The sequence below is a fragment of the Mytilus californianus genome, unplaced genomic scaffold (genome assembly GCF_021869535.1).
Source record: "Mytilus californianus isolate M0D057914Y unplaced genomic scaffold, xbMytCali1.0.p SCAF_10, whole genome shotgun sequence".
Classification (NCBI taxonomy): Eukaryota; Metazoa; Mollusca; class Bivalvia; order Mytilida; family Mytilidae; genus Mytilus; species Mytilus californianus.
The window spans coordinates 73559387-73631475 of record NW_026262582.1 but is presented as its reverse complement, the minus strand read 5'-3'; the positions used below and the strand labels follow the sequence as shown (position 1 = coordinate 73631475).

Sequence of the window (72089 nt, the reverse complement as noted above, 5' to 3'; positions counted from 1 at the left end):
CAATAATATATTAAATCTAAAATGGGCCAACAAATTAAAGAATAGAAAAAGAATCCGGAAATCAAGACATCTCCTACACAGACCCTTTTATATGTCATACCAAATTTGCTCAAAAATGACAATGATTCAAGATTTTCTGATTCTTTCAATTGTATTGTGTGTTACTAATATCTATATTTCTAGCATTCTAAAGGCTGATATGGGTTTAGAAATATCGTCATCCATAGGCGGATCCAGAGGGGGGGGCCTGGGGGGCTCGCCCCCCCCCCCTTTCGTGGGAAAAATTTGGTTGATTATATAGGGAATCACTGAAGCATGACTGGAGCGGCCCCCCCCTTAGGTCAGTCAGCGGCCCCCCCTTATGAAAAGTTCTGGATCCGCCACTGTCATCCCTGGACTACCCCCACCCTACAGTAGAACCCATTCACAAACAGACGCATGCGTCTGACAGTGCGACATGTAAAATTCGCATATACGTACTCTCTGAACACGTAAAATTCGATGTGACGTGGAGTTAGAACATCAATCTCTCTACACGATTAAGAGCTCTTTAAAAAAACAACTCGGTTACTAGGGTTCCATAGATTACCGAAATTTCCGTTCTTCATCATCTTGGTAGACCCACATTGTAAAACCCATATGTATATATTGAACTTATTGGAAACCTTTCTTGTCCTGAATGTATATAAAACGTTATTTTAACAACAAAAATCAATTAATCAATCACCAATATTTATAAAAACCAAATTCTTATTTCGGTATACAGTATTTGGAAAAAAAATAACAGTTTCGTTTTTTATGTGACACCATGTTAAAAAATACCGTTGAAATCTATTTATCATCTGATCAAATATCAACACGTTAGGTATCCTTTCCATATACCTGTTTCCTCGTTAAAATATGATCTTTCATTGCAAATGATACAACAGAAACCAGTTTAATCGCACTGAGAGGTGCACTATTCTCATGCTGATATTAAGTCAAATAAATCATTGAACTTTCATGGTATTTCAAACGCTCTGATTTTATCAATAAAAATTTTCCTCACTTTAGATTCGTTTTATGTTTCTTTTTTTTGAAATCTTTTTTTTTTTCTTTTTTCAAATTCTTTTCATTTGTTTCATATTTATTTGTGTCTACATTCCTGTTTTCTCTCAACAACAGCTGCTTTGTTGTAGCTTTGATCTATCATCGATGCACACTTCATTGAAGGATCTAACTTGTGTCTTACTTTATACATGTATACATGAGGGTCCGGATGGGGGTTTTACAGAATAAAAAATATTGGGCCAAACTTTTTAATAGCGAAAATTATAGAAAAGGCAATAATGGGGTGCTAAGGGAGCTACCATTTCATTTTTAGGAAAGGGGGGGGGGGGGGCTAGGATGAAAAATTTGTTCCTGCATTTTTTTTTTGTTGTAATCTCTGTCCTGCCTTTATTATTTTTTACTCTGTTTATCCTGACTTTTTTTACATAAATTATCATCCTGTCTTTTTTTTTTTGGCCAAGTTGCTCATCCTGCCTTTTTTTTGACTAAAAACTCCTGTCCTGCCCTTTTTTCGAATTTAATCCTAGTACCCCCCCGTACCCCCACCCCCACCCCCCACCCCTACCCCTAAAATCAAATGGTAGCTCCCTAAAACATTAAAATAGAGAATAAAAGAAAATAATAGGAATATAGAAAAAATGGCCGAAAAATAAAGAAAAAGGAAATAAAGAACCATCATTAAGACCCTCATTTAGGTTTATGCACTTCTCCAAAAGTGCATGGTAAGTTTTTTTACTTTATGAATCAGCGTCACATTAGTGTTAAATAATATTCCCACAAGCAATATCGCTTTGATTTCGTCTTTTGACGCCTTCTGTTAAACACATCAAGGGCCTTTGCGTTGCATATATGTGACGTAATACCTGTCCTTCAATTTGTTTATAGCTGTTAATCCGTGGACGCGAATAGGATTTAAGTCTAAAAAATTTCTTCCATTTATATAAATATATAAAACATGCATTTATATACTCATACAGTAAATTTAAGTACTCAAGTTACATAATCTGAATTGTCTGATAGGGAATATTCTAATCCTATCGCTATAATCTTCTATATTTCGAACTTTTTGTGGAAATTGTGACCGGTTGAGAAATTGAGTTTCCCCTTTTCATATATTTTTATACCTTTGCGGTCAACTTGTGGTCAACCCTATTATTTACATAGAAATTAAGATATTCCTTATTATCAACAGGATCATTTCGACTGCCCCTTATAGCCATTACTTATTTTGACTGCCCCTTATAGCCATTACTTATTTTGACTGCCCCTTATAGCCATTACTTATTTTGACTGTCCCCCCTGATAGCTATTACTTATTTTGACTGCCCCTTATAGCCATTACTTATTTTGACTGCCCCTTATAGCCATTACTTATTTTGACTGTCCCCCCTGATAGCTATTACTTATTTTGACTGCCCCTTATAGCCATTACTTATTTTGACTGCCCCTTATAGCCATTACTTATTTTGACTACCCCATTTACAAAATAAAAGTGTATTTGTCCGAGCGACTACTCAACTTGACTAGGTTTTCCATGAATTGTTCTTTCATCGTTTTTCGTTTTTTTTTTACATGGTAGTGTCATGTTATATGACACGGTCTTGTCCTGTTTACTTCGACTTATAATTTATTTATTATCCCATTGGTACTTATCTGTATATATATTTCTTAGACGTGTGGATAAGTGGTAATACTGTGAAAATGTCTGGACTAAGTGTTGTTTGTTTCACATCCAGTGGCAAATATTTCACAAATATACAGTTTACTTTTTACACATTGTGACTTGGATGGAGAGTTGTCTCATTGGCACTCATACCACATCTTCTTATTTCTTGTTAACAAATTTCAAATGCATCTATCAGATATGCAATAAAAAGTCATTGGTTAGACAAAAATAAAGGGCAAGAAATTTTGACTGGCACTGGAAAATGTTGACATATTTTTCCTTGCAATGGGCCAAAGTCGTACAAAATTGTTTTTCAAACAAAAGAGGTCCACATTGGCGCTTAAAGTAAGACTGGATTAGCTATTCTCTCTGAAACGTCATTTTTTTCAATAACATTTTTATACTACCAGCAGAAAAAACAAGGCGTTTTTTTAAGTTTGAATTATTCAAATTTATAAAGAATACAGAATAATGGCATAAAGAAAACAGAAATACAAAATGAATATCACCATCCAGAACCTCTTATATTGACACGGAACGAGGAAAAGATATGCATCATCTTAAATAAAAAGTAGGAATGAAAGACAATCCACTGAATCCGCAGATAACGACTAACAATTACTCTTCGCATGAATCATACCCGAGTCCATATGAAGTTGGTGAAACAAATCATTTGATTGTTTCTATATATAGGATTTGACCATGCTTATTTCTTTACCATGAGTCATTCATTAGAATATACAGCATTTAGGTCCCCACCTTCTTGTGGGCTCAGTCAACACTGAGGTTGTGAGTTCGAATCCCGCACGTTGCAGGTGCACTCGACTCCAATCTTTATTGACTAGGACTTTCAGTTTTCCTACCGAAGGTCGGTGGTTCTCTCCGGGCACTCCGGCTTCCTCCACCAATTAAAAAATAACCGCCACGAAAGAGCACAATAATGTTGAAAGTGGCGTTAAACACCAATCAATCAACCAATCAATCTTATGGGCTCAACATACAGAAATCCCAATTTTTTTTATCTTTATTCCAGAAATCCCAAGGTACACAATAGACAATATGGGCTAAAAAAACTTTTAACGTTTATCTCTTTTGTACATTTTTTATGAGATACAGTGAAGGCTTTTACATTTGTCTAGGTTTTACAAAATTAATATCCAACATCGGGATGTTATGACGTACATGATCCAGTTAATAATTTTACTTCACGTCATAATCAAATAATCAAATTCATGTTAATTTATGCCAAAAACCATAGGCAAACTTCAGACAAGTTTAAAGTAATATATAATCTCAGGGACGTAACTCTTATAAGATAGTTTCTTTGGCAGTTTTAAGAAGCTTTTCAATTTATTAATCTTGTTATATTTTGCTTTTGTGCGTTTCAATTTGGTTTTGTGGCCACCAATGGTTAATATTTGGCATCTTGAACGTTTGGTCCCAATATACATGATCAAAGTTATTATTTTGTAATGATGGAGCTTGATTGTAGTTTTTGTTTTTGTCCGGATGGTCCCTGATTGCAGTTTTATGTTTTGGTCCCAATGATACCAGATTACATTTTTTTTTATTCCGATGATCCCCGATAAAAACATTTTTTGTCACAATAGTCCTTGGTTACATTGTGTTTGCCCAGATGGTTCCTGATTTCATTTGTTTGTTTTTGTCCCGATGGTCAGTGATTACAGTTGTATTTGTCCCGATGATCTCTGATTACAGTTGTTTTTCTCCAGATGGTCCGTGATTACATTTTTTTGTCACAATGGTCCCTGATTACATTTTATTTGCCCCGATGGTCTTTGATTTAAATAGTTGTTTTTTTTCCTAATGGTCCTTCATTACAGTTGTATTTTTCCAGATGGTCTTTGATTACAGTTATGTTTTTTTTGTCCCAATGGTCCGTGATTACAGTTGTATTTGGTCAGATGGTCCATGATAACAGTTGTTTTTGTCCAGATGGTCTCTGATTACAGTTGTTTTTGTCCGAATGGTCCGTGATTACAGTTGTATTTGGTCAGATGCTCCATGATAACAGTTGTTTTTGTCCAGATGGTCTCTGATTACAGTTGTTTTTGTCCGAATGGTCCGTGATTACAGTTGTATTTGGTCAGATGCTCCATGATAACAGTTGTTTTTGTCAATATGGTCTCTGATTACAGTTGTTTTCGTCCCAATGGTCCGTGATTACACTGGTATTTGGTCAGATGGTATATGATAACAGATGTTTTGTCCAGATGATCTCTGATTACAGTTGTTTGTGTCCCAATGGTCCGTGATTACAGTTGTATTTGTCCAGATGGTTTCTGATTACACTTGGTTATTTTTTGTCCCAATGGTTCGTGATTACAGTCGTATTTGTCCAGATGGTCTCTGATTACAGTTGTTTTTGTCCAGATATCCCTGATAGCATTTTTTGTCCCAATGGTCCATGATTACAGTTGTTTTTGTCCTAATGGTCCGTGATTACAGTTGTTTTTGTCCAGATAGTCCTTGATTTAATTTTTTGTCCCAATGGTCCGTGATTACAGTTGTTTTTGTCCAAATGGTCCGTGATTACAGTTGTATTTGTCCAGATGGTCTTTGATTACAGTTATGTTTTTTTTTTTGTCCCAATGGCCCGTGATTATAGTAGTATTTTGTCAGATGGTACATGATAACAGTTGTTTTGTCCAGATGATCTCTGATTACAGTTGTTTGTGTCCCAATGTTCCGTGATTACAGTTGTATTTGTCCAGATGGTTTCTGATTACACTTGGTTTTTTTTTTGTCCCAATGGTTCATGATTACAGTCGTATTTGTCCAGATGGTCTCTGATTACAGTTGTTTTTGTCCAGATATCCCTGATAGCTTTTTTTGTCCCAATGGTCCGTTTTTACAGTTGTTTTTGTCCTAATGGTCCGTGATTACAATTGTTTTTGTCCAGATAGTCCTTGATTATATTTTTTGTCCCAATGGTCCGTGATTACAGTTGTTTTGTCCAGATGAAATTGAGAATGGAAATGGGGAATACATCAAAGAGACAACAACCCGACCAAAGAGCAGACTACAGCCGAAGACCACCAATGGGTCTTCAATGCAGCGAGAAAATCCCGCACCCGGAGGTGGTCCTCAGATAGTCCTTGATTACATATTTTGTCCCAATGGTCCGTGATTACAGTTGTTTTTGTCCTAATGGTCCATGATAACAGTTGTTTTTGTCCAGATGGTCTCTGCTGACAGTTGTTTTTGTCCAGATAATCCCTGATAACATTTTTTGTCCCGGTGGTCCGTGATTATTACACTATTTATATTGTGTGTCATCTGCAGTAAGTACCTATATTCGATGCTTAAAGGGGAAATCCCTACGTTTTCTTATTTCAGATCAGTCAAAAACATAAAAGACAATTTCAACGGTAGCATATTATCAATAAAAACTACGGAATGTATTAAGATAACAAACCAGCAATGTTCACCACGTGATCCTTTATACGATAACAAACCAGCAATGTTAACCACGTGATCCTTTATACGAGGGTCTGGAAGAGGTTTACAAAATAGAAAATAATGGACAAAAATAGAATATAATGAACAAAACTAAAGAAAAGAGAAAAATGGGCAAAAAATAAAGAATAGAGAATAATGGAGTGCAAAAATATAAAGAATAGAGAAATATAGGTAAATTAATTAAATCATAGAGCAAAATTCCCTTAAAAATTAAAGAATAGAGAAATAAAGACTTCCTCCACCCCACAACAGGGCTCAGTAATAGATTTGCTTAAGAATGACAAAAATTAAAGATTTTTGATGTCATTCAATTGTATTGTGTGTTACCAGTATCTATATTTCTACCACTCCTACGGTTAATATGGGTATACTTTACTAGAACAATGAACATTTTTTCCCATCCGCCAGTAAATTCATGTCCTAAAGAGAGGCTTAATTCCGTCTATCTATGTGGAATGCAAAATTACGCAATCACGTCCTATCGGAATGTGGCCATTAAATCCAATACCTTGTACACTGTACACGTAGTGAATGCGGCACTCTCTTTGAACGTTAAAGGGATCTTAAAACCACTCTGTTTGGGTTTCATAGGTTTCCGAAATACCAGCTAATCATTTTGATAGGTCCACATTGTAGAACCTATATGAATCTAATGAATTTATTGTTAAAGTGTTCTCGGCCTGAATATGCATGAAATATTTGACAATGGACATTATTTTAACAAACACAATCAATAAATCGCCAATATTTTTTAAAATCAAATTCTTATTTCGGTATATAGTATTTGTATAAGAAAATAAAAAAAAACAGGTTCTTTTTTTAAATAACATCGCGTTAAAAAATACCGTTGAAATCCATAAACATCTTATCAAAGATCAACATGTTTGGTATCCTTTTCATATACCTGTCACATTGTGACTTGGATGGAGAGTTTCCTCGTAAAAATATCATCTTTCAGTGCAAATGATACAATAGAAACCAGTTTAATCGCACTGAGAGATGCAATCTTCTCATGCTGATATTTAGTCAAATAAATCATTGAACTTTAATGGTATTTCAAACGCGCTGTTTTTATCAATAAAAGTTTTCCCCACTTTAGATTCGTTTCATGTTTCTTTTTTTTTTAAATCTATTTCTTTTTTTTTTAAATTCTTTTGATTTGTTTAATATTTATTTGTGTCTATATTCCTCAGTTTTCTCTCAATAACAGCTGCTTTGTTGTAGCTTTGATCTAACATCGATGCACACTTCATTGAAGGATCTAACTTGTGTCTTACTTTATATACATGAGGGTCCGGATGGGGGTTTTACAGAACAGAAAATATTGGGCGACACATTTTAATAGCGAAAATTATAGAAAAAGGAGTAATGGGTGCTAAAATATTAAAATGGAGAAAAAAGGAAAAAAAATAGGAATATAGAAAAATGGCCGAAAAAAGAAAGAATACAGAAATAAAGAACTACCATCAAGACCCTCATTTTGGTTTATGCACTTCTTCAAAAGTGCATGGTAAGTTTTTTTTCTTTATGAATCAGCGTCACACTTATGTTAGATAATATTCCCACAAGCAAGATTGCTTTGATTAAGTTTTTTGACGCCTTCTATGAAACACATCAATGGCCTTTGTGCTGCATATATGTGACGTAATATCTGTCCTTTAATTTGGTTATAGCTGTTAATTCGTGGACGCGAATAGGATCTTAGTATATAATTTTCTTCCGTTTATATATATAATATATATAAAACATGCATTTATATACTCATACAGTAAATTTGAATATTCACATTACATAATCAGAATTGTCTGATAAGGAATTTATATTCTAATACTATGGCTATATTATCATCTATACTTCGAACTTTTTGTGGAAATTGTGACCGGCTGAGTGATTGAGTTCCCCTTTTTATGCCCCACATAGGGACATTATGTTTTTCGGTCTGTGCGTCCGTTCGTCCGTCTGTCCCGCTTCAGTTTTTGGTCAAGGTAGTTTTTGATGAAGTTGAAGTCCAATCAACTTGAAACTTAGTACACATGTTCCCTATGATATGATCTTTCTAATTTTAATGCCAAATTAGAGTTTTGACGCCAATTCCACAGTCCACTGAACATAGAAAATGATAGTGCGAGTGGGGCATCCGTGTACTATGGACACATTCTAGTTTCATATATTTTTATACCTTTGCGGTCAACTTGTGGTCAAACTTATTATAATAATCCTTATTATCAACAGGATCATTTCGACTACCCCTTATAGCCATTACTTATTTTGACTGTCCCCCCTTATAGCCATTACTTATTTTGACTGCCCCTTATAGTCATTATTTATTTCGACTCCCCTTTATAGCCATTACTTATTTTGACAACCCCATTACAAAATAAAAGTGTATTTGTCCGAGCGACTAGTCAACTTGACTAGGTTTTCCATAAATTGTCCTTTCATCGTTTTTTTTTACATGGTAGTGTCATTTTATATGACACGGTCTTGTCCTATTTTCTTCGACTTATAATTTATTTATTATCCCATTGGTACTTATCTGTATATATATTTCTTAGACGTTTGGATAAGTGGTAATACTGTGAAAATGTCTGGACTAAGTGTTGTTTGTTTCACATCTAGTGGCAAATATTTCACAAATATACAGTTTACTTTTTACACATTGTGACTTGGATGGAGAGTTGTCTCATTGGCACTCATACCACATCTTCTTATTTCTAGTTAACAAATTTCAAATACATCTATCAGATATGCAATAAAAAGTCATTGGTTAGACAAAAATGAAGGGCAAGAAATTTTGACTGGCACTGGAAATTGTTGACATATTTTTCCTTGCAATGGGCCAAAGTCGTTCAAAATTGTTTTTGAAACAAAAGAGGTCCACCTTGTCTCTTATCCAAAAAGAGCGCTAAAAGTAAGACTGGATTAGCTATTCTCTCTGAAACGGTTTTTTTTCAATAACACTTTTATACTACGAGCAGAAAAAAACAAGGTGTTTTTTTAAGTTTTGAATTATATCCTTTCTCATTACATAATAAGGAGTCAGATATTGTATGATTGCCAAAGAGACATTACATGTATCCACCCGAGTCCATATGAAGTTGGGGAAACAAATCATTTGATTGTTTCTATATATAGGATTTGACCATGCTGATTTCTCTACCATGAGTCATTTAAATGAATATACAGCATTTAGGTTCCCACCTCCTTGTGGGATCAGTCAACACTGAGGTTGTGAGTTCGAATCCCGCACGTTGCAGGTGCACTCGACTCCAATCTTATTTGACTAGGATTTTCAGTTTTCCTACCGAAGGTCAGTAGTTCTCTCCGGGCACTCCGGCTTCCTCCGCCTATAAAATCTAACCGCCACGAAAGAGCACAATAATGTTGAAAGTGGCGTTAAACACCAATCAATCTTATGGGCTCAACATACAGAAATCCCAATTTTTTTTATCTTTATTCCAGAAATCCCAAGGTACGCAATAGACAATATGGGCTGAAAAAACTTTTAATGTTTATCTCTTTTGTACAGTTTTTATGAGAAACAGTGAAGGCTATTACAATTGTCTAGGTTTTACAAATATCTAACATCGGGATGTTATGACGTACATGATCCAGTTAATAATTTTACTTCACGTCATAATCAAATAATCAAATTCATGTTAATATATGCCAAAAGCCATAGGCAAAACTTCAGACAAGTTTAAAGTAATATATAATCTCAGGGGACGTAACTCTTATTAAATAGTTTCTTTGGCAGTTTTAATAAGCTTTTCAATTGATTAATCTTGTTATATTTTGCTTTTGTGCGTTTCAATTTGGTTTTGTGATCATCAATGGTTAATATTTGGCATCTTGAACGTTTGGTCCCAATGTACATGATCAAAGTTATTATTTTGTAATGATGGAGCTTGATTGTAGATTTTGTTTTTGTCCCGATAGTCCCTGATTGCAGTTTTATGTTTTGGTCCCAATGATACCAGATTACATTTTTTTTTATTCCGATAGTCCCCGATAAATACATTTTTTTGTCACAATGGTCCTTGGTTACATTTTGTTTGCCCAGATGGTTCCTGATTTCAGTTGTTTGTTTTTGTCCCGATGGTCCGTGATTGCAGTTGTATTTGTCCGATGATCTCTGATTACAGTTGTTTTTCTCCAGATGGTCCGTGATTACATTTTTTTGTCACAATGGTCCCTGATTACATTTTATTTGCCCCGATTGTCTCTGATTTAAATAGTTGTTTTTGTCCCGATGGTCCGTGATTACAGTTGTTTTTGTCCCAATGGTCCGTGATTACAGTTGTATTTGTCCAGATGGTCTTTGATTACAGTTATGTTTTTTTTGTCCAAATGGTCCGTGATTACAGTCGTATTTGTCCAGATGGTCTCTGATTACAGTTGTTTTTGTCCAGATATCCCTGGTAGCATTTTTTGTCCCAGTGGTCCGTGATTACAGTTGTTTTTGTCCTAATGGTCCGTGATTATAGTTGTTTTTGTCCAGATAGTCCTTGATTACATTTTTTGTCCCAATGGTCCGTGATAACAGTTGTTTTTGTCCTAATGGTCCGTGATTACAATTGTTTTTGTCCAGATAGTCCTTGATTACATTTTTTGTCCTAATGGTCCGTGATTACAGTTGTTTTTCTCCAGATAGTCCTTGATTACATTTTTTGTCCCAATGGTCCGTGATTACAGTTGTTTTTGTCCTAATGGTCCATGATAACAGTTGTTTTTGTTCAGATGGTCTCTGCTGACAGTTGTTTTTGTCCAGATAGTCCCTGATAACATTTTTTGTCCCGATGGTCCGTGATTATTGCACTATTTATATTGTGTGTCATCTGCAGTAAGTACCTAGATTCGATGCTTAAAGGGGAAATCCCTACGTTTTCTTATTTCAGATCAGTCAAAAACATAAAAGACATTTTCAACGGTAGCATACTATCAATAAAAACTACGGAATGTATTATGATAACAAACCAGCAATGTTCACCAAGTGATCCTTTATATGAAAGTCTGGATGGGGTTTACAAAAAAGAGAACAATGGACAAAAATAGAATATGATGAACAAAACTAAAGAAAAGAGAAAAATGGGCAAAAAATAAAGAATAGAGAATAATGGAGTGCAAAAATATTAAGAATAGAGAAATATAGGTAAATGAATTAAATCATAGAGCAAAATTCCTTAAAAATTAAAGAATAGAGAAATAAAGACTCCCTCCATACCACAGCAGGGCTCAGTAATAGATTTGCTTAAGAATGACAAAAATTAAAGATTTTTGATGTCATTCAATTGCATTGTGTGTTACCAGTATCTATATTTCTACCACCCCTACAGTTAATATGGGTATACTTTACTAGAACCATGAACATTTTTCCCATCCGCCAGTAAAATTCATGTCCTAAAGAGAGGCGTCCGTCTATCTATGTGGAATGCAAAATTACGCAATCACGTCCTATCGGAATAGGGACGTTAAATCCAATACCTCGTACACGTAGTGAATGCGCGACTCTCTTTGCACGTTAAAGGGCCCCTAAAAAAAACTCTGTTAGGGTTCCATAGGTTTCCGAAATCCCAGCTAATCATCTTGATAGGTCCACATTGTAGAACCTATATGAATCTAATGTATTTATTGTAAACCTTTTCTCGGCCTGAGTATGCATGAAATATTTGCCAATGGACATTATTTTAACAAACACAATCAATAAATCGCCAAAATTTTTAAAAATCAAATTTTTATTTCGGTATATAGTATTTGTATAAGAAAAATAAAAAAAACCAGGTTCTTTTTTTAAATAACAATGCGTTTAAAAATACCGTTGAAATCCATAAACATCTTATCAAAGATCAACATGTTTGGTATCCTTTTCATATACCTGTCACATTGTGACTTGGATGGAGAGTTTCCTCGTAAAACTATCATCTTTCAGTGCAAATGATACAATAGAAACCAGTTTAATCGCACGGAGAGATGCAATCTTCTCATGCTGATATTTAGTCAAATAAATCATTGAACTTTCATGGTATTTCAAACGCGCTGTTTTTATCAATAAAAGTTTTCCCCACTTTAGATTCGTTTCATGTTTCTTTTTTCAAATCTATTTCTTTTTTTTTTAAATTCTTTTGATTTGTTTAATATTTATTTGTGTCTATATTCCTCAGTTTTCTCTCAATAACAGCTGCTTTGTTGTAGCTTTGATCTAACATCGATGCACACTTCATAGAAGGATCTAACTTGTGTCTTACTTTATATACATGAGGGTCCGGATGGGGGTTTTACAGAACAGAAAATATTGGGCAACACATTTTAATAGCGAAGATTATAGAAAAAGGAGTAATGGGTGCTAATATATTAAAATAGAGAAAAAAGGAAAAAAAAAAAGGAATATAGAAAAATGGCCGAAAAATGAAAGAATACAGAAATAAAGAACTACCATCAAGACACTCATTTTGGTTAATGCACTTCTTCAAAAGTGCATGGTAAGTTTTTTTTCTTTATGAATCAGCGTCACACTTATGTTAGATAATATTCCCACAAGCAAGATTGCTTTGATTAAGTCTTTTGACGCCTTCTATGAAACACATCAATGGCCTTTGTGCTGCATATATGTGACGTAATATCTGTCCTTTAATTTAGCTGTTAATTCGTGGACGCGAATAGGATCTAAGTATATAGTTTTCTTCCGTTGATATATATATATATATCAAACATGCATTTATATACTCATACAGTAAATTTAAATATTCTCATTACATAATCAGAATTGTCTGATAAGGAATTTATATTCTAATCCTATGGCTATATTATCATCTATACTTCGAACTTTTTGTGGAAATTGTGACCGACTGAGAGATTGAGTTCCCCTTTTTATGCCTAAAAAAAGGCAGGGGCACCTAGGGGCATTATGTTTTTCGGTCTGTGCGTCCGTTCGTCCGTCCGTCCGTCCGTCTGTCCCGATTCAGTTTTTGGTCAAGGTAGTTTTTGATGAAGTTGAAATCCAATCCACTTGAAACTTAGTACACATGTTCCCTTTGATATGATCTTTCTAATTTTAAGGCCAAATTAGAGTTTTGACGCCAATTTCACGGTCCAATGAACATAGAAAATGATAGTGCGAGTGGGTCATCCGTGTACTATGGACACATTCTTGTTTCATATATTTTTATACCTTTGTGGTCAACTTGTGGTCAAACTTATTATAATAATCCTTATTATCAACAGGATCATTTCGACTGCTCCTTATAGTCATTACTTATTTTGATTGCCCCTTATAGTCATTATTTATTTTGACTCCCCCTTATAGCCATTACTTATTTTGACAACCCCATTACAAAATAAAAGTGTATTTGTCCGAGCGACTAGTCAACTTGACTAGGTTTTCCATGAATTGTCCTTTCATCGTTTTTCGTTTTTTTTACATGGTAGTGTCATGTTATATGACACGGTCTTGTCCTGTTTTCTTCGACTTTATTTATTATCCCATTGGTACTTATCTGTAAATATATTTCTTAGACGTGTGGATAAGTGGTAATACTGTGAAAATGTCTGGACTAAGTGTTCTTTATTTCACATCCAGTGGCAAATATTTCACAAATATACAGTTTACTTTTTACACATTGTGACTTTGATGGAGAGTTGTCTCATTAGCACTCATACCACATCTTCTTATTTCTTGTTAACAAATTTCAAATGCATCTATCAGATATGCAATAAAAAGTCATTGGTTAGACAAGAATAAAGGGCAAGAAATTTTGACTGGCACTGGAAAATGTTGACATATTTTTCCTTGCAATGGGCCAAAGTCGTACAAAATTGTTTTTCAAACAAAAGAGGTCCACATTGGCGCTAAAAGTAAGACTGGATTAGCTATTCTCTCTGAAACGTCATTTTTTTCAATAACATTTTTATACTACGAGCAGAAAAAACAAGGCGTTTTTTTAAGTTTGAATTATTCAAATTTATAAAGAATACAGAATAATGGCTTAAAGAAAACAGAAATACAAAATGAATATCACCATCCAGAACCTCTTATACTGACACGGAACGAGGAAAAGATATGCATCATCTTAAATAAAAAGTAGGAATGAAAGACAATCCACTGAATCCGCAGATAAAGACTAACAATTACTCTTCGCATGAATCATACGTTAGATTCGATGGATATAATTATATCCTTTCTCATTACAAAATAAGGAGTCAGATATTGTATGATTGCCAAAGAGACAATTACATGTATTCACCCGAGTCCATATGAAGTTGGTGAAACAAATCATTTGATTGTTTCTATATATAGGATTTGACCATGCTTATTTCTTTACCATGAGTCATTCAGTAGAATATACAGCATTTAGGTCCCCACCCTCTTGTGGGCTCAGTCAACACTGAGGTTTTGAGTTCGAATCCCGCACGTTGCAGGTGCACTCGACTCCAATCTTTATTGACTAGGACTTTCAGTTTTCCTACCGAAGGTCGGTGGTTCTCTCCGGGCACTCCGGCTTCCTCCGCCAATAAAAACTAACCGCCACGAAAGAGCACAATAATGTTGAAAGTGGCGTTAAACACCAATCAATCAACCAATCAATCTTATGGGCTCAACATACAGAAATCCCAATTTTTTTTATCTTTATTCCAGAAATCCCAAGGTACACAATAGACAATATGGGCTTAAAAAACTTTTAATGTTTATCTCTTTTGTACATTTTTTATGAGAAACAGTGAAGGCTTTTACAATTGTCTAGGTTTTACAAATATCTAACATCGGGATGTTATGACGTACATGATCCAGTTAATAATTTTACTTCACGTCATAATCAAATAATCAAATTCATGTTAATTTATGCCAAAAGCCATAGGCAAACTTCAGACAAGTTTAAAGTAATATATAATCTCAGGGGACGTAACTCTTATTAGATAGTTTCTTTGGCAGTTTTAAGAAGCTTTTCAATTTATTAATCTTGTTATATTTTGCTTTTGTGCGTTTCAATTTGGTTTTGTGACCACCAATGGTTAATATTTGGCATCTTGAACGTTTGGTCCCAATATACATGATCAAAGTTATTATTTTGTAATGATGGAGCTTGATTGTAGTTTTTGTTTTTGTCCGGATGGTCCCTGATTGCAGTTTTATGTTTTGGTCCCCATGATACCAGATTACATTTTTTTTTATTCCGATGATCCCCGATAAAAACATTTTTTGTCACAACAGTCCTTGGTTACATTGTGTTTGCCCAGATGGTTCCTGATTTCATTTGTTTGTTTTTGTCCCGATGGTCAGTGATTACAGTTGTATTTGTCCCGATGATCTCTGATTACAGTTGTTTTTCTCCAGATGGTCCGTGATTACATTTTTTTGTCACAATGGTCCCTGATTACATTTTATTTGCCCCGATGGTCTCTGATTTAAATAGTTGTTTTTTGTCCTAATGGTCCTTCATTACAGTTGTATTTTTTCAGATGGTCTTTGATTACAGTTATGTTTTTTTTGTCCCAATGGTCCGTGATTACAGTTGTATTTGGTCAGATGGTCCATGATAACAGTTGTTTTTTGTCCAGATGGTCTCTGATTACAGTTGTTTTCGTCCCAATGGTCCGTGATTACACTGGTATTTGGTCAGATGGTACATGATAACAGTTGTTTTGTCCAGATGATCTCTGATTACAGTTGTTTGTGTCCCAATGGTCCGTGAATACAGTTGTATTTGTCCAGATGGTTTCTGATTACACTTGGTTATTTTTTGTCCCAATGGTTCGTGATTACAGTCGTATTTGTCCAGATGGTCTCTGATTACAGTTGTTTTTGTCCAGATATCCCTGATAGCATTTTTTGTCCCAATGGTCCATGATTACAGTTGTTTTTGTCCTAATGGTCCGTGATTACAGTTGTTTTTGTCCAGATAGTCCTTGATTAAATTTTTTGTCCCAATGGTCCGTGATTACAGTTATTTTTGTCCAAATGGTCCGTGATTACAGTTGTATTTGTCCAGATGGTCTCTGATTACAGTTGTTTGTGTCCCAATGTTCCGTGATTACAGTTGTATTTGTCCAGATGGTTTCTGATTACACTTGGTTTTTTTTGTCCCAATGGTTCATGATTACAGTCGTATTTGTCCAGATGGTCTCTGATTACAGTTGTTTTTGTCCAGATATCCCTGATAGCTTTTTTTTGTCCCAATGGTCCGTTTTTACAGTTGTTTTTGTTCTTATGGTCCGTGATTACAATTGTTTTTGTCCAGATAGTCCTTGATTATATTTTTTGTCCCAATGGTCCGTGCTAACAGTTGTTTTGTCCAGATGAAATTGAGAATGGAAATGGGGAATACATCAAAGAGACAACAACCCGACCAAAGAGCAGACTACAGCCGAAGACCACCAATGGGTCTTCAATGCAGCGAGAAAATCACGCACCCGGAGGTGATCCTCAGATAGTCCTTGATTACATATTTTGTCCCAATGGTCCGTGATTACAGTTGTTTTTGTCCTAATGGTCCATGATAACAGTTGTTTTTGTCCAGATAATCCCTGATAACATTTTTTGTCCCGGTGGTCCGTGATTATTGCACTATTTATATTGTGTGTCATCTGCAGTAAGTACCTATATTCGATGCTTAAAGGGGAAATCCCTACGTTTTCTTATTTCAGATCAGTCAAAAACATAAAAGACAATTTCAACGGTAGCATATTATCAATAAAAACTACGGACTGTATTATGATAACAAACCAGCAATGTTCACCACGTGATCCTTTATACGATAACAAACCAGCAATGTTAACCACGTGATCCTTTATACGAGGGTCTGGAAGAGGTTTACAAAATAGAGAATAATGGACAAAAATAGAATATAATGAACAAAACTAAAGAAAAGATAAAAATGGGCAAAAAATAAAGAATAGAGAATAATGGAGTGCAAAAATATAAAGAATACATGTAGAGAAATATATAGGGAAATTAATTAAAGAATAGAGCAAAATTCCCTTAAAAATTATAGAATAGAGAAATAAAGACTTCCCCCACCCCACAGCAGGTCTCCGTAATAGATTTGCTTAAGAATGACAAAAATTAAAGATTTTTTATGTCATTCAATTGCATTGTGTGTTACCAGTATCTATATTTCTACCACCCCTACGGTTAATATGGGTATACTTTACTAGAACCATGAACATTTTTCCCATCCGCCAGTAAAATTCATGTGCTAAGGAGAGGCTTCCGTCTATCTATGTGGAATGCAAAATTACGCAATCACGTCCTATCGGAATGTGGTCATTAAATCCAATACCTCGTACACGTGGTGAATGCGGCACTCTCTTTGCACGTTAAAGGGATCTTAAAAGCACTCTGTTTGGGTTCCATAGGTTTCCGAAATACCAGCTAATCATTTTGATAGGTCCACATTGTAGAACCTATACGAATCTAATGAATTTATTGTAAAAGTGTTCTCGGCCTGAATATGCATGAAATATTTGACAATGGACATTATTTTAACAACCACAATCAATAAATCGCCAATATTTTTTAAAATCAAATTTTTATTTCGGTATATATCAGTATTTGTATAAGAAAATAAAAAACAGGTTCTTTTTCATATAACATCGCTTTAAAAAATACCGTTGAAATCCATTAACATCTAATCAAAGATCAACATTTTTGGTATCCTTTTCATATACATTTGTACTTGTTTCCTCCTTAAAAGATACTCTTTCAGTGCAAATACTAACAATAGAAACCAGATTAATCGCACTGAGAGAACGAATGAATGAAGTGCAATCTTCTCATATTAATAATTAGTCAAATAATTAATTGAACTTTCATGTTATTTCAAACGCGTTGTTTGTATCAATAAAGTTTTCTTCACTTTAGATTCGTTTCATATTTCTTTTTTTTTTTCAAATCTCTTTTTTTTTCCTTCATTCTATTTATTTGCTTAATATTTATTTGTGTCTATATTCCTTAGTTTTCTCTCAATAACAGCTGCTTTGTTGTAGCTTTAATCTAACATCGATGAACACTTCATTGAAGGATCTAACGTGTGTCTTACTTTATATACATGAGGGCCCGGATGGGGGTTTTACAGAATAGAGAATATTGGGCAAAACATTAAATAGCGGAAATAAATGAAAAGGGAATAATAGGGGTGCTAATATGAAAATAAAGAATAAAGGATAAAAATAGGAAGATAGAAAAATGGCCGAAAAATGAAAGAATACAGAAATAAAGAACCATCACCAAGACCCTTATTTAGGTTTATGCACTTCTCCAAAAGTGCATGATATTTTTTTTACTTTATGAATCAGCGTCACACTTGTGTTTAATAGATAATATTTCCACAAACAAGTTTGCTTTGATTTTGTCTTTTGATGCTTCTGTGAAACACATCAATGGCCTTTGTGTTGCATATCTGTGACGTAATATCTGTCCTTTAATTTGGTTATAGTTGTTATGTCATGGACGCGAATAGGATCTGAGTTTTTATATATTTATCAAACATGCATTTATGTACATTGTAAAGGGTCTAGATGGGGGTCCCACATTTCTTAATGTACATTGTAAAGGGTCTAGATGGGGGTACCACATTTCTTTATGTACATTGTAAAGGGTCTAGATGGGGTACCACATTTCTTTATGTACATTGTAAAGGGTCTAGATGGGGGTCCCACATTTCTTTATGTACATTGTAAAGGGTCTAAATGGGGGTCCCACATTTCTTTATGTACATTGTAAAGGGTCTAGATGGGGGTCCCACATTTCTTTATGTACATTGTAAAGGGTCTAGATGGGGGTCCCACATTTCTTTATATACATTGTAAAGGGTCTAGATGGGGGTCCCACATTTCTTTATGTACATTGTAAAGGGTCTAGATGGGGGTACCACATTTCTTTATGTACATTGTTAAGGGTCTAGATGGGGGTCCCACATTTCTTTATGTACATTGTAAAGGGTCTAGATGGGGGTACCACATTTCTTTATTCTTTAATTTTTAAGACCATTTTTCTCTATTCTTTATTCATTTTGACCATTATTGTCTATTTTTTATATTTTAGCACTCCATTAATTTTCTATTCTTTTATCTTTTTTGCTTTTTTTTCCCCTATTCTTGATTTTTTTTTTTGCCATTTATTCTGCACTGTTTTTGTTCCCTTATTGGAGGTGTGTCTGCTAGGGAGGTATACTAATTCCTTGGCTACAGCACTTCCCTTATTGGACATAGCCAGAAATTAGTAGTACTTTTGCTTATTAATATTCATAATATGTAAATGAGAATTGTACCACGTGATAATAGTTTGAACTGGACTGGCTTCATATCATTAAAATCTTAAAAACACGGATATTATAAGTTGCCCGTCACAGAGTCCTTGTTTATAATCACTCTGATATTTCCGTAAAGTTGTCAGGCGGTCAAAATCAAAGCAATGAACGCGAATTTAGTGAATTTTTCGTGTTTTCGTGAGTTTATTCTTTTTGAAATAGAGGCATTTTAACTTTACGTGGGAACCTAGAGTTCAACGACTACACATACAAGGTTTGGACTTACTTATTCTTTGGACATTCAAGTTTCAAGTTTCACCCCGGCAACCTGTATTTCTAATGACCTTGTTAGCCAATTTTCAACACGAAGTTTGCAAATTTGACGTTTCAGCCATTTTAGCCTGTATTTTATACTGCAATGTTAAAAGCCTCTCGCTTCGATTTTTAAAATAGCTCAGGAACCTTGATTTTTGCAACACCAGTCATTATATTTCGTTTAAATGGTGTATATTGTTGTGTATATTTATTTTCTGCCCCGGCAACCTGTCTATCACTTAAATCAAAGTTAAAACAGACATTTTTTCTAAATTCCCTATCATTTCAATATAATTTCCGTGACCCGTATCCGATTTCTTTAGTATAATATTCAAATAAGCAAAGTGGCGTTGATTTCTGGATATGAGGTGTGTCTGATAGGGAATATTCTAAAACTATGGCTAAACTCTTCTATACTTCGAACTTTTTGTGGAAATTGTGACTGGCTGAGAGATTGAGTTCCGCCCATTTTCATATATTTGTATACCTTTGCGCAAACGCAGTCGACTTTTTCAATGTAGTTTGATTATTTTATTTTGAACATTTGACTTGTATTGGATCAGAATGAGAATACCAGTCAAGTGCTTGAAGAGTCAATCATGGATTTGATGGTGGCAATTATTCAAACACAGTTCTGTAATTCATGAAACTTGCTGTGTAGCCCCCGCAATCCCCCCCGCATACCCCCTTCCCCCATGTTTCCATGTTTCTAAAAACAAAAATGAGGGAAGGATAAGAAAAGGTTGTCAACAGTTGAATCCAGTATATGATTTCAAATTTTATTCAAATTAAAATATTCTGCCTTTTTTATTACTCCAGTTCAATTCGAACAAGTGTCTTTGATGTTCATATACTTATTAATTACATATAAGTACTTATGTGCTTATCAATTAAGTACACACAGTATATATAATAGTACAAGGTACTAAGATCTGTACTGTAGTATAGTCACTCCCTGAGAAAAATACCAAAATGAAGCTTTCTCGTACTTTTATGTGGAAGACCAAAGGATTTTCATGCTTTGATATGCCCATGTCATGTTTTATTTATATAAATATATGCACAGATAAACACAGTGTAAGTATTCGATGCACACTTTATTGAATTGGTTAACTTATGTCATACTTGTGGTTGTGTATTTCTTCAAAAGTGCATGATCTTTATCTTGACTAAACAGTGGTCGTTATCATACTCTTTATTATCAACAGGATCATTTTTGACTGCCCCTTCTAGTCATTATTTATTTTTACTACCCTGTTACAAAATAAAAATGTATTTGACCGAGCGACTGGTCAGCTTGTGGTCAAACTGATTATTTACATAGTAATTAAGATACTCTATATTACCAACAGGACCATTTCGACTGCCCCTTCTAGTCATTATTTATTTTTACTACCCTATTACAAAATAAAAATGTATTTGACCGAGCGACTGGTCAGCTTGTGGTCAAACTGATGATTTACTGAGAAATTAAGATAATCCTTATTATCAACAGAACCATTTCGACTGCCCCTTATAGCCATTACTTATTTTGACTGCCCCCTCTTAAAGCCATTACTTATTTTGACTGTCTCTCCTTATATCCATTACTTATTTTGACTGCCCTTTATAGCCATTGCTTATTTTGACTGCCCCTTATAGCCATTACTTATTTTGACTGTCCCCCCTTATAGCCATTACTTATTTTGACTGCCCCTTATAGCCGTTACTTATTTTGACTGCATCTTATAGCCATTACTTATTTTGACTGTCCCCCTTATAGCCATTACTTATTTTGACTGCCCTATATAGCCATTACTTATTTTGACTGCCCCTTATAGCCATTACTTATTTTGACTGCCCCCCCACCCTTATAGCCATTACTTATTTGGACTGCCCCATATAGCCTTTACTTATTTTGACTGCCTCTTATAGCCATTACTTATTTTGACTTTCCCCCTTATAGCCATTACTTATTTTGACTGCCTCTTATAGCCATTACTTATTTTGACTTTCCCCCTTATAGCCATTACTTATTTTGACTGCCCCTTCTAGCCATTACTTATTTTGACTGCCTCTTTTAGCCATTACTTATTTTGACTGTCCCCCCTTATAGCTATTACTTATTTAGACTGTCCCTTATAGCCATTACTTATTTTGACTGCCCCTTATAGCCTTTACTTATTTTGACTGCCTCTTATAGCCATTACTTATTTTGACTTTCCCCCTTATAGCCATTACTTATTTTGACTGCCCCTTATAGCCATTACCTATTTTGACTGCCTCTTTTAGCCATTACTTATTTTGACTTTCCCCCTAATAGCCATTACTTATTTTGACTTTCCCTTATAGCCATTACTTATTTTGACTGCCCCGTATAGCCATTACTTATTTAGACTGCCCCTTATAGCCATTACTTATTTTGACTGTCTCCCCTTATAGCTATTACTTATTTAGACTGTCCCTTATAGCCATTACTTATTTTGACTGCCTCTTATAGCCATTACTTATTTTGACTTTCCCCCTTATAGCCATTACTTATTTTGACTTTCCCTTATAGCCATTACTTATTTTGACTGCCCCGTATAGCCATTACTTATTTAGACTGCCCCTTATAGCCATTACTTATTTTGACTGTCTCCCCTTATAGCTATTACTTATTTAGACTGTCCCTTATAGCCATTACTTATTTTGACTGCCTCTTATAGCCATTACTTATTTTGACTTTCCCCCTTATAGCCATTACTTATTTTGACTGCCCCTTCTAGCCATTACTTATTTTGACTGTCCCCCTTTTAGCCATTACTTATTTTGACTGTCCCCCCTTATAGCCATTACTTATTTTGACTTTCCCTTATAGCCATTACTTATTTTGACTGCCCCTTATAGCCATTACTTATTTTGACTGTCCTTTATAGCCGTAACTTATTTTGACTGTCCCTTATAGCCATTACTTATTTTGACTACGCTATTACAAAATAAAAAAAGTTATTGACCGAACTTGACTAGGTTTCCGTGAATTGTCTTCTCATCGTTTTACGTTTTTTTGACATGGTATTGTCCGTTTTTTGACATGGTATTGTCCGGTTTTTTTTTTACATGGTATTGTCCGTTTTCTTTAACACGGTCTTGTCCTGTTTTCTTCAACTTATGATTCATTTATTATTTCTTTGGCACTTATTTTGTTAATATGTTGATAAGACGTCTGGATGATAAGTGGTGAAACTGTTAAAATGTCTGGACTAATTGTTGTTGCGTCACATTCAGTAGCAAAAGTGTGTCATGAATAATCAGTTAACAAATTACAATTACATATATTAGGGAACGACCATTTAACTTCAAGGGGGTTATGGATTTTTCCTTAAAAAAATATTCTGGTCCCCAATTTCATGAAAACAAATATTGTGGTCAAGCAGATGACAAAAAAAAATATTCTGAATCCAGATTTTCCCCATACCTTATAGTGTTCAATTTTGAAAAAAAATATTTGTTTGATAGCGTCGTAAAACTAAAAAAAATATTTTGACTCAGACAAAAAACCATAACCCCTCTCCCACTTTTTGAAGTTAAATGGCTGCTCCCTTAGATAGGAATAAAAAGTCATTGGTAAGATAAAGATAAAAGGCAAAAAAATGTTGACTGGCACTGGAAAATGTTGATATATTTCGCCTTGCAATGGGGCAACTTCGAACCCCTGAATGAGTTGTTAAAAAGATATTTTAACTTGCTGAGAGCATGACTTTTCCTTCCATTCGGCATCAGATTGTTTTTGACTGACGTCGAACTCATTTGATGTCTATCTTTCCCTAAGTTTGTTCCTATGTGGCACTGTTACACCACTGTTCCAGATTAGGGTAAGGTTGGAGCCTTCCAACATGTTTAACCCCGCCACATTCTATATGTGCCTGTTCCAAGTCAGGACATTCATTGTCATTCAAAGTCGGTTCATTTTTTAATATTTGTTTTTCGTGAATTGTTTTGTTATAAATTAGGCCGTTAGTTTTTCTCAATTGAAATGTTTCAAATTTTTCATGTCGGGGCCTTTTATAGCCGACTATACGGTTACATATAATTTATTACATCCACTTCATTTGAACTTTGGTGGATAATTGTCTAATTGGCAATCATACCACATCTCCTAATTTTTATATAACCCACAAAAGTATGGGAAAGACTGCATGATTCTTTAACTTTAATCTTCGAAGTTTCTTCATATCCAGGATCATCTTGAATAACAAGTAGGAATGAAGAACAATCACTTGAATCGACCGATACAGACTAACAATTACAGTTGACTCTTCGCTTGAATAATATATAACTAGAACACACCCGCGACATCCGTGACTGAATTAAAGTACCTACGCCTTATTTTCAGCCTTGATTTTTAGTATTCGTACTGTTATTTGATAAAGTCATGCTGATTATAAGGTGTAGTTTTCTCTGCCTTCAAAATCGTTTTGTTTGAATCCGTCCTGGCATTCTTACTACAACTGGAAACTATTTGTAGATTTATTTTTTCGGTCCATGATTGAATTTAGTAGGGTCAATCCCTGTATAATGACGAAGTTCAGGTGTGATTATGACCCGTGGATATAACAAATCCAAATACACCGTTTGGTGGTGCGCCCATCTTCGCCAGCCAAGGGTTACGACCCAGTCCCCTCTTCTCCACCCTTGGCAGATTAAGCCAACATTTGTGATTTCAATGCTGCGCCATCTACCGGTTTCGAGGTATATTCGATATCTGCCCTTTTCTATAAGTAAATTGTGGTCACTGATTCTTATCATTATAAATACGTCTTGTTTCAAAATTTTTATATATAATTCTTGGTCTTGTTTGACCCTAATTCTTTTATAAAGAAAGTTTGTTATTTTCGTTTAAACTGTTGAATCATACATTGGATTTGCTGGACATAATTAAATCCTTTCTCATTACAAAATAAGGAGATATTGTATGATTACCAAAGAGACAATTACATATATCCACTGAGTCCATATGAAGTTGGTGAAACATATCATTCCATTCTTTCTAAGAACCATGTTGATTTCTTTACCATGTGTCATTTTAATTTTAATACTTTTGTTTGATGCTGCGTAAAGCAATCACCAATTAATCATTTAGGTACCCACCTTCTTGTGGGCTCAACATACAGAAATCCCTAAATAGAGAACAGGAATCTTGAGCGTTACAAACTTCTAAAGTTTATCTTCTTTGCACATTTTTTATGAGAAACAGTGAAGGCTTATATAATTCTAGGTTTTACAGGTATCTAATATCGGGATATTAAGACGTATATGTCGCAGTTAATGCATTTATTTCACGTCATAAACGAACTAAATTCATGTTAGTTTATTCCAAAAGCCATATGCAAACTTCAGCCAAGTTTCAAGTAATATATTTGACATAATCTCAGGGGACGTAACTCTTACTCAATAGTTTCTTTGACAGTTTTAAGAAGCTTTTCAATTTATTAATCTTGTTGTATTTTGCTTTGCTGATCCCAAATGGTTACTAGTAATATATTTGGCATCGCGAACTTTTGGTATCAATGTACATGATTACAGTTTTTATTTTGGTAATGATGGTACTTGGTTGTAGTTTTTTTTTAATTTAAATACAATTTATTTCCAATATCCTGTTAAATTTTACCTTTGTAGCCTGGAAGATCATACTTAGAGTCCATGTGTTAGATTCTCAAACCTATCAACAACAAAAACCAGGCGATATTGTATAGTTTTTGTTTTTGTCCCGATGGTACCCGATCACAGTTTTATATTTTGGTCCCAATGATACTTAATGACATTTTTTTTTATCCCGATGGTCCCCGATAACATGTTTTGTCACAATGGTCCCTGATTGCATTTTGTTTGCCTCGATGATCCCTAATTTCAGTTTAAAATTAAGGAGATGTGGTAAGATTGCCAATGAAACAACTATCCTCCACAGTTCAAATGAAGTTGTTTGTTTTTGTCCCGATGGTCCATGGTTACAGTTGTATTTTTCAGTATGGTCCCTGATTACAGTTGTTTTTGTCCAGATGGTCTCGGGTTACAGTTGTTTTTATCCTGATGGTACCTGATCGCAGTTTTATATTTTGGTCCCAATGATACAAGATAACATTTTTTTGTTTATCCCGATGGTCCCCGGTTACATTTTTTTTGTCACAATGATTCCTGATTACATTTTGTTTGCCTCGATGGTCCCTGATTTCAGTGATTTGTTTTTGCTTATCTTTCGTGATTACAGTTGTATTTGTCCAGATGGTCCCTGATAACAGTTTTTTGTCCCGATGGTCCCTGATAACATTTTTTGTCACGATGGTCCTTGATTACAGTTGTATTTGTCCAGATGGTCCCTGATAACATGTTTTGTTTAGATGGTCCCTGATTACAGTTGTATTTGTCCAGATGGTCCCTGATAACATTTTTTGTCCCGATGGTCCCTGATAACATGTTTTGTCAAGATGGTCCCTGATTACAGTTGTATTTGTCCAGATGGTCCCTAATAACATTTTTTGTCCCGATGGTCCCTGATATTATGTTTTGTCCAGATGGACCCTGATTACAGTTGTATTTGTCCAGATGGTCCCTGATAACATTTTTTGTCCCGATGGTCCATGATTACATGTTTATGTCCCAAAAGTCCCTAATTACAATTGTTTTAACTACTATACCTTGATTTTGATAAGACCATGTACGAGGGTAATACTGTATTGATGGTGTTACCAGAATAGAGAATAATGGAAACAATAAAACAATAAAAAAAGAACAAAACATATATAAAGTATCTAAAACAATAGGCAAAAAATGATAAAGAATAAAGAATAATGGGGTGTTAAAATGTCAAGAATAGAAAATAATGGACAAATAAATAAATAATAGAGATCGTTGTCTCAAAAATAAAGAATAAAGAAATAAAGGATGTTCATTGTGACTGTCGTGTTCTTTGCATGTAATATGTTGAACATCAGCTTACCTCCAGATAAGGTCAACTTTTAGACCAAACAGGGTTTCAAAAAACATCAATAGAGATGGTTTTATAAGAATATTGTTTTAAAATTATTTGAACAAGCGATTTTCAGAGTCTGTCATATTCTGCTATTCAAAAATGCTTTATTGAGGAGTTATCTCCCTTAAATTGGTACACTAGTGTTTTCTGAATAGAGTATTTTTCATTTTTATTGTGAAAGGAAATTTTCTTAAAATTCGAAGATGTCTTCTTTAACTTCTCTTAAAAGAACGCTTGGGAAATATCAATCTACATTAACATTAGCGGAAAATTTTGTAACTTCTTCAAAAAACACAAACCAAAGACATTTCTGTGTACAAAATGAAATATATATCTACCATCCAATAAACATGTTACCACAGAAGGAGAACATTATAACATTTTAGGCTTCAATGGCTGATGATACGCCATTTCTATGATAATTAACATATTCAGCATGATGATATAGACGTGTTCTTAAAAACTGAGCCTTAAGTGCTGTTGTCAAAGCAACAACAGTACGGCTCAAATTAACATGGTCAAATCCCAAATCTAGCCACCTAGCTGACGTCTTTTTAAAAAAGACCTGTGACTTATAACAAAGTCCAAAATTGAGTATTAGATCAGTTTTAAACTGTATAGTTTGCTTAAAAGTGACCTTGTTACCTGATGCAATTTTTAAACGTGACCTGTTTATCATTTTCATTGGGGGATTAGGGAGCTACCATTTAATTTTTATGGGGGCTAGGATGAAAAATTTTGTCCTGCCTATTTATTTTTCCCTCTATTCGGTCCTGCCTTTTTATTTTCCACTCTATTCGGTCCTGCCTATTTTTTTTAGTTTATCCTGACTTTTTTTTTACATAAATTGTCATCCTGCCTTTTTTTTTGCAAATAATCTCATCCTGCCTATTTTTTTACTCAAAACTCCTGTCCTGCCTATTTTTTCAAATTTCATCCTAGCCCCCCCCCATAAAAATCAAATGGTAGCTCCCTTAGAGAGGGGTGGTTTCTGTTATCCCTCTTTATGTATCATGTGAATATTAGGACAACAAAGTCAGGATTCTACTCACTGTTTCAGATTAGACACCATGTTACGTAAATTGAAAATTATTTGATGTTTGAACCATCCATATTTTAAGTGTTATAAAAAACTAGCTATAAAACCAGGTTTAATCCACCATTTTCTACATAAGGAAACGCCTGTATCAAGTCAGGAATATGACAATTGTTTTCCATTCGTTAGATGTGTTTGAGCTTTTGATTTTGCCATTTTATAAAGGACTTTCCGTTTTGAATTTCCCTTGCAGTTCGGTATTTTTGTTATTTTCCTTTTTTTATAAAACAAATTGTAAGGCAAAAAAATTAAAGAGATCGGATATTTCCACAGTGTTACAAGATATTGTTATGCATCACTTGATAATTTAATTTTGGATGTAACACGTCTTCTAATTGGCTGAAAGTGTTTTGTCTATCAGCTTACAGACATAATTTTGTCATGTGATCCTGACGTCATCAACATTTGTTTCATGATTTACTCCTTAGAAATGAAATTTAGAATTAAATTATAAGGAATGACTGTTATGTTTTTTCTGTCTATTCGAAATAACCTAAAAATTGTGGTGCACACTTACGCGGGTTTTTCAGTGTGCATCACATTTTTTATGTTATTTCTTCATAGACAGAAAAAATATTACAGTCATTAATGAAACCAGCACTTTATGTATTTCGTGCGTTCGAAGCGATATTCTGGATTTGCCTTCATCAAGAACGCTGCTCAAATCCAAACATTTGAAAGCCAAAGATGGCTCGAACCCCGATTAGGTCAAAACAAAGACTTCAAAAGCAGTACTAGGTAATTGCTGCTTATCCGCTAAGTACGCGGCATTTTAAAGGAGTAAGAACAAAGACTGGTCGGCTCGGAGTCAGAATAATGTGTCCGGGTAAGGTGACATGTCTTTCTACGGACTGTAACCGTGTGAACTACATGCAGCACGTAAACAATCCGACTCATGTGTCGGTCTATTATAAATCAGTGTTAATATTCATTCTCGTCCTGAATATGCATTTAATTTGCCGCTGGACGTTATATTCATTACAGTGCAGTATCGAGAACATTTACGATTTTAAGGGAAATGCTCATATCATATATTTTTATTATTTAAAATTATCTATTTCATTTACTTTAATATTAAATGTTAATCAATTAAATCAAAACTAATCATGTTATACTTTATTAAATGTACTTTTATTTTATTTTTTAAATTATGTTTGAAAATAATGATTTTAATTATTCTGTAAATTCTAGGCGCCGAGAAAATATTTGTTGTTTGATGTTGTGCTAACTGAATGCGCAACCACTTCTAAAATGTTTGTGACATTTGGCTTTGGTATGTGTAATTATATACAATTCAATTTATCGTTATTTCCTTGCCTTGCTAAACAAACATTTTTTAGACATGATTTTCTACTTCATGAATCAGCGTCACACTTGTGTGTAGATAATATTCCCACAAGCCAGTTCACTTTGATTTTGTCTTTTTACGCCTTCTGTGAAACACATCAATGGACTTTGTGTTGCATATCTGTGCGTTTCTAGTGACGTAATATTTGTCCTTCAATTAGGTAAGAGTTGTCCATTCGTGAACGCGTGTAGAGTTTAACTATGGGGATACAATAGCGGAAAACATTATAAAGCTGAGAGTGTGTTAGAGTAGATTGTTACCCCGTGAAAACATGATCAACAGAGGCGAAAGGGTACGCAGTTCCTGTCTCACTGGTGGCCTCTACCTTCTTCATCTTCTGTCCATTTATTCTTCAATGTTCAGTATGACATCTTAAGCAAAAAATCTTGTTACCATTTGATGGAATAATGGTCAAGAAAATAATTCACAAGAAAGACTTCGTATTGAAGTTAAGAAATATCCATTGTATTCATTTGAGTTTAAAAAAAGACCGCATTTTCTACTTAGAGTAGTTGCCCTTTGACCGAAATGTTAGATTTTTATTACAGTTCATGTTGAGGACTAAACATCTAATAGTAGTCAAATTGCTTCTTATTCGCTGCTTTAAGTTTAAATTATATCATACGATTGAGATGAAGACTACATACACAGTATTTTTTTCTCAGTAAACTAACCTAGTCTTCTTTTTTCTCTCTCTAAGAGTTAACCGATTCTATTTTTCTACCTCAGATAATTAACCTTGACTATTTTTCTCAGTATCTCGAGTAGTGACCCCAGTCTTTATTTTTTCTGTCTAAAGCAAACAGAAAAAAAACATTAAAGAAACATTTCGTCTGCTCTCTTGAAGAACTTGACCTCTAGACAGCCAAACTTTGCCAGAACTGAACATCTGTAAATAATGAAATACTTGTTTTAAATTTGTTCGCCGTTATCAATGTTTATTTTTCACATTTATCACTGTATCAACTAGCAGTCAGTTTTTAAAGTCTATAAGTCAACTTATCGCCTGTAGTTTATTCTTAACTACATTGTGTAGAATGGCCCATTCTTTATTCTGTAAACCCCACCCAGACCCTCGTGCATTATGACCAAACATTGAAGATTCAAAAATACAATTCGGGATACAAAACCCAGTTGGAACACCCGTTAGCAAAAACTGACAAGATTAATCAATTGGAAATTCATTTTAAAACTGTAAAGTAAGAGTGATGTCCCCTGAGATATTGTCAAACAAATTGCCTTAAAATTGGATGGAGTTTGCAAATGGCATTTGGCAGATATTAACACGGATTTACTTTGCTTACGACGTGAAGAAGAAGTATTAACTGGAAAATGCACGTTATTTTATCCCGATTTTCAATATTTGTAAAACCTTGATTTTTAAAAGCCTTCACTTTTTCCTTCATAAAATAAGACAAAATAGATAAACATTACATGTTAGTATCTCCCAGATCTCCTTTTATTCATATTGAGATTTCTGTCCCTTGAACCCACAAGACTGTGGGAACCTAAATGAAATGTAAAAGTGACACATGGCAAACAAATCAACATGATCAATACATAGAAAAAAATTTAATGAAATGTTTCACCAACTCCATTTGAACTCGGTTGGATACATGTAGTTGTCTCATTTGCAATCATACCGTATAATAACCTATAGTTACTAACTTCTACGTCATTGTGTCTCTTGTGCGGAGTTGTCTCATTGGCAATCATACCACATCTTTTTATTTATGTTATGTATATCATATTTCCTTATTCTATATAATGAGAAAGGAAATAATTATATCCATCGAATCATAAGTATAATTCAAGCGAAGAGTAATTGTAAGTCTCTATCGGCGGATTAAAGGGATTGGTTCTTCATTCCTACTTTTGATTTAAGATAAACATATAATTTCGTCTTTCCTTGTCAATTTCAATAAGGGAGCTTTGTCATTTTTATCCGTACCATATTGGAAGGGACATTCAACTGTGTTCTCGGTTGCCATAAAACAATTGCATTGGTTATCTTGCATGTAAATTAGGTATTTGTCTGCGTTTCCAATACAATGGATTTTGCAATCGATTACAGTCGATTTTAATCTGTCTTACGTGTTGCACCTGCTGTACCGGTAACGGGTTATAGGGTGTGATATTAGGGACAGATATAATGACGTTTCCTCGCTAATGACACTCGCAAGGTTTTCACCTCTTGCCATGCTTGAATGTACAACTTGTATCATATACCCCGATATCCGTTCTTGATACTGATTAAAGATTTGATTATAATTTTTACCATGTATTATTCTCTAAATATGCATATTGATCCTGTCTTTGTTTGACCAGAAGGTAATTGACATTCTTGATGATCAATATCATTAATATTCCTTAATCTAATAGTTTATAATTCTTTCTGACAGAGTCCAAAGTCCGACGTACCTGTTTGACATTTATTAATAACGTGTACAGCAAGACTATTTTTACAATGCATTTAACTACACTGTTGAAATTCTTAATAATCTGACTAAGAAAAGAACAAAATCTTTTCACAAGATTTAAAAGTTTAAATTCTATATTTAAATAAATTGCATTTTATCGAGCTACGTTAAGCTTGCGATTGATCTAACATGTACCATTGAAACGTATACAACATGTAGCAAAGATTTTAATGCATAGACGGAATGTCTTTTTGTCAGGTAAAAACACACATAGAACCCAAACCCCTCAACCCCTACCCCCAAATTTTCCAATTTCTCCCACTTTTTCTACCATTTTCGTCTCCATCCACTTCTGTAATGTCTGTAATGTTATCTCGCAGCTGATGATCTTTACAGGTATAATGAAGTTCCAAACGTAAATTTTTATTTTCGCGGTCGTCAGACTGTGACATATCGGGAAAAGATGCAGTTTTCGACTGTTTGTTATCATTCAAACTGATTTATCTTGAAAACGAGTTCATGGACCACTCTTTTTTAAAATGACATTTGGTTTGATTACGTATGAAGATTATGTGTACCAATTTTCATGAAAAAGTCAATAATGCAATTTTTTTAAATTTGATAAATATACAACAAAAAATGACGTTTTTTTTTCTACATTCATGAACATTTGATAAATATGAGTTATTTGTAAAAATGAAATGCACAAATTTATAAGACATTTATATAAAACAGAATTTTAAAATAATTTAACAAAAACCAGTTTGTGTTTATCTTTTAAAACAAAAAAGTTATGTATTTCTGTCGAAAGGAAAAATACGTCCACAAATCCAAATTTTGAGGAAATATCTGAAATTTCAACCTCAATTTACTCAAAAAGTAGCACATGATGGTATATTTTTTATTGCATATTTGATTTAATCAGGTAAGAAATAAGAAATAGCCTATATGCAAATTTTCATAAAAATTTCATTATGGGATCAAAATTGTATCGTATGCCCTTAAACGCAATTTAATTAAAATCATTCACTAACATATTTTAAGAAAGTTTGCTTCGCCCAAGCTATAATAGTATGAATTTGTCATGATCAGTTACTGTGTGCTCGTCATTGTTTTCCTGGCTTTGTCGCGATCATGTTACCATTTATCACGCGGATAATGTTGACGAAACTGCACATTTGTTATTGCAATGTCTCATATGAAAGGGCTTAGCTAAAGATAGAGTTCTCGAATCACGTATATCTTCTACATGTTATTTTTCCATAAAAACACACTAATTGGTTTTCATTGAATCTTATTCTTTGTACAGAACAGAACAGAATAGAATATTTTTATTCACCAAATTAAGGCACCAGGAGGGCATACAGCATATAAACAATATATCATTATATATAAACAATAACATATGTAATGCAATCTAGACAATTATAGATATGTAACATGTGTAATAAAAAAAAAACAAAAGGAAACACACACAGAAAAATAATAACAACATATAAGTACATTAAGTATTTAGGAAATTTAATATTGCTCAGTCTTTAGTTTTCTATGTTGTGTATTGTGTACTATTGTTTGTCTGTTGGTCGTTTTCTATTTATCCATGGCGTTGTCAGTTTGTTTTCGACTTATGAGTTTGAATATCCCTCTGTCATCTTTCGCCTCTCTTGTAATAAAAATTCCACATCTACACGCAAGCACACACCTGGTATCCAGAGCCAAAATCTGAGGAGGGATCCGAATACCGAGGAGCAATTACACTTTGCTTAGTGCCATTCGTAAGTTTAATCTGGATCTACATGTAATTCCCACGGACGATTATGTTCCGTGGGGGTTTGGATCCAGATTTTACTTACTTACCGTATTGTGGTCTCTTGTAATTGCTCCTTGGGGTTCGGATGCTTCCGCGTATTACGGATCGGTTTACCCGTTGTGAAGCAGTAAACCTTCATTTTTTTTATATTCAAATATTTATTGCCATATAAACTTTAAACAATACGTTTGTGACAAATATAAAATAAGTTAACAATATAACTGAACTTCACATATATATACACAATCATTTAATAACAGTAAATAGTCTAGTGTCCCCTGTCCACAGTTCTAATGACTTTTTGGTGTAGGACCCCAATTTATTTACTTGTGATGGTGTTGATGGATGGAGTATAAAAATCACCTTTTCTTCTATTTAACTCAGCCTTACAGGTCATTTTTTTTTCTATTTGCCTTGTGGTTAAGTGGGAAGAAAAGATCCCTCTGACACTAGATAAATTCATCATATATATACTAGTCAACAAAAGTAACGATACACAAGTTTGAACTCCAATTTATCATAAAATATAATAAATAGGAAAAACTGTTAAATTATCCGATTTGATTTTGATTTATTGTGTTTTTAACGCCACCTTTAAGCACCGCTTTTGGGCTATTTCGTGGCGGCCAGTTTTTATTGGTGGAGGAAGCCGGAGTGCCCGGAGAAAACCACCGACCTTCGATAGGAAAACTGACAATCCTAGTCAATTAAGATTGGAGTCGAGTGCACCCGCACGAGCGGGGTTCGAACTCACAACCTCAGTGTTGACTGGCTAGTGATTACAGTAGTAACTACTTAGACCACTCGGCCACCGAGGCCCCCTTACATTATCCGATAAAAAACATTCATTGGCAAAGCAAATGCATATGATTAAAAGAATCTGACCAAATTGGAAAGTGAGAAAATACCGTGTTATTGAACACAGGGGTCAAATTTATTTTGCGGAAAATGATGACAAAAGTTGGCACTTAATTTCAAAGATGAGAATTAAGTATTCAAATATCTGCAAAGGCATTCAAAATTTTAAGCAGACCACGTTTAAGTTTAAAGTTTTATGTTCTAATATCGATTTTTGAATTTTTGGGTGAAAATACGATTTTTGAAATAACAAAACTTGCACACAAAAAAATCGCGTATTTGCCTTCAATCAATGGTTTAGTTAAGAAAATAACACTCTGTAAATATTAGACCAATTGGGCAATTGTTTACCTTGGTGTATCCAATTTCATTATATATGGAAAATACATTGCCTTGTATCGTTTCTTTTGTTGACTAGTATAATTTCATTTTACCGGAAATCAATTTTCTCTGTGTGTCTCTTATTTTAATTTTTGATAGCTGTATAATTTGTCAGTAATCGTTTTCTAAACATTTGAGTCATCAAATGTGTTAATTTTGCTTTTATTTTCTGTACATGTATATGGAATGGTCATGTGAAGCCAAATGAAACTTGACCTTAGGGAGCTACCATTTGATTTTTATGGGGGACTAGGATGAAATTTGAAAAAAATAGGTAGGACAGGAGTTTTGAGTAAAAAAAAATTCAGGATGAGACACTTTGCCAAAAAAAAGGCAGGATGACAATTTATGTAAAACAAATTCAGGATAAACTAAAAAAAAAAAGGCAGGACCGAATAGAGTGAAAAATAAAAAGGAAGGACAGAGATTACAACTACCCCCCCCCCCCCCCCATAAAAATCAAATGGTAGATCCCTTAACACGTTTGAAAGTGTGTTCCTTATGTTATTAATTTTTGCTTCCTAATTAGAAACTGGTTACCCTGCAATGTCTTTGCTTTATTGTATCAGACTGATGTATCATATGTTAGAGTTCATTGTTGAAATAAATTCATATTTTTCCCCCGGCAATGTCGAAATTGTATACTAGATCGACACTAAAACTTCTGAAAAATGTGTCTTACAAGATTTTTTTTTCCGTATAAAGAAAGTTCAAACAAACTTGCTTAAAGTGGTTTGATATGATAATTATATTTACTTACATGAATTATTCATACATTAATTTCTTCATTTCTTTTCACTGTGATCGGTCTGATAGACAGACAAAATAAAAGAAAAAATTTTTTCGTCTTTGTCTCTAGCTCAGTTTAAAGTATAATGGCTTGAAATCATGCTAAAAAGTTAGATCGTGAACTTTGACTGAACCTTATTTTTTTACCTTAATGTCGGAAACACGGTAATCAATAGCAATCTAGATGCTAATCTTGCTTCCTTCAAACAATATCGTTGTATGATTATGCTTAAGTACGGGAAACCAGTTCTTAACGGAACCAGCCTCAGTGCTTCCGGAATCGTGAAGAAACAATGAAATCAAAACGTGACAAAATTACACAAGCAATGAAGTCAGTGTAGCATCACGAGAAAGACTATTGTACGTTTGTGTAAACTGAATTCCGTCCTACCAGACGTTAATGAGATTACTAAGAAAATAACGTGGATTGTGACTACTTTCCACAGCAGACTTTTTTTAAAGGATATAACATAATCTTTATATATTTAAAAATATTATTGAAAATTAACATCAGTGAAGCGTGTAATGAGGAGTCGAACAAACATGAAACTCATTTTACCTTTTACTCGCGTGGCAAATATCTAATCGTTTTTCTAGATACATTCTCGAAGGTGTTCTGCATATTGGTACTGTAAAATCAGTTTCTAGTCGCATTATGAAGCGTTTTGTCGAGTTTGTAGAGATAGCGCAACGAACGAGACAAAAAAAAATGCTTCATATTGTGACGAACATCTATTTTTTACGATATCTGATAAACGGTCTATCGTATTATGAAATTGTGTGTTTTTAAGAAGTTTTTAAGATGGAAACAATGAGGTTAGTCAAGGTTAAAGTTATTAAGCCGGCCGGGTTAACGTAGTGGACGTCACAAAGCCGTGATATGCAACTTTTATAAAATTAAAGCTGACAAGATAGAATGTTACAGACAAACGGAAGACCGATTATGAGAAAAGCATGTTGAATTTACAAATACAAATGTATTTAATTTCACTCTTTTGTAAATTTCTGTAGCAAAAATGATATAATTTCTAAAATGAAAAAAAAACAAAGAAATTGCTCATGGTTGAATACTGCTTCATCCTATCACATTTTATGTTACGTTATGGACAATTCAATACTGTATTCTTGATGCAGTCGATCCGTTTTTACTGGTTATTTTATCCTTTATTCCGTGACAATTATTCTGGGTTTTTTCCTATTCGACTGACAGCAGAAGATGATGTCGAAGCACCTTTGGGTTAATATTGTTTTTGCTCTTATATAGTTGGCATATTCCGAATTGGTTATTTTCTTCCTCTTATAAATATATCAAAATAAGGAGATATGGTATGATTGCCAATGAGACAACTATCAACCAGAGTTCAAATGAAGTGGATGTAAGTAATTATAGGCCACCATATGGCTGTCGCATTCTGTATGTGCCTGTCCCATGTCAGGAGCCTGTGGTTCACTGGTTGTCGTTGGTTCATCTCTTGTCATATTCGGTTTTCGTAAATTGTTATGTTATACATAAGTCGTTAGTTTTCTTATTTGAATGTTTCACATTTTTCATGTCGGGTCTTTTGCAACCGACTATACGGTATGGGGTTTTCTCATCGTTGAAGAGGTTAGACATGTTTGTGAGTGTTCAATCTATAGTTGTTATATTCCAAAGGAATTAAGAAGTTTTGGACATCGGTAATCTACTTTTTTATTGTTGATATTATCATATTTACTTGTCCGACAATAAATGATTGAAATCGTAGAAAGTTCGCAAGTTTTTATATGCGATGTTTTAATTACTACAGTAAAAATACTACACAAAGTTTAAAAGCTTTACTAGTTTTTAATAGACCTTATCGCTATTTGGAAATCTGCGCCGCTTAAGCCGAAAAATGCTCCTTTTGAACTATTGACGTCATACAACAATCACTTTTCCATGTTTGGTCAGATATTTTCTATTATGACGTCAAAATTTTACGGGAACCTTTGTGATGTCCAGTAATGGCTGACAAATAGCGATAAGGTGTATTTCGTTTCTTATGATGGAAGAAATGACATGTTCAATCTAAAGGATAAGGTTAAGTGGCCTTTCTCTTGTCCGCTCTGTGCCCACTCCCACTATATATATGGACAGAGTTGCTATGGAAGTTTCTCGTATTCTGCCATTAATTGACGGATGACCATTCAAGCTAAGTTTCTTGACAAATTTCCTGTCCTTTTATCTGTTTAGATACTCGTATATGGTAAGGGTGAGTGAACCAGCCAATTGAATTTCATGACTCGATATAGAATATAAAAGCATGTTAAACCCCGCCAAGTTCTGTATGCGTCTGTCCGATGACAGGATCCTGTTGTCCGGTGGATGTCGTTTTCCGTCTGTCATACTTGTTTCGTGTTGTTATGTTATTAGTTTAAATTAGTACATTTAGTTTCTTTTGTTGTAGTGTTTCACATTTTGTTATCCGTGGTCTTTTACATCTTACTGAATGGATTTTGCTAGTATCACCACATACGGCGACTTGTAGTTGTAAATATCCTATTACTTTTGTTTTGGTGACGTGTATAGTTGGTTCTTTGAGATTGATGCAATATCTTATTTTTAAAACGAAGAAATTTATGACGAGAAACGAGTGACTTTGGTAACTAGCTTAAATATGTGTTTAAGTCCATTGTCGAAGGCCGTACGATGACCGACATGTAGTTGTTAACATCATCGTTATTCAGTTTTGGTGTATAGTTGGCTCTTTGCGATCCATTCCACATAATCCATTTGTTAAAGAGATAATCTTTCAGTTATATACGGCGAGAAACAAGTGGAATCCAGTTAAGTTGTTAAAAAAATCGTATAATGAAACTTTCACGTGTTGTTTTCATTTTTTACAGCACCGAGTCGATACCTCTGCTGGTGGACTATCAGTCCCCGAGGGTATCATCAGCTCAGTAGTCAGTACTTCGGTACTGACATGATTTATTACAATCATCTAAAATTGCCCGTTTATAAATTTTGAAATTATACAGAAACTAAGGTTTCAACTCCCTCTGGCAAAGTTGGCCTTAGATGGATTTGGCTATTTTCTTAGGTCCTTCTTGGTTTATAGCTCTTCAACGTTTTCGGTCCTTATACATCCTTGGCTTTCAAATATTTGACTTTGAGCGTTCCTGATGAAGGTAAATCCAGAATAGCGCTTCGGACGCAAAGAAATTTATAAAATGTTGTTTTCATTTTTTAAACGTAATTAATCGCATGACAACATAAGACTGTTATTGCATTTTCAAAAGCGGCGTATTAGCATTGTCTGTAAAAGCTTTCTTTCCGTACGAAGCCATCTTGTAAACGTTCTTTTTAAATATGAATCGGCGACTTAAAAGTAACTGAATTGTTCGTCTTTTGTACATTTATTTTTGAAGATTAGCAAGTGCATCTTACGGTGGTGTTGTGTGTTGGGTGGGCTAGAACACTTAGTTGTATACATACGGTGTTGCCATTGATGTTCTTTGATATTTGAGGTAAATTAGATGTAAATTATTTCTGTCAAGAATTTCAACGCAATCCAACTGCTACCAAAACCATGGCACTATGGTGAGTAATATTATTATTACAAGGATAAAAACCAGATTTGTGTACCGTTTGTCATTAGATAGAACGAGTTAAACAGGACAAGGATTGAGATCTCGTGAAACAAGTTAGCCCCACAACATTATCATGTCGAAATTAGACAGCTAGTCAGTGGTTTTTAAAGACGGTGAAACCTGTATTAAGAGACCTCTTTAGGGAGAGCAAAAAAGTGGTCTCATAATATAGATGGTATTCAATATAGGTCCAATCTAATAGTATATGAAATGCACTACAGAGGAACCTAAAATTATTAGTCTTATAAAACATGATTTTGCTTAATACAGGTGGTATCTTAAGCAGGTTTGACTGTATATCTTATTATCGCTATTTTACGAATTTTTCCTTTGATCTTGCTGACTGATAATTTCCTTTCTCAGCGGAGTCGAGTGATATGAAAACAGAGTAGAGTGATATGAAAATTATCGCTAGAAACTAAGGGAACACGTGCCGTTGTCAGGGAAATCAACAACGTCTTTATAGGTAAAATAGCGATAAACAGATTATCATTGGTCATCTCAACGCGATTGCTTTTCTCATTTTCGCCGTACCGGCTCAAGCGAGAAAATAAATCTCGTTGAGATAACCAACGATAATCTATAATTATTTCGTGTCATTTAGAGACTTAATTAGGTGTTGATGACATATGTCTAATAGTAGCGATTTGATTTCTTCCCCCATTTTGTTTAGATTTGAGCTTGACATATTGTACAGACGTTTGTCTATTCCCGAACACCTCTAAATTGCTTTTGGTGCTTTGTGTCGTGGCGTCGGCTATCTGTCTCATTGACACATAACTCATTCATTACTAGAGCATGATCTGTTAACCCTTCCGGAGTATCTTAGATGAACCCGGTTTTTCGGTTGGTGTCCATGTTGCTCTGTATTTAGTTTTTCCAGTAGTGTTTCGTGAACTTGTCTTTTTGGTTTTTTGACATGACACTTTCAATTTATATTCACAAGAATTTTAACGTATAACTTGGTATCTTCCGCCTCTTTTTTACACCTCCTTTAATGTTTTATATTAGCAAACATGTCTAAAGAAGGTTGATAATAATTTGCTGGAAAGTTGATAATTTTTGGCAGGAAAAAAAGAATAAACTAAACACCATGTATAAATTTAGTTGCTATAACAATAAAAATTTATTCCATTCCCAGACACACACTATCTTCAACCATTCACGCATATCTTCAAAACAACATTCATTGCGCATGCTTAAAATGCGTTTGACAAATAACATTAAAAATAAAATCTAAACATTTTAAACACTTTCCCTGCAGTTCCTGTAACCATAGTAACGTATAAACAATTAAGAACAATATATAGTCCTCCTAGTTTGTAACATAGGCACAGATGCATATGGAATGCATTAAATATGGAGGATTAATCACGTGACTACATAATCGGGTATCTACTACGAGATCTCGCGAGAGAGGTCAATGCCATTACAGCACTGATTTCTTTCAAGTGAATATCGTCTTGATTCCTGAAAAAGAAACAAAACAAAGTTAAAATGAGTCATCTACTTGCTTCAAAACCACAATAAAACTATTTATACTGACGACAGGGATCATAGAAATTACACACTGGTAAGCGTACTCTTTATGAGTATCGAGTTCACCTTCGTTTTTGAAAGGGTTCGTGTTATTCAATATTTAGTTTTATGTGTTGTTAAGGATATACTTGTGTGAAATTAACAAAAATATAGAATTTAAAACTGATACTATAAGTCAGAAGTACATTAGTTAAGCCAATAAGCTAAAATATTGATAGGTAACTCCTTTATGAAATATTTGATTTTTAAAAATTGGCGGGAAAAGGCTGACTCGGACTTGTACCTTATACTTGCATTGGTATTATTTCGATCTCAAATCGAAAGAAAAGAAATCTAAAATCTTCTTAAATTTTGATGAATGACCTTTTGTGAGCTATTGAAGTCTTATATGAAAAGAAAAGTGGGTGTTATGGGACAAAATATTTTACACTGTATTGTAGGAAAAAAACCAAAAAGTCCGAACATCTGTCACAAATTCCTAAACCTCACCTAAGTACATCCTTAAGAAAGGGTTCGTGTTATTCAATATTTAGTTTTCTGTGTTGTTAAGTGGAATTTTGTCTGCTTTATTAGATTTATTGTTTTGTATCTTCCACCTCTTTTTATAGTGACATTAAAATTGGTTGTCTGTCGAAATCTTGTCATTTATTTTAAAATGATAATATTGTCTCACGTCTGATTACTGGTGTGTGACTTTTGCTTACAAAGTCAATGAGGGTCTAGATGGGGTCCTTTATTTCTGTATTCTTTATTTTTAGACCATTTTTCTCTATTTTGCACATTATTCTCTATTCTTTATTTTTAGGCCTATTTTTCATTATTTTTTGGCCTTTATTCTGCACCTTTTGACCATTCTTCTCTATTCTGTAAACCCCATCGAGACCCTCATCACTTGCAGAAATAAAGGGAATTAGTTGATGTAGAGAAAATTGTACATTTTCTATCAAATAATATACGATAATTAGCCTACAATCATTTCAATCAAGTAAAGTGATATTTGTACCTTCAAATTATAGTCATGATTTAATAATACAGTTTTGTTCGTGTTTCAGCTGAACTTTTGTTACATATATGTCTTATTTCTATCTTTTATATAGACATGACTTCTTTTGTAGAAATTGATGACGTCAAAGATAATTATATCTTACCTGCCATGTACGTCCCCTGAGATGCGCCTACGCCTCGCTGCGGATTCCAACTCGTCTGTATTGTCTGAAACTAAAAAAATAAGGAAATTCAAATGCAAGATAAGGAAATTTAAATAAAAGATTCAAATGAAAGATAATGCGCTCGGAAATTCAAATGATGCATACATTTTAGTTTCATATATAAGGTCATTATAATATAACAATAAGAAGCTGTGGTATGATTGCCACTTTTGTAATATCTCATATCACCACATTTCATGAATATCTTTAATTAAGTAAAGTGTTTGACTGAACAGCGAGTTGACAATTGACATGGGTGCACTATTAATTAAATTTTACCACGACTTTTACACAAAGCATTTAACTATTCATCCTGGAGAGTCCCGCGAGACATTATCAATTACAAGTTGCTTTCTAGCATGTTCTAATTTTACATCTGAAGTCTAATATTAATTACATTGTGAATGTTCAATATGTGGCTTAGTTTTTATACCGTTATAGAAACTCTGGACAGAAAATAGAACTTATTAATTAACGGTCTTAAATAAGCTTGAAACGATCGAATCCATCAATACTCCTTTTAGCTATTTCCCTACCTAATTTACATCTTGAAAGCATGGCGTTTTCAAAAAAGTATTTTGCTATAGTTTTTTTGCCTTGCGTGCATCACAATTAAAAAATCAACTTTCCAACAGTCTAAAAGTCTAGAAGTTAGTCAGTGTCCTCTTTCGTTTCCATTAAATTTCCCTTTTTTTGCTATCAATTAAAAAAAATCATTGTATGAATTGTATGAAGTTCAAGAGTAATTTCACTGTTCCTTTTATATATGTATATGAGAACTTACGGTAACTGTAAATGTTTTAATGCAACTACAGGGCAACATGAACTATTCGCGCTTACTACGTAATTCATCAGTCAATAATCGGTTATATAATCTGAAAACACAATACATCCTCGTAGTAAAAACAACTTTTTAATGCGACACTTTGATTTTTACAGTAATGTATTAGGTCTTTCCATTGATTGTAAACACCAACTTTTCTTAAAGAGCCATAAAGTTTCCAATTTATCACAGCGGGCATTCTTTTCATTGCAAATATAAAACTATCGATTTAAGAAATATAATTCGATTTTCTCTCTTGTCATGTACGTAAGCTGTGGTGTTAATACTTTAATTCGTATTTAGATCACGTTTATTTATGGGGATACTTGCACTTTAAAAGGAATATATAAAAGACATGTGTGATGTACGTCAATGAGAGCGGAACCCAGGACAAAATAAACACCCAGAGGTCGACATATGGTCGGTGTACTTTTTTTCCGAATTCGCTCGAGCAGAGTGATGTTTCCGAACATAAGAGCATTCGCAATAAGTTTTGTATTCAAATATATAACACAAGAATCTATTGAAAATGTATAGTATGCATTACTCCCTTCCCAAGACCAATCATAATGATAACATGTACAGTGAAACCTGTCTAAACCGAATATCTTCGGGACTTAAGATTTTGTTCGGTTTTTGCAGATGTTCGGTTTAATCAGGTTCACAACACATAAAATTTTATATAACTGGACTTCAGATCATGTTTTGTTTTGACAGGTTTTCGGTTTATGCAAGATTCGGTTTAGACAGGTTTCACTGTATAATGATAGAAAATCAAAATGCACAGAAGGGAAATATTTCAGGTAACGACCCCCAATTATGGATTCATTGACCTAAATCCATAAAATTCATTAAAAAATATAATCTTCGAAATGTATTGATAGTTTTCTATTCAACGTCACGCAAAATGGCTTTATCACAAAGACCAAATTATATTGGCAGTGAAGATTTCAGGGCAAGTAGGTCTGTCCCATCAATCTACCAAACTGATTGCGCAATAAACTGTAGAGAACAATGGCCTAAAAAATTAAAGAATGAAAAATGAAGATCCTATAAAGACCCTCATAACTAAGCATCCAAGTTTCTCTTACATATGCGAGTACATATGCACTTTAATATATTCCCACATTTAATGTCAGATCTCGTTCGTGCAGATGCAACATGAACTTATTTAAGATAACGACGAGTTAATTCACCAGTCCAAACGTTAATTGATGTAACAATTACACAGCAATAGATGACAGAAACGTTTAATGCTATTACACGTGACGTAATCCAACAAACTTGACACGTAAGGCCATATCTGATCTATTACTTTCTTAGTGTTAAGTTAAATTTTCAAAACCTACCAGCCAGCAAGGGAAAAAGCGAACACAAAAATAGAAACACGCCATTGCAAACCATTCTTGATTTTGAAACGATTTAATGACATATTTTTGTGTTTGCCTTTTACGAAACAGCATCACACACCTACCACCAGTTGGGCGCACAACGAAGAAAAAACACTATTTGGCCTAAACATAACCTGGTACCGCACATATTATTATAGCTAGGTTAATGTATATTTAGAAATTTATAATTATCAACTGTACATAGACGATTATAGCGAATTATGCTGAAAAACAGACCGTTGTTTTAGTTACAGCCAAGTACCGATCGTGATATACAGGAACTGAATTGAAATATTAGGCGCCAATAATCTGCTGTTGTTGTCAATATATTTGGCGCCAAATCGGATGTGAAGGTCATTGACCTACCAAATGTCAAAACTACAGCGTATTTATAGTAACCACAAGTATTTGGTTACCTAAAAGATAGTCTGCTATTGACATTACTTCAGATGAATAACCTTCACCTTTTGGCGTAGGTGATTTGGATGAAACTGGCACTTTATTGTCATGTGACAAAAAATAATTCAATTGCAAGCACAAAACGACCGGATCATCAAATGAATATATATTCAGTTTTGGATTTGATTATGGTAAAATTTACGCAACAACACTACAGCAGTAATACATAAAATGGAAAAAAGCCTTCAGCATTATTTTGTAATTTAATGCACACGTGACAATCTAAAGCAATAATCCATGCCTAGAAGCATCATTTCAAGTATCAACTTCATACATCCCATCCCTTCTAGTCATAAATTCTATCTAATTTAGCATTTAATGATGAATGTCCTTTTAATAGTAAATGAGGCTCGACATACAGAAAAATGCTGATGAAAGCAGTTTCTGTCCATTAAAGCTCCAATAAATCTTTATAACTTTTACATTGATACGAAATTGTCGTTGATAGTTGTTAATTTCACGCCAATGGCGTCGGAACGTGACTATATACACAGTTTGCGTTTAAGCCTACGAAATTGTGTCAAACATTTTCATTCCAGATGTAAACAATTAGATACACATTTATGGAATAGTTCAATTGAAAACCTGCCAAACTATACTAATTTATGTAATTATAATGTCTGGGAAAAACTTTTAACGAACGCTGTTACTGTAAAGAAAATTGACTATGTGGACGTGCGTAAAGCTTCCTCCAACCCCCTTAGCCTTTTGAAAACAAATTGTCGGTACGTTACATTAATCTTTTTTGCTTGTTTGTTTGTTTGTTTGGGTATTACGTTAACTCGAACTCACCGAAACACAGACAGACATATATAGGATAAGATGATGACACCTGCATTCAGGTCAAGGGTAAAGTCCAAGACTATTTAGGAGGGAGTCCGGGTGAAATTTAGGCCCAACAAGCCTTGGACTAAGATATGTAAGACGTATAAGTAGTGTGTCCTCGTAGTTGACTTCCTAAAGAGTAATATCCCTTAGTCTTACTCGTATGATCGTTTTCTGAAGCGCTTTCTTACTTAGTCCAACTTCCTTTTGATCTTATTTCACGTCTATTAATATATCTAGGGCATTTTCTACCATCAATACATTTATTGTTATATCTTAAGAATGCATTATGAGAGTTATATCCCCTAGTCCAACTTCCGTCTGATCTTTTTCTTAAGAGCTTTCTTCCTTAGTCCGATTTCCTTTTGATCTTATTTTACGTCTATCAATATATCTAAGGCATTTTATAACATCAATACATTTATTGTTATATTTTAAATAAAAACATGTCACAGTTGTTCAACAAAAGAGGAAACATCTTAAAATATCTCATAAAAACTATGTTTTATACAGATTTGAGGTGATAAATTGAAATGTCCCCTTTAAACAAATGTATGACTCACAATCGAAAATTTTGCTGACTAAAATCAGATCCCTTCGGCAACAAAAGTCCACTTAAAATTCATAATCAAGTAATATAGGTTACAATTTGAATTCAAATTTCACTTAAAGCCATGTGAATTTGCATATGGCGTGATCGCATGCCATATTCCTTGTATATAGGATGTCCATGTGACGTCATGCACCAATAAGCAGCTAACCTATTAACCAAAAATTATTCTATCGTTTTTTATTCCTCGGGACAAACAGTTTTTTTTTCTCTGCATTGATAATAATAATAAAATCAATTACCTACAAGAACATTTTTTTTTTAAACTCAATGTTATATTTATCTTATAAACCTTATTTTCAAAGAAATTTATTTTCACTTCCCTTCTGAAACATTTTTTTTTTTCATTTTAAAGAAAACAATGCACCCCACAAACGAAATTAGGTTAATGCCTAACTTAAAAGTGTAGCATTGTCTAAACCAAATGAAATAGCGATGTTTGTATTGTCATCTTTTTATTCTGAATGACGTTTCTTAGTTTAGACCCTCACCATCATCTTTTGCCCAAAAATAATTTCACGTTGATGTTTATGTTCTTGATTGGTTCAGAAAGTAAAAATCTATGTCATCTCATTGTCTTTTATCTTTAATAATTACTTACCATCGAAATAAGAATAGCTATAACTATCATTCAACGAAACCCCTGATGACGTAGACATTTCTTCATAATCACGTGATCCAATCGAACCAGAAGGTCGCCTGGATCGGGTTTTTGTAAATGCAGATACGTCCATCTCAAGGTTACTATGCGCATGCCCAGAATGATGGCGATTGGTATCACTCAAGTATCTTTGTAATATAGTCTGTTTGAATTTGTTTTGAGATCCTGTTTCGTGCTGCGTTTTAAGGGGCCCTATAAAGTCGTGCTCTAACAAGGGGCCCCTTGTGGGAGTTTGAGATCTAGAGGGAACGACATCTTCCATCGGTTCATTTTGTTCAATTTGTCCTTGCTGATTTTCCTTTGGAATCTGTCGGCCATCATCTGAAATTTAAATAAAATGCATGTAAACACGGGTTAAAACATGAACACTAATTACCTTAAAAAACAGCGAAAAGATCATGAATTTTAAACAAAGCGATATTCAATGCGCATCAACCCTGAACTCGACCTTTACTTTTATTTATTCAAAACTCTAAAATCCTACAAGATGTTAAAAGTCATATCATATCAGTTTTTTAGCTAAGATTGATATAGGTAGTTCGTTTTCAGTGCGTGCAATATGGCGGTAAATTTAATACAAGATCAGATTAATTTATACTAGTCATTTGTCAATCATAAAGAGTTCAGAACCGTGTATAAAATTTGTCATTTATGAATGATATACTAGTTTTAATAACAGTTTACGTGTAGTATGCTTGTAACATCTGGATTGGGTCTTTTCATGTAGATTCATATATATATATATATAAAACGCATGTTTATATTCATCATGGATATTCGAACCTAAAAGCTTTATATATATATATATATATATATATATATATATATATAATTCATAAAAAAGAACATGTAAACGAAAACATGTGCACCATTGAATAATCTAAATTCTAGTGACATGCGGGGTTCTTTCGACATCAAAACGTTTGGCCTACATCACCTTAGCAAACTTCTTATATTTGCTTATCACGACAGGGAAAAATATGTTGTATAAAGTGATATTACTATATTCATTGCATAAAGATAAAGATAAAGATATGTCATTGGTTTATCCAAAGTTACAGGATTGTTACCAAAATATGACAATATTCGCTAGATAAAACATAAACATTGCGTATGATATATGAACCGCGTTTATTTATAAAACAGCTGCTATTTTTTATTGTCATTTATTAGCTAATAGAAGTGAAACCTGTCTTAACCGAACCTCTTCGGGATTTAATATTTTGTTCGGTTTTGGCAGATGTTCGGTTCAATCAGGTTCACAAAGCATAAAAGGTTTATATGACTGGACTTCAGAACATGTTTGGTTTTGACATGTTTTCGGTTTATGCAAGATTCGATTTAGACAGGTTTCACTGTATTATACATTCCAGATGTATTCTATCAAGGCCAAGCGTTTATCACATCCCTGACATTGACCTCTGTTTGGTGAACGCCCTGTTATATGGTGATGTAAACAAGACTTATGTTGACCTCAGATTCATGCAAAACAAGGAGTCAGTCTCGTCTTCGCGCCATAGAAAGAGGTTTTATTTGCTATGCTTGAAGAACAACAACAGCTGTCAGAAGATGGTTATACGTCAATGGGATAGCATGGCAAAAAGACACCTGTTTTCAAATGACACGTCAAGTTGAAATGAGAATTAAACATTTAAAAATAGTAAAATCAAGTACATGTATCTTACATTTTACATAAATTTGAAATTGAACTTTTAAAATATGTTCTATTATATTGTATTGCATTACATTGTATTGCATTACATTGTATTGCATTGTATTTAAAATGTATAATTGTTTGTATTGCTTGACCCTTATGGGTGTAATTTTGCAATAAAGATTATAATTATAAATTAGATGTGGTATGACTGCCAATGAGACAAACTTCCATGCACCAAAGACCAAATGACATAGTAGTTAACAACTATAGGTCACCGAGGTATGATTGCCAATGAGACAACTCTCCATCACAGACCAAACGACGTGAAAGTTAGCAACTATATGTTACCGGAAGGTCTTTAACAATGAGCAAAACTTAAACTTTGTTACTTTTTCTCGTACAAATGAATTTTCAAGAACAGATTGTCCCATATTCGGTGTAATTGATAACTCTTTATGTTTAATAGTTAACCCTACACTTCAAATAAAATGCACCTCATTAACAATGTCACAAAAAGAATTTAACTGATAAAGATCTCATTTTAAAAATGCAAATCATTTTAAAACTTATCAAATGTCATCTTTATCAAGATGCGGACCCCATGCAAACAAAGGACAGGTGTGAATGATGGGGACATGGGGTTATACAACACAACAGTCTTTTATCTTGGCGTGTGTCAACGTTTAGATGTGCGATAACTTAACGAGATTTCAAAAGTCAAGGTTAAAATAATTCACAAAACGGTTTAAAACAAAGGCAATCAAACAAAGGATACCATCGAATAAATCAAAACGTCGGTAACTTAATGAACATAATGAAATATTAGTAACAAAGAAATTGCCTTTGAAAAAATATCGCGTTTAAAAACCAAAGCAGTTATGCTTGTTCTGCGTTCGACAAAGAGCCTTTGTTCTCCGTTCTATAATGTTCAAACTTTTTGTTTCTTTTGTGCTTCATATTGCTTTGGTATTAAAAATTCGTAGTTAAAAGTTAAACAAAGTATTTTGACAGCAACATGTGAAAACAAGTCAGTACATGAGCAGCTGATATTGATCGCTTCAGGTTTTTTTTTTTTTGCAATTTACGATAAATAAATAAAATCTTTTGACAGTGGGGGTTTTATCTTGTTTTACGTTTTTTCATCATCTATCTCAACAAGACTTGTTGCCAATTAATTTTGTCTCTTTCCAACATAGTAACAAAGTCCACAAAGATATCCATCACTGTAAAAATTACCAGTAAAAACCTGTTACTTTTTATCGAAGACCTATCATTGAAGCCGTACAACTTAAGATAACTACAACACTCATGCAGAGAAAGATATATGATAACACAATCAGTTATCGCAGTACTAATTTACTGACCGCAGTCTGAGAGGAAATAAAAACATCAATTTACTTGTAAAGCTGATTCAGCATCTATATACTGACCAGGACTCTTTTATCGATTGTACATTATCGGCTATAAACCATGAAAATAAGTATACATTTTGTAATTAAAAGAAATCGCCATGGCAGAAAAAAACAACTGTTATAACCCTTAATCGTGTGAGCATGTGTGATATACTAAAATTACGTTTGAGATTATTTGAAGAATCATTTAACTCTCAAATGTTTTCCTGTAATAATGCAAGTTTCGTGAATATTCACAGAATAATTTCAATAAAAAAGATGCTGCGCCAGATAGCGACAATAGGCGTGTTTAATAATGTAAAAAAAAAACGACGACAAAAAGGAAAAACAATAATAACAAATTAAATATTATTTACGTCGTTTGGTGTCTGGTGGATAATTGTCTAATCGGAAATCATACTTTATATTTATCGCAAAATTGCGAAATTAACCGCTCGTGAACATCTCCCACTTTACAATATGAATTATATATGCTGAGTTTGCAAAAAATAAATGTAGATATATCTAGGTTGTGATAAGGTATATAAGTGTTGGCTGTTTGTCTTGCTTGTCGTCATTCATCACGCTGCTGTCTATTTATGTCATTCGTTGATTGAATTTATGAAGGATAAAAAAATCCTAATTATCGTTCGTTCTTAATTGTTATTATTGACTAGTACAAACGTGACACGTGTAGGTTCATACATGTATACACAAATAAAACGCTACATTTAAATGAACCCGAATAATTCGGTAGTTATATGAGGTTCGAGATGGGGGTACTTTTGTTCTTAATTCTTTAATTTTTTATACCATTTTTCTCTACTCTTTATTTATTTTGACAATTATTCTCTATTCTTCGGCTTTTTCGCCTACTTTTCTCTATTATTTACTTTTGTTGCCCCTTATTGTGTTCTTTTTGCCCATTATTTTATATAGTCTGTAACACCCTGAACATGCATGAAATATTTGCCATTGGACGTAACGCAACCAACAATCAATTAATCACTATTCTGTACATCTAATCGAGACCCTCTTAACACATTCCGCTGCTCTACGATGCGAGGGACTCAGTTATCCGGGTTACGTTTAAATATGTTTTTGACATATTAGAAAAAAGCACGGCTATTCGTGGGTTTAACATCATTTGATTTTGAAGCTTCTTTTCCCTCTGGTGATTATGAAAAGACTTCATTCATTTGTATTGTAATTCAGATTTACGTTAAAGTTGAAGTAGACGTGAAGAGTCTTGTAAGTAGTTAGCAAAAAAAAAAAAAACACGTAACAATAGATCAACAAAAACAAGTAAACACACAAAATAATTTAAATTAAGGAAATCTCGTCCTCAAAGACGCCTGCATAATTAATTTTAGTGGGCGTAGAAATATACAACAGAACGTAACATTTTATAATGTGTAGTTTGAGGTCATGTGGGTATTGTTTTAAAGTACAAGACTTGTTTTATTCTGCAGCGCAAAATTGCACTTTAAAATCAAGTTATCAATATCTACCTTGTTTACCACCACACGTTTCCAAGAATTGTTATCTATTACATATTATGATATAGATGTTCTAAGAATAGTTTTAAAAAAAATCTATTAAAACATGGTCGATGAAGAACTAACAGTTGTAATGTTAATTAGCCAACACCTTTCCTTAACTCCAATATGCTTCTTATAACATTCAATAATCTGATCCAGTAAACGTATATTTGATTCGCGACCGCCATATCCCCGATTGACTCTTTAAATACAGTATCGTTACTCCTTAATTAACTTGGCTTTAAAGAATTACAAACAGATATAGAGGTTTGTGAATTGATGTGTAGCCATTTTCGACTCTCTTAATGCCAGTTAGTTACTTTTAAGTGAAAGCATTCGTCAACATCTCGATTATTCCCAACACTCAATCATTGCAAGCATCAGCGACTACGTGTATTTTCACACACAAAAAAAAAAACATCTTACGAGTAAGATTGAGTGTAATAGTAAAATGTTCATGACTAGATTATTTTTTACTCGTAAGATCTGTTGTTAAAAGATTTGAAGTTTCAAATAAACACACAATAAAAACCCTACTAAAGTTTCACTGACTTCATAGTACCCCCCCCCCCCCCCAAATAATAATAGAAGAACTCCTACATTTGTATTTGGTGCTGTTCTTTATATAACCCATGCAATAAGGGATTATTCGATATAAATGATATTATCCAGTAAATTTATTCTAAAGTAAATAATTTCAAGCCCTTCCAACATGAGCAAGATTGGTCTAACGTCTGAAGGACTTTATTGGACAAGTTGAGGCCTGAGCACGACCCAAGCAAGCCCCCACCCCCCCCAATACAAAAAAAATCTCCCCATTAATCCTGGATCCACCCCTGCTTACAATTTATCTTTAATGAGTTTTTACGACGAGTTTGTCGCAGGATTTTCCAATTTGTTTCTAATTCTCACCTGTGTTGTCGTCCGAATCGAATATACTGTCCTCTGAACTTATGCTAAGCAACTCGGCATTGCCCTCCACGTGACTGTTATACAGTTTGACACGTGACGACCAACTGAATTCTTCCCCTTTGACAGTACTCTTTAATCTCCGTCGAGCGTTGGCGAACCAATTGGAAACTTGCGTAAGAGACATACTAGATAAGTTACAAAGGATTTCTTTGTCCCGTTTACTGGGATACGGATTATGTCTGTTCGAACACAGCCACTGTTTAAGTGGTCGAGTCATATTTTGCATAGTTTGTCGTTTTTGTCTGACTTTGATTGGGTACACTTTTCTGAAAAATAGAAAAAAATACATTTAATTATTTGCTAAACACTTTATTTTCTGTTCCTGCATGGTTGAAAGCAAACAATTACAAACTGGAGTGGGGCTTATCATCGAATTAGAGTTCGAGTGGAAGTTCGAGTTAGAGTTAAAGCCTAACTCGAACTTCAACGTAAACTCAAACTCGAACTCGAACTCTAACTCTAACTCTAACTCAAACTTTAACTCAAACTCTAACTTAATGATTAGCCACACTCTACAAAGTCTGGAATACAACTGAAAATCGAATAATATTTCATATCCCGTATCCCATATCAAATCAAAGCTCTCTGGTCCATCCACTAGTGGAAAAATGACCTACAGATGGCGTTGATGTTATTTTTGTTTCCAAACATGATGCACGAGTGGGAAAACGTGCGGGCTCGATCAATGCATATATATAAGAATGAACATGGGATTTATATAATAACAAAATTGGTCTTTTCATATAAATGCAAAGTACAATCATTTTTGCATAGACAAGTCTTTTCTAAACATGTTATGTTAATTTTGCTAACACAAGCAGAAAAGATTTATTCAGCCTAAATATGACTTGAACTTTCGATGACCTCGTTCAGATACCTTGATGTTAGATGTTTATTGCAATATTATATGATAATAAAACGTCAGCGGATATTCTTTCACGTGTTAACGTTTAGAAATAACACATTACTTTCAAATTTGTTTTAAACCTCCCCCCCCCCCTTTTCTTCATGATATTTTTTTTTCTCGATTTTAATGAATCATGACGGATTACGATTTATTTGCGCAATTGTAATGTTTGGTAAGTTTTCTTTACCCAAGAGATAAGGGCTTAATTCAAGTTTAAAAAAATGCCCCCTCCCTCAAAAGATACTCCTTCATCCCTACCTGATGTATTTGTTTTAGTCTTATTCTCCAGAATTTTATATATGCATTAACACAACATTTTAATATTTCAATACAATTTCAGATAAAACGACATCATAAATAACTAAAAATCAATCACAAACTATCAATGTTTGACATGTCATTTTAAAACAATATCTTTTATTTTTATTCCTGCCATCTGCTACAGGCGAGGTCAAATTTCGTTCATACTTAAGAACACAAAGATTACCAATTACTGTGCTAATGAAATAATAGTCCTGTATAATGACCCTATAATTAATTATTCACGTCCTCTGCTGTGAAATGAAAGAAAACAATTGAATTAGTCTGTGAAATAAGAATAAGAATAAGAATAAGAATATTATTATTCCAATCAAGGACCCTTCACGGGCAACATAACATGTACACATAAAACAATACATCATGATTTGTAACAGAAAAACATTTTTATATATTAAAATGAAACATTGAAAAGTTCAGACAGATGTTATTATCTTCATTCTAATATATCGAGCCAGTGAGTGAAATGTACCAATTTCTCAAGCATTAGAAGTTACCCTACGACATATACCAGATAATTCTCTTTCTTCTTTATAACAAATGATTTAATCTCTCTCTCTCTCTCTCTCTCTCTCTCTCTTGTGGTATATTGTATAGATTGAATATCTTATTGTTTCTTTCTCTCTCTCTCTCTCTCTCTCTCTCTCTCTCTCTCTCTCTCTCTCTCTCTCTCTCTCTCGTGGTATATTGTATAGATATCTTATTCTCTCTCTCTCTCTCTCTCTGTCTCTCTCTCGTGGTATATTGCATAGATATCTTATTGTTCTCTCTCTCTCTCTCTTATTGTTCAGCAAATGTTTATTATCACATTGTTTATGGGAGGCCCTAATTTGGTGAATAAAAAATTCTATAGTCATTGGGTGACAAAGTAATTTTCCAGTTTCTCGCACTAGTTTTTGGCAAATGAAGTATTTATACTACCTCTTTAACGAGCAATTAAACATTTCTTTTCAACCTTAGCCAGCATAAATTCCTCAACATCACTCGAGTGAAAGCTTTCTTGATCAATAGACAAAGTGCTATCATATTTAACAAGCTTACCCCTTGACTTTACGTGTTACGATTTTTTAACGATTTTTTTAACGAGTTCAGAATATGTCTTACTTTGTGACTTGTCAAGGACGAAACAGCTGATTAAGCGATAAAAATCAAAAATGCTCGACATAAATATGATACATGATAGATCTACGAAAGATATGCACCAAATACCGAGACTAGATTTAACATGTATTTCATTGTTGGCATGACTAAACTGCTGAGCAATACGTTTTAGTGGTTTATCAGGCATGTTATTCTTTGTTTTAACCGCCCTGTATTATATATCTGCCTACGTTTCCTATAGAAATAGTTAAAGTTTTGCATGTCAACTATTTATTTTAATCCCCTTTGTTATATTTTAGTCTAAAATCTGTATTGAAATGTTTTGAGTGTTTTAACCTTTCTTCTTTAGTTCAAAATCATTAAGTGACAAATCGTCCTTATATTTTAAGTGGATTAACATGATAGATCATATGAACTGAATAACTTAGTCATTAGTCCGAGGTTGCTCTGATGTCTCGCCGGGTCCAAGGTCGTCGATAAAGAGCCCCCAGGCGTCAGCACAACCTCGGTCGCATGTTGGATTTGACCTTCTAGAGCCATATACACAGACTCAAACCAGACAATCTTGCAACAGTGTAGTAATATAAACAACATCAATGAATCCACATTGTTATATTTTCGCTCAAAAGTAACAATTTCGTCATTCAATTTAATATGTTGATACAGTACAATATAGAACCTTACAATAAGAATAAAAGAAGATGTTTGATATACGTCAACGAGATAGCAATCCAACTACAACAAATACCCAATTGTAAACCTAAATTTATATCTCAAATTCATTTATGAATATTTCCAACGCAAATTTCTTAAAATCAATGTGCACATGAATCAAACATTTTTACTAACTTATTTTGAAAGATTGTCGAACACACCTTTTAAGATCTACGGTCAACTCGTTCACATCGACATAGAACTAGCATTCAAATTTTCAAATTTTCGTATCAGAAAAGTTAAGGTGAAGGACAATTTGGCAAACAGATCCAGGTATAACACCAGAATAATATATTTAAAGTGTGTGTGATAATACTGTTTATGCAAATAAATATAGCCATGATATGTATATTGTTATAATAAATTAGCTTTACTTATACTTTAATATGTATGAATGATTAAATATGCAATCAGTCATATAATCGAAACTTATTAATAATATTGTTTTTATTAATATTTTCTGGGAGAGCCGGAAGCATCTGTTAAATCATGCTTCAATTTGTCTTTAATGGAGTGTGTGCGTTGAATTTGTAGAAAATATAATAGATAGGTTAAAAATTATTGTCAATATGTTTTTCAATGAAAACCTCCCTAATAAAAATTGAAATACCCTTTTCACAACTTGCACGATAGAAAAAAAAAATGAAATTTTTCATCAGATTGAAACAGAAATATTACAAAATTATATTTCAGATAAAAACACAAACAGTATTGTAATTTTGTCAGCATAGCATATGCGCTCCTTTAAAAGGGGGAAACTTATACCAAGTATAGGCATTCAAGAAAGAAACTTTATTTGCATATTTCAACCTTATGGATCAATCAAATACGGATCACAAATCTATGACGTAATATTACAATATTACAAAAATATAGAATTACAGGAAAAAAGAGACGGAAGATACCATAGGAATAGTGCATATTTAAACTCATAAGTCGATGACAAACAGAAAACGTCATGGCAAAAAAACGAAAAACGAACATATTAGATAAACATATTTATTTATTGAAAATAATGCACTATTATACCACAATGGGGTTAATTCAAAACTCAACATAGCCTGAAATCCATAGAATGAGCAATCACGAACCCCACGAAAAACTGCGGTACTTCGGAAGGGTAACTTACACATCATGTTTTATTACTGGGATTCTTTTAACTAACATGGACCTCACATTGCAAATATTAAGAAACCGAATGCTGACAATAAAGAACAAATTTAGGGTTTAAAATTTGTTTAATAATAGACTTTTCAAATGAAGAACATATATGAGGCGGGACAAAAAATCACCACGTAATCTTTCATAACAAATTTGCTTACACTGCATGAAAGGACAAAGACTTACAAAAAGTAGGCGAGCTCGTTTTTATTAAATGTAGGATTTTGATTACTAGCGCAATCATGCATTTAAATATAATGAATGACAACCTAACATCTGTGCATTTTACTATTAGTTGCATAATTTCGATTTTATTTTTCCCTTTTCATCTTTTTTTAACATCGGTTTTATCCACTTTCAAACGTACTTTCCATTTATAAACGCTGACAATGCAACACGTACGTTTTGAGGCTGAACACAGTCATCCAATACCTTCAGGATAATAAATGACCCATCTGCGTGCAGTCAATAATGATTATTAAATTAAATATTTAACGTACACCTGTGTTACCCAGGCGTGACTTGGTCAGTTTGATCGATTATCCGACAACACGGTCAGAAAAATTCTATTTATTTCTCACAAAATCTACCTTAATCTCTTGACAAACTACATTAAAAATTTATGTTGAATTGTAATGAAAGGATTTAAAATCCGACCTTCACCTTGTCCATGTTGTTAAAGATTGCTGAGTTAGCAGGCGAACGAATGACGTCACTCATATTGATCTGTACCAATCAATGCCTTCATCCGGATGGTGAAAGCAGACGATCAAAGCTATGAAAGGCATACGTAATTTAATTTTTATTTCCTTATATTTGATTTTCGCTTTGAAAGATACAAAATTATTTAATATATTTTCTTTTGATCATTGCTGAATAAGAAATAAACACTTGTTTATTCTAATAATCCTCTAAGATTTCGCATAATCAAGATGTACCTTTACTGAAGCTTTGAATAGTCAATTATTATAACTGATAAGACTCTTGGTTTTATTGGAAGCATCTTGCATATTGTTGATTTTTGTCTAAATTTTACATTTTAAAAAGCCTTTCCCCAAAACGATTAATGGTACAAGTCCCTTTCATAGCAAATTTTTGTAATGTTAATGTAATACCATGGAAGTTAAGCAACCCACAACCAATCAATTAAATCTATAAATTCGCTGCTGCCAGGATAGTTTAGGGGAGTTCAAAACAAGCCATTAAACTTCAAAAAGTTCTTGAAGTGTGAAACCTTTAAATTTTACAAAATACGCTCTCAATTACAAATGTATTCGCTGTAAATTTTGTGGTATTTGCGATTTCATTTTTTGTAAACCTTTTAATAATGCTGTTGTTATGTGGTAAACCACGCTATAACAAAAACACCAGTTTACGGCTCATTTGTTTGAACCGCACGTATAAGAATAATACGTTTCTGACAATATATTAATATATATTAATGATCTTTGATTAAAAATTCAGTAGAACCATACAGGCAAAATAATACCAATATAATTAAGTGTAAAAATAAAATACCATCAAATGGAGGAAATATTTATAGGTTAATAAGTATGAATTATTGATGAATTTGACAGGATTTTAACATCTGAGTCATAGATATGTGGTAAACTAGATTGATCATTATAATTCTAGGGGGATTTTTATTTATAGGGAGGACAAAAGCGCCAACTCAGAGGTCGTTATGAATACAGCAGATTAAATTTTGCAGTATTTTCTCATACATTGTAGTATCTATAGTCAATGTAAGTGGAATTATGTGTATATTTAGATATATATGACCTATTTGTTGAAGTTTAAGCCGAATAGTACACACTAAAAACAAATCCTCGGGTACTTGCTGAACCTGATGTTATCAATTTTCCCCTTTTCCGTTAAAGGAACCTTAACTTTTAAAATTTTCAAGGGTTTCGCCTTTTTGTTATAAGCTCAAGGTGTTCACACTTTTCAATTTCTCCCAGTGGCAAGTATTACAAGCTAGTCATGACGATATATCCGTAATTAGAGCACCTCATATATATTTGTCATTTTTAATTTATTGTGGATATTAGAAATATATAAAATATGATAACAAATTTTAAATAAAACAAGCATTCTGTGAGTATTGCATGGCAATACATAGTCCCCTACCGGTTACAAATTCATTGTAATGGAACGAAATTTTAACTTGATCTATAACTTGTCATGATGTAAACTACATAAAAATATCAAGTCAAAATCTTCAAGCATGATGAAAAAACTGTTGAAAACTGATTATTTAAGTGAATGTTCTATGTCCAAAGACCATAACTCTGCACAAAATTATCAGACTGGAACAAAATTCCAACTTGATCTGTAACTTGTCATGATAAAACTATATACTAATTATCAAATCAATATCTTCAAGCATGACAAACAAACCTACCACTAAATTCTTCAAACAATTTACCAAAGAAAAGGAAAAAAATCCAAAATGTCATTTTGTCTTTTAAAAAATGAGTTATTTCCCTTTGAACAGAAATCTACTAATTAATAAGTATTTCACCAAAAATTTAATTCTAGTGAAAGGGCTTTAACTGAACAAAGAGAATATATAATCATGTACACATGGCAATATAATCATGTCCACATGGCAATATAATCATGTCCACATAGCAATATAATCATGTCCACATGGCAATATAATGTACACATGACAATACATATCCACATGGCAAAAATATCATGTCCCCATGGCAATATAATCGGTACACATGGCAATATAATTCATGTCCACATTGGAATTACAAAAATGATAAATTTGTGTTTTATTTTTAACGAATAGTCATAATCAATTTGTGTTTTATTTTAAACAAATAGTCATAATCAATGACGATTGCACCCAGCAATGTTAGTCAGACCATTCTGATGCAATTGCTTGTTTTGTTTTTAACCATCGCGTGTTAACTTATTTCTAATAACAAATACTGTGGAATATTGTGGGCAGAAAACTCTACCAACAGTCGTTCGATCAGGATATCAATTCATGTATATGACTCAACCTTTAACTTTGAATAAGTTTTTTTAAAACTTATTAGCGTCAAACATGTCGAAAGTCACGCTATATCATTGCAAGGTGCATGACACGACATTCATGCCTGGGTAACCATTTCTGAACTACAAAGACTTATTCAATTAAATTTTTTTTTTCAAAAGTTACAAATAAAATGGCTACCCACTCAATTATTTTACAAATGAGTCATACAAACACTTTGAACAAGTAAACCCGGCGTTGCCTTATACCTATTTTTAAAAGACATATATTGGTAACATAAACAAATCAGACTTTTAAAGTTTTATTTTATGTTTATTTTAAAACCCTGATGCAATTTCTTCATTCAATAGACTCGGTTTAAACTAAGACCTGGTTTTTGTCTTTAATAGATATTTTCAAATACTTATGAAATATCTATAGATATTTTATATGCTTGTGCAATTTCTTGTGAATCCAGAAAGTTCTCTAATCCTTTAACTTCGATAGCCTAAAGAATTGCATCATTTTATGGTCAAATGTTTGTGTTATGTCATTTGTGTAATAAGTTTATACACAGTACTATAAACCGATTGATATGTCTTTTACTATGACAGTCTGTCGCCAATTCATTGTCACCATGGAAACCATTTGAAGAGATGTTCCAAAAAACTAGCAAGGTTTTATGGACATTATTTCTTGAGAATCTACAATGAATATAACTATCTTTTGTTATTTCCTATTTTTTTCTCTGAAGTGCATTATATATAAAATACACTACAAAATGTAATTCATTAAATGATGGTTAGTCAAAAACGTGTCACCTTCTCACTTTCGGTTCATCGGAGACATAACTAATCACGTACAATTTATAACTCCGGCAAGTTGACTTGGTCTCTTGTGGAGAGTTGTCTCATTGGCAATCATACCACATCTTCTTTTTTATATTTAGATATTTTGGTATGTTCTGTTTAGTTTTCCTTGTTTTTTTTAAGCTCAACATTTTCATATTTTGGGGCTTTCCAAACTTCCGGTCTCGCGCATACTTGGTGCAGGTTATTCAAGATACACGCAATGAGCGCGTGAAAATTATCAGTATTGTAATTTTGAAGAAACAACCCATGTGCAACTGTTACTGCATGTTTTAAGTGCATTTCATTGTACATTTACTATATTTTTTTTTAAATTCATGTATTTTTCGTATATTTGTCATGTCAAAGCGTAACACATGTAGCATGGCAGTTGAACAAGAATGCTACCTGCCGGGAAACAACTAATAAATCTTGTTGTTTATGTAGGTCAGCAGACGACAACACACTGTTTCTGAAAACCTTATAACATGTTTAATAGCGCTATAAGGTATAATTTATTTTCACAGAAACAGGTGCCTATGGGCGAAAACCAGAATGCAACCACCAAGTTAAAAGAGTACGAAATACCCGGGGTTAAACTTCACAACAAGCTTCGCCTGCAGGTGGGTTTATATTATGAGCATATCGGTTTACTATTCTGACAAAACTAGTCCAAGATTTCACTATCTTGCAATGGCCTACTGATGGGCAGTCTTTACCTACTAATCTCTACCAAAGGAACGTGCTTTTCATCTCGATTGCCAACTGAACAAAATGACAAAACATGTTGGCTTTTTTTAAATTCAATTATTTAATCCTTGTTTTGTTTTGATTTTTTTTTTTTGGGGATGGGGTTAAAATTGATGTTTAACGGGTTAGCATTTAAGCAAATCAAAAAATTGAAGAAGGAAGTCGTATCAGTGAACCATATCTGTCTGTGTTAACTTATTGCATGTACAATATGAGAAAATGTACTTAATAAAAGGTTTCCGAATGTCAAAAGGATGTATATGTTTATACCAAAATACAGCTCCGTCACAGCAACTGCATAACAGCTAGGATAGAAAATGCATGCATGCTTTCAAATGTATAGCAAATGAAGGCGTTTTTACTATCCCTTTTTCAATATGGTAACATCCCTCTGTTACGTTTGTTTGGTAGATAAAGACAACAGGAAGTGTTCTAGCTGTTTGGTAGATAAAGACAACAGGAAGTGTTCTAGCTGCAGTAAACAGATGTATAGTGCACCATCTGACATAGCGGATGTGACCTGTATTGTATTTGCACGTAAACGGAATATGAAAACCATAATTACAATAAATGGACTCGATTTTCTGTCACCTATACATCACATTAAGACTTAATATACTGGTATATACTATGTTTATTTGTCACAAGCTATAATTATTTTGCTTCTATGACGATAAAGAAAGATTATTAAGGGTTTTTCACAATACGTAACTCCATGTAGGTCATTATGACATAACAATATAAGAGCTTTAATGAAAATTATTATGTATCGAGAGAAGAGTTATATTCAATAAAATGTACTTATAGATCTACTTAAAGGTTTAATAAGTAATAATCAATTTCTTCTTATGTCAAGACGGTACAGTCATGACAGTACAAGCGATATATTTCTTGTCAATAAATTTGTAAATCAAAATTTCAAGATATATGTGTAACAAATTATAGATATATTATGAAATTTTCAAATAAGAAATAAAACACAAATATAAGCATGATAAAAGTTCATGCCGGTTTTTTTTTCGGGGGGGGGGGGGGGGGGGGTGGGGGGGAATGTTGGGTAGTTTGTGGTTTATTCGTCTATATTGTATGCCCATGGTGCCTTCTCAATTTCTTTGATTTTTTTTCTCCCTAGTATTTTCTCTCTCTTTCTTTTTATTTTCACTCACAAAAGACATGAAAGAAGTTGATGGATTGTGCACAATATTTGTTTTCTGGATAACTGATGGACTTTTCTGTGTCTTTCTTGAACTTGAAATACGTCGCTCGCCCTTTATCGTCTTATTATTAGAAACAGTATGGATATTATTTACTTTTAAGTGGTCGTATTGGTTTTTGCATTGTCTTGAAAGAAAGACATATGAGTCATATATACACTTAAGTAGATGTACAGGAGGAAATAAAGAAATCAATATCTATATGATAATATCAGGTCAAAATGTTACATATATTTGTTTATTTGTTTGTTTATATTGTAAATGTTTATCTACAACTAAGTTCAACAAATGTATTTTGCCTATCTGTGGTTCTTCAGAAATGTTTTGTTATTTTTGAATAAATTTATAAGAAAAATAACCTACATAGTATTTTCCACAAAGCAAAGTTCTACAATGAGGGTCTGGATGGTGTTTCCGGGATAGAGAACAATGGGTCAATACTGCAGAAAAATGGGTAAGAAATAAAGAATAGAGAAAAAAAACCCAAAGATTAGGGAATAATGGACAGAATTTATATAGAATAAAGAAAACAGTTTTTTTTTTTAAATTAAGAATACAGAATAGAAGGACCCTATCCAAACCCTCAACTATGATGATTATCTACAAGCTCACTAATCAAGAAAAGAATGCATCTGTGTGTATGTCTATCTTGTCATCAGCTTTCAAAGTAAATCCATCAACCAATAGTACTGAATAGTAGATTCCTGTATTGAAATGGCATATATATGCCAAAATGCCACATGCATTCACACATAGCTGTGCTGTCTAAAAGATGATAATTTTCGTTTATTGTATGAAGAATTCTAAAGGTTAATTTTCAAATCATACCATTTGATTTTCATGACGAGGCTGGGCGGGAATGTGGGTAACTGTACTTAGTTTATGATATATCATACCCAGGAAGTACGTCCTCGTGTGTCCTCGTGTTATATCCTTCTATACTACAACTTTTTTAGTGTCATCAGTTCAAGCAATCCTTGACACAAACAAGGCCATAAATCAAGCGAGCGGACATTGCACTTACTAGATTTACATGAAGGTTAATGTTTGTTTTTATTGTCAAGTCACAGTCACGGAAATTGCTGTTGTTTTAAAGCTTCAAACCATTTTTTTAGAACTGCCGCATTATTTTTTTCTGACAGTTTACAAGGTTTCAAATTGTGCATAAAAAAAATCCATGGTTCTCGGATTGCAAAAATACAAGGCTTCGCGGGGAAATACCACTGAAAAGGGGGAATCTTAATTAAAAAAAACTATATATTTCCGTCGATGTATTTTCTTGAAACAAATCTTCAAACCATATATAGAAAAAGTAAACCGCCAACGATGAGAAATCGCCTATTGGACGGACTGTTATCATAATTTTTCAAATTTGAAATTCCTGTTCGTAGTACTTCTGGCCAAAACAAGTGATTTAACAAGTGTATAAGGATGTGATCGTTTTATGATTTTTTTAGTACAATATACTTGATATATATTGTTACAATCAGAACTGATTTTATGAGAAATTGATTTATATCATTATCTTACATCATAAGCGATTCTAGGGGCCTTCAGTAAACTTCATAATAGAAACTTAAACAAGGATTGACATCCGCAAAAAAAAAGAGAGATGAAAAAAGTGAAGAAAAAAAAACTATGGTTGTGCTGGTAAGCCTTACTTTAATGTTACTAAAAAACATGTTGAGTTTTATTCCCGTGTCCTTTCCTGCATTTACTACTGTATTGAAAAATGTACAATGTTTGCATTTGAGGTCAAAGACCTCTTTTTCAAATCTTATATTCGTAATTGAAATCTTTATTGTCATTGAATTTAAAATATGCGCAACTCTACACAGAATAAGTCATTTTCAAACAATACTCTATTTACAAAAAGTAAAAATATTGTCAGTATTAAATGCTATGGTCCTGATTTAATACAAACAAAGCTGATAAATTCTTTGTAATTTCTACCGAAAACTGATAATATTAGGTTTCCATCCCCAGGCATAGTGACCTGTGAGCTTCTAATATTTCTCTTAACACCCCTTTTAATTTCATGAAATCCCAGGTAATTTTTTGATGTTTTGGTCTCCAATCTTTAGACTCCGAGTGGTCCGGATGAATAAGCTTTAAAATTGCGTAATCAATCTTTTCGAACGATCTGCAAAAAGATGTTCTCTCTATTTTTAAACAGCGGCAATGAAAAACACAAGTCTTAATAAGACCCATAATACCATTGCTATATAAAAGAGACAATCAACAGTCCACCAAAGGTTATGCAAGGAACCCCACAAAAAAAACTGGACAAACTAATGTGCTTAGCATATCCTGCTCCTGCTCCGCTAGGCACACGTAGCAATCAAGTTTAATACTGATTTTTTTTTATCTTTTTTAAGTGACTTATTATGTTATGATTGATTTGATTTGTTTATGGTTGAATCGACGAAAAACAAAGACAAATTATTTTAGGACTATTTATAAGGACAATTTTCTGATATTTTCGAACTTCGCAGTAAACATGGTTTTCATTTTAAAGGTCATTGTCCGCTATAGATAGTGCAAACTTGTCATATAAATTGTTTACTTACGTACCATACGTGAAGATTAAAATGTTAACGTCGGATAACATAAAATATCAGTAACTGGTTTATCGACAACAACAATTGCTGTTTTCCCTTCTTTTATCATTTATTTATACCTCCAAGGGGTTGGAAGGCAAACAATCGACAACGTTACAATACAGAGGTTGTAAACCACATACTATGTCTTTTTATAAACACAAGAAGATGTGGTATGATTGCCAATGAGACAAATTTCCACCAGAGACCAAATGACATAGAAGTTAACAACTATAGGTCACTATACGGCCTTCAGTAATGAGCAAAACCCATACCGCCTAGTAAGCTATAAAAGACCCGACATGGCAGAGTTAAAATAATTCAAACGGCCTGAAATATTTACGAAAAACAAATATAATGTACAGCAACAAACGACAACCACTGAATAACAGGCTCCTGACTTGGGACAGGCACATACAGAGTGTGGATGGTTAAACATGTTTGCTGTTATTGTTTACGTCAGGAAATACTAATCTCAGCCTATACATCAAGTTGTGTTTTCCTCTCTTTAGTCGACACGTGAAAAACGAACAGGTTGTAAACCACATAATATACCTATGTCACTTTTAATATTGGTTTCGTCAAGAAATACTAATTTCTGCCTTAACATCATGTAAGATTTAACAATGTTTAATGAATCTAATTGTCAATAACCCAAGAATCTTGGAGGGACAGATTTTGTCAATAATCTAAGTATCGTGGAACATTAAAGATTTATTGTCATTTATTACACATTTGAATAATTGATAGATTTCCTTGATTCTATATACATTTGAATAATGGATAGATTTCCTTGTTTCTATATATATTCCAATCAAAATATAAAAAATCAGTGAAAGTAATTGAATGAACAAAGACTATCAAACATCGACCAAAACTTCTCCACAAACTTCTAAACAGATGTGCGGTATGTTACTCTACTACATGTTGTGTATATTTTATGCAGTTCTTTTCTTTAATAAATGTATATATGTGCAATGTTTTAATCAACTCAATCATTCAAATCAAGTTAAGTATTGTATTTTTGTCTTGTAGTCATAATTAAACTGTAATTATTCTGCCCTTATATGGGCACTGTAATTAGTCAATACAATTATTTGTATTTGTATTTTTGTGCTAAAAGTTCTTACTTAACTTATTCTTTCACTTCAGCACATTATGAATATTATTTTTAAAATTTCATGATGACAATCCTATGAATTAGTTATAATATTAATTTTTAGTAATTATTATTGCCTAAATTCAGTCATCTGTACATAATTAAATGCTTCCTTATGTTCTAAGGTGTATATAGTTGCTACAATTATACCCTATGGGTAGTGCTCCACAATCAATGGAGGAATATACAAGAAACTGAAAACTGAACTGCTAACACGACGGTGAAACTACCACCTTTATCAAATTCTTTTTGTCCGTTCCAACTGTTACATTTGGGTCCCATGATATTCACCAATGAAGTTCCCAGGAGACTAGATCTGACTGAAGAATTAGGAACTATCGACCTGACAAAATTATCTCATCTTAATCTATGGCATTCCACCCAAACTGATGCGTTATCGGGAAAAGTTCGACCCTTCACGGAATGTGACCTAGATTTGGGACTCCGAGTCCTAAATACACGTTTAATCTAATACAGCTTTGTTAATCTGCATGTTTGCCAAAATTTTAATTATATACATATACATAACTGAAATTTTACTGTTTAGCATTAAGTTTTAAAATAAACTACGAATTTCTTTACGTTATGTATTTTATGTTTATGTCAGCAGTTTACTGTTAAGTATGTATATGTATCCTGCATCCGTGTGGATTAAACAGTATGGTTAAAGCCGGAGGAGAGATTTTTATGTCAAATTTAATGTGGTAAGAATTTCGGATAAACATCTGAAAGAGTGCCATCTCTTTTCAGGTTAAACAACTCTTGCGATAATTTCTTTGAGATTGGTCGAAGGTTGTTTGTTGCAAAGTAAAATAAAATTATGACCCTATTCCACAGTCGTCTTTTCCCAATTAGAGTCCAAATGTATCGCCCTTCATACCAATCGACCTAGTTTGAAGAATGCTTACTGAAGAATTGTTCAAATTGTTCTCGTCGTCAAGTATAAGCATGAAACATTTGGCACTGATCGTAAAGCTAACAACTAATAATCAAATGGACAACTTCAAGTTATAATCTAGTTCGTTACGTTTGCTCAAGATTATTTTTTTTATTTTCTCCGTCATCCACCAGAAATACATCAATGCAATTCATAAAGAGCTATTTATGAGAAAATTTATAGTTCTAGTGTTTGTTTTTTATACAGACAATCAAATATCATACACTTAATGGACATTTAATACGCTATTCTTACTTCAACGGTTACTTGTACATGTATCACGTAACGTTAAGAAAACCAATAAATCGCAAAACGGAAATAAATGCAAAAACATATAGTTCAAGTTAAGATCATATTACTATGGATAGAAACAATCAGTTTTGTTTTCATTTCCAACACTCCAAAAAGTAAAAATATCAAAGCAGATTATAATCAAATTCACTTTTTTCTTTATCCATTTTTTTCTCGTTGTTGGATGGTTAGTTATAAGGAAAAGCCAATAAAGATTGTCAGATTTAACGCACATTTAGACATAATGCAACATTGTATGAAAGGATTTCCCCCCATATCGTCATTTCATAGACTACAAAAATACACCATGTTTAAATTATTATGATCAAATATGTCCTTCTGCAGGGGTTAGGGTTCAAACACCAAATATAAAGGCTTCTTACCTTTGATTTCTCGTCCGTAGACTACGTACGGACGCGAAAGTATCCGAAATATTCCCATTATTTACTGTATAAGCGGTTTGCGTTAATCCTAAATTGAGATCATTTTCACACATGTTTAGTAATTTATCCCGACTGCATCCATCCGCTCGATCCATATTTAATATAAATATATCATTAAAATATTCTTCCACAAATAAGTTTTAAAATTTTATACATATATGTCAAACAACCATTATAAATTGTTATATTTATCCTCCCAAATTTATGTTGTAACGAATTGGGAGACAAGCCGGCTTAGATGCATGTGTTTAGTTTAAATATATCACATAGAAATTTACATTCTCCAATGAAAATACCACTTTTGTGTAATGTTCGGTTGAGAACAAAGACTCAACCGAAGATGTTTGATACAACTGATTTCATTGGACAGAATTTTTTTAAGCACGTGTCAATACACAAAACAGGTGTAAACAAAAACGACCTTGACTGATCAATGTACGGTAAATATTACATTAAATAATTATAGGCGTATCTCTAAATACACATCAGTGTGTTTGTGAAAACGATCAAAGTAGTTTTGGATACAGAAATCGCTGAGTGAAAGAAAAAATCAATGTAAAAACCATTATTTGCTGACTATAAATCAATAAATGATCGAATTAAAACACTTTATCGTGATTATTGAATATCTGGACGAAATAATTGCATTTGGAAATGTATGTACTGGACTGAATATAAAATAATAGATCTTTGTACAGCAGATTGACATTAGAAATCATATTTATAGATAAATGTGACGATTTGTATTGATGCAGTGAAAAGTTACGAGCGCACAGGACATACAGATATAATTACAATTCCACTATTATGAACATTGTAACTCGGGCCCTTTAATAATTTTACCGTTAATATCAATCGATGTGTTGACTGTTTACAACTAGTTGTTTAACAATAAATGGTCTTGGGCGAGATTGTGTGGAGAGAACAAATATAATACAAATCAATACAATATTTTGTTTGACCAAAATCTAGGACCCACAAGGGGGGGGGGGGGGGGGGGGGGGGAGCTAATTCAAGGCACGCAAACACATACATTATGAAAATTTACAAGGCTTTAAAATGTTGGAAGAATAACATTTTATAATTGTTATTTTCAACGAAGAATGTAGTCGGTAATAAGATCCAGGATAAGAGAAAGACTAAACATTGCATTTAAAAATAGTTGCAATACTGCAATGTTACAGACACCTAGGTTAAGATGCTAAAGTTTAGAGTCGTGCGTTTATTAACCTATCGGCGGGTCCAGCAAAGCAAGCATAAGAAAGTTTGTAAAGGAACACAGCATGATTGTTAAATTTCAACTTAGAATACGAATTAAGTCCAGCAGTAAAACCAAAGCCAAGAGAAAGAAAAACAATGCATTGTCAATCCGGAACAGGCACCAACCATCGGTGCTTTATAAATTAGTTGTTTAAAATACTTTGAATTTTATATCCCAAACATATATTACCTTTTTGGGTCATCAATGCTCCTCAACTTCATACTTGATTTGGCCTTTTAACATCTTGTATTCGAGCGTCACTGATGAGTCTTTTGTAGACGAAACGCGTCTAGCGTCTGATATCTTTGATGAGGTTTTTCCCCCTTTATGATCCTATTTTGACATCTCGTCTCATAGCATATAAATAAATAATTTTAGAAATGAATTCAGAATGGTATTGCAGCAATGCTCGCTCAGCAAACGTTCGTGAGTGAATCTAAATTAATGTAACTATTGTTTTAAGATGAAAAAAAAAAATATAACCGTTAATGACGTCTTTACGCTAAATCAATTGTATGCTTGATGTGTACTGATTGATATTAAAGTTATTTTATTAGTTGTTATTTATAAACATATTTAATCCTGCCACATTATGTATGTGCCTGTCCCAAGTTATAGGAGCCTGTAATTCGGTGTTTGTCGTTTGTTGCTGTATATCATATTTGTTTTTAGTTTATTGTTTTGTACATAAATTAGGCCATAAGTTTTCTCGTTTGAATTGTTCAATATTTGTCATTTTGGGTCCTTTTATATAGCTTGCTATGCGGTATGGGATTTAAACATGGTTGAAGGCCGTACGGTGACCTATAGTTTCTGACTTCTACGTCATGTGGTCACTGGTGGCGGGTTGTCTCATTAGCAATCATACCACATCTTCTTATTTTTATATACATATAGAATTATATTCACTCGCATGTATACTATTAAAGCAGAAAGACACATAACCTGGTTTATTCTATTGATAATAATGCACTATTATACCCCATTGGGTTGATGACATACACGAATCATCAACGTATTTTAGGAGGAGGAACGCAGCGGGTGTCACCCATGGAGAAGGAACTGCTAACCTTTCCGGAGCACCTCGATTCACCCCAAGTTTTTGGTTGGGTTCGTTATGCTCAATCTTTAATTTTTTGCGTAGTGTTTTGTGTCCTTCCGTATTGACTGACATTCTCGTGATGTCATGTTTTTTTTTAGCTCACCTGGCCCGAAGGGCCAAGTGAGCTTTTCTCATCACTTGGCGTCCGTCGTCCGTCGTCGTCGTCGTCGTCGTCGTCGTCCGTCGTCGTTAGCTTTTTACAAAAATCTTCTCCTCTGAAACCACTGGGCCAAATTTAACCAAACTTGGCCACAATCATCATTGGGGTATCTAGTTTAAAAAATGTGTCCGATAACCCTTCCTTTTAACCAAGATGGCCGCCATGGCTAAAAATAGAACATAGGGATAAAATGTAGATTTTGGCTTATATCTCTGAAACCAAAGCATTTAGAGTAAATCTGACATGAGGTAAAACTGATTATTAGGTCAAGATCTATCTGCCTTGAAATTTTCAGACAAATCTGACAACCTGTTGTTGGGTTGCTGCCCCTGAATTGGTAATTTTAAGGAAATTTTGCAGTTTTTGGTTATTATCTTGAATATTATTATAGATAGAGATAAACTGTAAACAGCAATAATGTTCAGCAAAGTAAGATCTACAAAAAAGTTATCATGACCAAAATTGTCAGTCGACCCCTTTAGGAGTTATTGCCCTTTATAGTCAATTTTTAACAAATTTTCGTAAATTTTTGTAATCTTTTACAAAAATCTTCTTCTCTGAAACTACTGAGACAAATTTAACAATACTTGGCCATAATCATTATTAGGGTATCTACTTTTAAAAAATGTGTCCGATGACCCCGCCAAACAACCAAGATGGCCGCCATGGCTTAAAATAGAACATAGGGGTAAAATGTAGATTTTGGCTTATATCTCTGAAACCAAAGCATTTAGAGTAAATCTGACATGGGTAAAACTGATTATCAGGTCAAGATCTATCTGCCCTGAAATTTTCAGACAAATCGGACAATCTGTTGTTGGGTTGCTGCCCCTGAATTGGAAATTTTGCAGTTTTTGGTTATTATCTTGAATATTTTTTTAGATAGAGATAAACTGTAAACAGCAATAATGTTCAGCAAAGTAAGATCTACAAATAAGTCATCATGACCAAAATTGTCAGTCGACCCCTTTAGGAGTTATTGCCCTTTATAGTCAATTTTTAACAAATTTTCGTAAATTTTTGTAATCTTTTACAAAAATCTTCTTCTCTGAAACTACTGAGACAAATTTAACCATACTTGGCCATAATCATTATTAGGGTATCTAGTTTAAAGAATGTGTCCGATGACCCCGCCTAAAACCAAGATGGCCGCCATGGCTAAAAATAGAACATAGGGGTAAAATGCAGTTTTTGGTTTATATCTCTGAAACTAAAGCATTTAGAGCAAATCTGACAGGTGGCAAAAATGTTCATCAGATTTAGATTTATCTGCCCTAAAATTTTCAGACGAATCCGACAACCCGTTGTTGGGTTGCTGCCCCTGAGTTAGTAATTTTACAGAAATTTTGCAGTTTTTTGTTATTATCTTAGATATCATTATAATATCTAATATCTAATACTATTAATTATGATTTTAACCTTATTTTACATGATTTCCAAAGTATCAGTAAATACAGGTGAGCGACACAGGCTCTCGAGAGCCTCTAGTTCTTCAACATATGGTTTTTGATTGCTCTTTTTGCATCTTAGCTCCGCCCCTTTTTATATTTACCAACCGGATTAGGAATAGGACAGACAAGAGAAATTATTTAAACAGGAGCAAAGTTTTTTACAAAGGTTGCTGACGAAGAACCAATCAAATAGAAACACAGACCTTCTGTATAAAAATTAGAAGATGTGGTATGATTGCCAATGAGACAACTATCCATTCAAGTTCAAATTAAGTGGATGTAAGCAATTATAGCAACCGTTCGGCCTTCGACAATGAGAAAAACCAATACCGTATAGTCGGCTTTAAAAGGGCACCGAATTGAAAAATATGAAACAATTCAATTGAGAAAAACTAACGGCCTACTTTATAACAAAACAATTTACGAAAAACAAGTATGACAGATATGAACCAACGACAACCACTGAACTACATACTCCTGACTTTGGACAGGCACATAAAGAATGTGGCGGGGTTAAACATGTTTGTGAGCGCTCAACCCTCCGTA

General features: G+C 33.5%; 1 protein-coding gene across 1 annotated transcript; it reads right to left on the bottom strand.

The window, feature by feature from the left end:
• Positions 1 to 40155: 40155 nt before the first annotated feature.
• LOC127718500 (homeobox protein Mohawk-like) lies at positions 40156 to 67810 on the bottom strand. The gene is made up of 5 exons (XM_052224553.1): positions 67510 to 67810; positions 52075 to 52400; positions 46514 to 46894; positions 41745 to 41814; positions 40156 to 40527 (listed from the first exon to the last, which is right to left on the bottom strand). Exons 1-5 carry the CDS (start codon positions 67662 to 67664, stop codon positions 40437 to 40439), a joined length of 1023 nt encoding a protein of 340 aa, XP_052080513.1. The 5' UTR covers positions 67665 to 67810; the 3' UTR covers positions 40156 to 40436.
• Positions 67811 to 72089: the final 4279 nt, after the last annotated feature.

Coding starts and splice junctions, on each gene's coding strand:
- LOC127718500 (XM_052224553.1), bottom strand. CDS start 67,664: ATGGATCGAGCGGATGGATGCAGTCGGGATAAATTACTAAACATGTGT. Junction 52,401..67,509: donor CTACGGACGAGAAATCAAAG/GTAAGAAGCCTT, acceptor TCTATTTTTCAG/AAAAGTGTACCCAATCAAAG. Junction 41,815..46,513: donor TAGCTATTCTTATTTCGATG/GTAAGTAATTAT, acceptor TTATTTTTTTAG/TTTCAGACAATACAGACGAG.